The sequence below is a fragment of the Ixodes scapularis genome, unplaced genomic scaffold (assembly GCF_016920785.2).
Source record: "Ixodes scapularis isolate PalLabHiFi unplaced genomic scaffold, ASM1692078v2 PGA_scaffold5__190_contigs__length_132052651, whole genome shotgun sequence".
NCBI lineage: Eukaryota > Metazoa > Arthropoda > Arachnida > Ixodida > Ixodidae > Ixodes > Ixodes scapularis.
Window position 1 is genome coordinate 18,316,083 of NW_024609880.1, and position 72,089 is coordinate 18,388,171.

At 44.0% G+C, this 72,089-nt stretch overlaps 2 protein-coding genes and 2 pseudogenes across 3 annotated transcripts; 1 reads left to right on the top strand and 3 right to left on the bottom strand.

The window, feature by feature from the left end:
- Positions 1-22,791: 22,791 nt before the first annotated feature.
- Positions 22,792-37,704, bottom strand: LOC115331482. 2 transcript variants are annotated; one of them, XM_040220876.3, is made up of 7 exons: positions 37,535-37,704; positions 36,726-36,912; positions 34,767-35,009; positions 29,085-29,256; positions 26,880-27,028; positions 25,533-25,716; positions 22,792-23,042 (listed from the first exon to the last, which is right to left on the bottom strand). In XM_040220876.3, the coding sequence occupies exons 2-7, from the start codon at positions 36,883-36,885 to the stop codon at positions 22,976-22,978; spliced, it is 975 nt and encodes a 324-aa protein (XP_040076810.3). In that variant the 5' UTR covers positions 36,886-36,912; positions 37,535-37,704; the 3' UTR covers positions 22,792-22,975. The 2 variants fall into 2 exon arrangements, with proteins under 2 accessions (XP_040076810.3, XP_040360678.2); XM_040504744.2 differs by lacking the exon at positions 22,792-23,042 and having other exon boundaries at positions 25,529-25,716.
- Positions 37,705-38,207: 503 nt separating this feature from the next.
- On the bottom strand, positions 38,208-39,603 carry LOC121838102. Its single transcript, XM_042294169.1, has 3 exons — positions 39,498-39,603; positions 39,038-39,236; positions 38,208-38,604 (listed from the first exon to the last, which is right to left on the bottom strand). The coding sequence occupies exons 1-3, from the start codon at positions 39,601-39,603 to the stop codon at positions 38,208-38,210; spliced, it is 702 nt and encodes a 233-aa protein (XP_042150103.1).
- A 3,512-nt stretch (positions 39,604-43,115) lies between these two features.
- Positions 43,116-52,380, top strand: LOC120848835 (annotated as a pseudogene).
- Positions 52,381-68,371: 15,991 nt separating this feature from the next.
- LOC120848834 lies at positions 68,372-68,904 on the bottom strand (annotated as a pseudogene).
- Positions 68,905-72,089: the final 3,185 nt, after the last annotated feature.

Sequence of the window (72,089 nt, forward strand, 5' to 3'; positions counted from 1 at the left end):
ATTTTCCTGGTGTGCTTGTCATGACATTTGCCTATCATCTCGTGTGTTTCTAAGGATGGTGTACAAGAGCAGGCTTGACACTGCAGGGGTAGGTATTACCCCAAAAATGTATTTTAGCGGAAGATTCTTTTTCCGTAGCCGGCCATGAACGCATCATCCTGTCTGTCCTACGTACCATCTACCACATGAAAGCGGGGCACTATAGAGGACATTTGCGAGACGAAAAACACAGAGGTGGACTTGATTTCTCGGGAAAATGTGTTTTTTCTTTATATGTATTCTCACTTAGGTTTAACCTTAGCACACATTCGGCCCTTGTTTTCTTGCGAAGCGGGCGGGGGGGGGGGGGCGGGGAGTGGGGCCTGACAATATTAAGGAGACACCACACCCGGTAGCTATCTTTTTTAAGATTATGGGAGATTGTGTGTATACATGAGGCTTCCACTTTTTTTTTCTAATCAGTAGTGCGTTTTTTTTTTTCGTTTCCCTTTACTGTTCTTTATCAATGTTCTAACACCCTCTGTCAACCCTCTCGTTGAAACGCCCGAGTATGTCAAACTCTTAAGGTGGACTTTAGAACTGCATTTGATGGGATGATAACACGACTTTGTTAAGTCTAATATAAGGTAGAATAGAGACATGCCACTTTATACGACATTACAGTGTGAGGACGTATTGTTTAAAATACTTTTTTTTTGTCGAGGTAAAAAAGACCAGCACGGGTAGTTGGGTACAGGAAAAGGGAGAAGTCTAGAATTCGTAAAACTTCTTCCTTAGGTGTTTCAAATGTAAAACGAAGCCATTAACACCATTTGTGGAAAAAATTAATATTCTTAATGACAAGTTTTGTTTCTATTGTTTGATTGTTTTTTTTGTAGACAAGCAGGAAATAGATTAACGTAAGAAAGTTTCTCTTAGTTTCTGTATTTCTATCTTATTATCACATTCATACCAAAGAAAAACGGAGTATTTTTGCAAAAGTCCGGATTGTGCAGAGGCTCCAGTGTAAAACCGGTTCTGAGCAATAAATTTATTTCTGGTGTTGACCGTGCAATAGAATACTTCATTAAGTTTGCGACAGTCACAATACTGGTTATGTATGTTATCGACCTCCTGGTAACGCACAAAACAAACGGTGGTAAAGAGGTTGTCAGTAAGACTATGAACATTTTCCACAGATGCTGCTTTGGACTCTTTTTTTAACATTTGAAACGCCTAAGGAAGGAGTTTTGCTATTTCTGAGCCTCTCGCTTTCCTTGCAACCCAATCTCCGGTGCTGGTACTTTCACCACGACCAAAAAATGGATTCTAAACTACACGTCCTCAGACCTTAAAGTCGTAAAAAGAACTTTAGCTCTTCTCTGCTTCACATCTGCCTTAACAAAATCATGCTGTCATACCATTAAATGCCATGTCAACGCCCAAAATGAGCACCGTTTTATGTACTTCCAAAACCCAATTTCGTCTTTATTTTCTAGCTTCAAGTTTGATCCTTAAAAAATTTATTTGAACAATCTGGCGATAAACACTGTCCTCTTAACTATCGTCCCATATCCTTAACAAGTATCCCATGCAAAATTCTAGAGCATATCATATATTCTCAACTTGTAAAATTTCGGGGATCAAATAACTTTTTTTCAGCCGCACAACACGGTTTCCGTAAATTATTTTCATGTGAAAAGCAGTTTCTAACGTTCAGCCATGACCTTCACCTTATTCTTGATCGTAGTTAACGTGCTGATTGTATAATTTTGGACTTCGCCAAAGCATTTGATAAAGTATCGCATAAATTACTACTTCATAAGTTAAGTATCCTTAACATTGATCCTTCATTACTTTCCAGGATTCGTGTTTTCTTAGCTAATCGCTCCCAATTTGTATTTGTAAACGACTGTTCCTTCCCTTTAGTCCCTGTGACATCCGGAGTCCCGCAAGGATCTGTATTGGGCCCTCTTCTTTTTCTGATATTTATCAACGACTTACCCTCCTGTGTTACATCTTCAATTAGTTTGTTCGCCGATGACTGCGTTTTGTATCGTGAAGTGACTAATGATCATGACGTGTCTTGTCTTCAATCTGATCTTAACCGTATATCTGAATGGTGTAACAAGTGGAATATGAAGCTTAACACTAACAAATGTAAAGTATTGAGGGTCTCCCGAACGACTGCTAACGTCTCATGCTACTACCTTTATCACACTTCTCTACAACAAGTGTCGTCTTACAAATATTTGGGCGTTAATATTTCATCTAACTTATCTTGGGAAACTCATATTCAGTATATAACGAATAATGCTAACCGTTCGTTAGGATTCATTAAACGAAACTTCTCATCAGCTCCTTTATCTCTCAAGCTGCTTCTTTATAAAGCGCTCGTGCGCTCTAAGCTGGAATATGCCTCTTCGATTTGGAACCCTGGCACTAACGTATTGATATCGGCTCTTGAAGCAATTCAGAACAGATCTGTTCGTTTCATCCTTACTATTTATCACCGCACTGCCAGTGTAACATCAATGAAACTAAGTTTGAACCTACCTAACCTTGCATTACGTCGAAATCTTAACAGTTTGTGTCTGTTCCACAAAATTTATTACCATAATCCTCTGCTACGTGACAAGTTACTAACACCCCCCATTTACATATCTTCACGTCGCGATCATCCACAGAAGATGGGCATTCCTCAATGTAACACTACAACTTTTTATAATTCATTTATATCTCAGACCACGGTCTTATGGAATCACCTTCCAGCGTCTGTTGCATCGATATCCGATTCCTTCGCTTTTAAACAATGCCTTAACAGTGTTAACATTTAGCATTTCTTTATTATGTATTTTTTTCATTCTTAGGATTGTTGTTTGTTTGCTTCTGATGTCTCCTTGTAAACCACTCCCCTCTGCAATGCCCTCGGGCCCTGAGGGTATTTGAAATAAATAAATAAATAAATAAATAAATAAATCTTTTAATTTTGATTTTTATAAGGAGGTTAAATCTCTTAGCTTCTGGAAATGATTCGCCGATTTAATTTTGCTGTACTGCGCGTCTGCTTTAAATTGCTTGCAAATAATGCGAATACAATACCTGTGAAAAGAATAATAATAATAAGAATTTCGTGATAATAATAATAAGAATAAGAAGAATTTCTTTATATTTCCAACAAAAAGTTCAACTGTGACTAAGGAACAAAGCTGCGAAAACACCTTGACTGGCCCCTTGCCACTTCAAACAAGCGCTCGAAAGCAAGAACCAAAGGAATTATACACTGACTTTTTGCAAATTCATAACATGATCGAAAAAGCATCAGTATTCCTGGCTTCTTCCTTTTGTTGAATTAACAGCGCAAATACGACAGGAAGGAGAGATAAGGGAGACAGGATAGAGCGCTGAACTAACAACTGACGTTTAATAAGAAGAGAAAGAGGAAGAAGAACCGAAGAATGCTTTTAAAACATGCATAATAAAAACCCGCAAAAACATATGCTATAGCTTGAGTTGCCTGAAAATGAATTGCTAAGAATACAGAGGTTTAAGCTGGTCGCTTAAATGACTTGTTGAAATCGATTGAGTCCTGGGACGACGTGAATAGAAATTCCGGTAGAAAAAAGAAAGAGGAAGTTTACGTTTAAAATATTCACCGAATCTAAGGACCGTTAAAGATCTCGACTTAAAAAGTAAAGTTCTTTTTGTGACAAGGCCACGGACGGCGCGCTTACGCAGGCATCCCCACAGGACAGAATAACCTGTGCCTCGTAGAGCTCGCGAGTTCGTCGTTCCCCTAAACGTTTCAGGATTTTTGTTTTCCTGAACAAGGCGGAGCAGTGGCAGTCCCTGACATGTATGGCAAAGTGGCCTGATGGCGACGACTTTAGTGACACGGCATGTTCTCTTAGACGATCGTTGACACACCTTCCTGTCTGACCCACATACACTTTCCCACAAGTAAACGGTATTTCGTAAACGAACGCACATTGGCATTCGACGTATCTTTGTTGATGTTGAACTCCGCACCCATCTTGCTGCTGCTGCTTGTTGTTAATTTTCGGACACAACTTCTTTAGTTTGTCCGGTGCAGACAACACGACTTTGAAGTTATACTTCGATGCAATCTTCTTAAGGTTGTGGGAAATCCGGTGAATGTATGGAAGCACAGCCGGTCGGATATTTGTGTCCCTTTGTATCGTCTGTCGTCCCCGTGTGGTGATAATAGACTCGGCGACGTCATACAAGATGGAACTCGGGTAGCCAGAATCTTGAAGACGCTGCACTTGATCATGAAAGCTTTCCCCCGCTGAATGTACACAGGATTTCTTTAGCGCCGCATTTAGGGAGTTTTTTACAATTCCTCTCTTAATAATCTTCGAATGTGCCGAATCGTATTGCAGGAGGCCTTTCTTGGACCTTGGGGAGTACTTCCAACAAGTATGATGTTCAAAGAAAGACAGTCGTAGATCCAAGAATTGAAGGACGGTGTTAACAGGTAACTCATGTGTGAACTTGAGCCCTTGTCCTTTTTCAAAGAAGGTGGATTGTATGGTGTCAAATATTTGTAATTCGTTGTCTGCCGGACGTTGTGTGAGGAGAACCAGGTAGTCGTCCACGTACCTAAAAATACGGGAAACTTGGCCGATGGGGAGGGCATTAGCAATTGCCCGATCACACTGCGATAGAAAAATATCGCAGAGGACCGGAGCCACGCACGACCCTATACAAATTCCTTTCTTTTGCAGGTAAGTCTTGCCCTCAAACGCAACGACCGTGGCAGAAAGGTAGAATTGCAAAAGTTCTAGAAATGATTCTTCCGAAATTCCACAGTCGTTTTGAAAGGACGTGGTTCCCTTTGCCTCAATGGACTCTTTGACGGCTGCAAATAATTTTGAATGCGGGATCGAATAAAACAGGTCTTCAACATCGAGCGAAAATCCGTACCTGACTGTCGATGTATCCTGCTGAAGGTACTGTATAACCTCCTCAGAGTTTGGTATCAGAAATGGATCATTCAGTACGAGGTTAGAAAGGTGACGAAGTAAGAAGCGTGACATGAACCCTTGCCATGAACCCTTTTCAGTGACAACGACCCGAAGAGGACAACCGTCCTTGTGTGTTTTGGCTGTGAAAAACATGTCTAAATGATCTTTTTTGGTAGTCGATATCAGCTTCTTCATTTGCATCAACTCAAGCCTGGTGCACAGTTGGAGCGCCATGGCCTTCACCTTTTTGGTTTTGACTTCTAGATGGTTAAAGTTCTTGTCTATGGCTACTCCTGCCTTTTCCAGGTAGTGTGTCCTCGATATAACCACAAAGCCCTCTTCCTTATCAGACACCAGCAGGTTTAAGTCGTTTGCGATGAAGTATTCAACTAAACGAGACATGTTCATCTTCTTTCGACTGCTATCTGGCATAGATCGTAAGAGCACGTCGACACTGTCCTCAATACATCGGGTTCTTTCACTTTCGTGAGCCTTATTAGCTATGTCATGGATGTTAGACAACAGCTGAACTCTCTGGCGTTTTGGGGCTGTGCAAAACTTCGGTCCTTTTTCAAGTATCTTGCTTAATTCTACGGGTAGAATGGTGTCTCCCACCAAGGTCACTCTTTCTCCTTTCCGTTTGGTGTTTTGTACTCGGAGGCCTTTTATGAGTGGTACATAAGACGACCACAAGAATTCCGTGGCCCTACTTGCTGCATCCAGGAAGGACCTGTGTCGTCGCCCTTGGCCACCGCCAGGATCCCCACCGCCAGCAAGCACCCAGAGGCACGTTCGGTAAAACCGTACTTGCCTCCACAGTTCACCGCGGACGATCTTGCAGACCCTCCTGACATGATGTTGGGATGGTCTTGCTGAGCCGAACACACCTTGTAGGTCCGGTGGAACTGCACCGTATCTGATAGCGACAGAATAGAATCTTGCCTTGCATGTTGAAATGGCGATCAGGTTGATATAAAAAGAAACATAGTCTATCGGAGAAACACCTGCAAAAGAAAGGAATTTGTATAGGGTCGTGCGTGGCTCCGGTCCTCTGCGATATTTTTCTATCGCAGTGTGATCGGGCAATTGCTAATGCCCTCCCCATCGGCCAAGTTTCCCGTATTTTTAGGTACGTGGACGACTACCTGGTTCTCCTCACACAACGTCCGGCAGACAACGAATTACAAATATTTGACACCATACAATCCACCTTCTTTGAAAAAGGACAAGGGCTCAAGTTCACACATGAGTTACCTGTTAACACCGTCCTTCAATTCTTGGATCTACGACTGTCTTTCTTTGAGCATCATACTTGTTGGAAGTACTCCCCAAGGTCCAAGAAAGGCCTCCTGCAATACGATTCGGCACATTCGAAGATTATTAAGAGAGGAATTGTAAAAAACTCCCTAAATGCGGCGCTAAAGAAATCCTGTGTACATTCAGCGGGGGAAAGCTTTCATGATCAAGTGCAGCGTCTTCAAGATTCTGGCTACCCGAGTTCCATCTTGTATGACGTCGCCGAGTCTATTATCACCACACGGGGACGACAGACGATACAAAGGGACACAAATATCCGACCGGCTGTGCTTCCATACATTCACCGGATTTCCCACAACCTTAAGAAGATTGCATCGAAGTATAACGTCAAAGTCGTGTTGTCTGCACCGGACAAACTAAAGAAGTTGTGTCCGAAAATTAACAACAAGCAGCAGCAGCAAGATGGGTGCGGAGTTCAACATCAACAAAGATACGTCGAATGCCAATGTGCGGTCGTTTACGAAATACCGTTTACTTGTGGGAAAGTGTATGTGGGTCAGACAGGAAGGTGTGTCAACGATCGTCTAAGAGAACATGCCGTGTCACTAAAGTCGTCGCCATCAGGCCACTTTGCCATACATGTCAGGGACTGCCACTGCTCCGCCTTGTTCAGGAAAACAAAAATCCTGAAACGTTTAGGGGAACGACGAACTCGCGAGCTCTACGAGGCACAGGTTATTCTGTCCTGTGGGGATGCCTGCGTAAGCGCGCCGTCCGTGGCCTTGTCAGAAAAAGAACTTTACTTTTTAAGTCGAGATCTTTAACGGTCCTTAGATTCGGTGAATATTTTAAACGTAAACTTCCTCTTTCTTTTTTCTACCGGAATTTCTATTCACGTCGTCCCAGGACTCAATCGATTTCAACAAGTCATTTAAGCGACCAGCTTAAAGCTTGGTATTCTTAGCAATTCATTTTCAGGCCACTCAAGCTATAGCATATGTTTTTGCGGGTTTTTATTATGCATGTTTTAAAAGCATTCTTCGGTTCTTCTTCCTCTTTCTCTTCTTATTAAACGTCAGTTGTTAGTTCAGCGCTCTATCCTGTCTCCCTTATCTCTCCTTCCTGTCGTATTTGCGCTGTTAATTCAACAATATGATCAACCAACTAGCCCACCAGATGATCGTGATGCAGTTTCTTTCTTCTTCAATGGGCCCTTTTCCGTGTGTTTCTCCGATAGACTATGTTTCTTTTTATATCAACCTGATCGCCATTTCAACATGCAAGGCAAGATTCTATTCTGTCGCTATCAGATACGGTGCAGTTCCACCGGACCTACAAGGTGTGTTCGGCTCAGCAAGACCATCCCAACATCATGCCAGGAGGGTCTGCAAGATCGTCCGCGCTGAACTGTGGAGGCAAGTACGGTTTTACCGAACGTGCCTCTGGGTGCTTGCTGGCGGTGGGGATCCTGGCGGTGGCCAAGGGCGACGACACAGGTCCTTCCTGGATGCAGCAAGTAGGGCGACGGAATTCTTCTGGTCGTCTTATGTACCACTCATAAAAGGCCTCCGAGTACAAAACACCAAACGGAAAGGAGAAAGAGTGACCTTGGTGGGAGACACCATTCTACCCGTAGAATTAAGCAAGATACTTGAAAAAGGACCGAAGTTTTGCACAGCCCCAAAACGCCAGAGAGTTCAGCTGTTGTCTAACATCCATGACATAGCTAATAAGGCTCACGAAAGTGAAAGAACCCGATGTATTGAGGACAGTGTCGACGTGCTCTTACGATCTATGCCAGATAGCAGTCGAAAGAAGATGAACATGTCTCGTTTAGTTGAATACTTCATCGCAAACGACTTAAACCTGCTGGTGTCTGATAAGGAAGGGGGCTTTGTGGTTATATCGAGGACAAACTACCTGGAAAAGGCAGGAGTAGCCATAGACAAGAACTTTAACCATCTAGAAGTCAAAACCAAAAAGGTGAAGGCCATGGCGCTCCAACTGTGCACCAGGCTTGAGTTGATGCAAATGAAGAAGCTGATATCGACTACCAAAAAAGATCATTTAGACATGTTTTTCACAGCCAAAACCCACAAGGACGGTTGTCCTCTTCGGGTCGTTGTCACTGAAAAGGGTTCTTGGCAAGGGTTCATGTCACGCTTCTTACTTCGTCACCTTTCTAACCTCGTACTGAATGATCCATTTCTGATACCAAACTCTGAGGAGGTTATACAGTACCTTCAGCAGGATACATCGACAGTCAGGTACGGATTTTCGCTCGATGTTGAAGACCTGTTTTATTCGATCCCGCATTCAAAATTATTTGCAGCCGTCAAAGAGTCCATTGAGGCAAAGGGAACCACGTCCTTTCAAAACGACTGTGGAATTTCGGAAGAATCATTTCTAGAACTTTTGCAATTCTACCTTTCTGCCACGGTCATTGCGTTTGAGGGCAAGACTTACCTGCAAAAGAAAGGAATTTGTATAGGGTCGTGCGTGGCTCCGGTCCTCTGCGATATTTTTCTATCGCAGTGTGATCGGGCAATTGCTAATGCCCTCCCCATCGGCCAAGTTTCCCGTATTTTTAGGTACGTGGACGACTACCTGGTTCTCCTCACACAACGTCCGGCAGACAACGAATTACAAATATTTGACACCATACAATCCACCTTCTTTGAAAAAGGACAAGGGCTCAAGTTCGCACATGAGTTACCTGTTAACACCGTCCTTCAATTCTTGGATCTACGACTGTCTTTCTTTGAACATCATACTTGTTGGAAGTACTCCCCAAGGTCCAAGAAAGGCCTCCTGCAATACGATTCGGCACATTCGAAGATTATTAAGAGAGGAATTGTAAAAAACTCCCTAAATGCGGCGCTAAAGAAATCCTGTGTACATTCAGCGGGGGAAAGCTTTCATGATCAAGTGCAGCGTCTTCAAGATTCTGGCTACCCGAGTTCCATCTTGTATGACGTCGCCGAGTCTATTATCACCACACGGGGACGACAGACGATACAAAGGGACACAAATATCCGACCGGCTGTGCTTCCATACATTCACCGGATTTCCCACAACCTTAAGAAGATTGCATCGAAGTATAACGTCAAAGTCGTGTTGTCTGCACCGGACAAACTAAAGAAGTTGTGTCCGAAAATTAACAACAAGCAGCAGCAGCAAGATGGGTGCGGAGTTCAACATCAACAAAGATACGTCGAATGCCAATGTGCGGTCGTTTACGAAATACCGTTTACTTGTGGGAAAGTGTATGTGGGTCAGACAGGAAGGTGTGTCAACGATCGTCTAAGAGAACATGCCGTGTCACTAAAGTCGTCGCCATCAGGCCACTTTGCCATACATGTCAGGGACTGCCACTGCTCCGCCTTGTTCAGGAAAACAAACATCCTGAAACGTTTAGGGGAACGACGAACTCGCGAGCTCTACGAGGCACAGGTTATTCTGTCCTGTGGGGATGCCTGCGTAAGCGCGCCGTCCGTGGCCTTGTCACAAAAAGAACTTTACTTTTTAAGTCGAGATCTTTAACGGTCCTTAGATTCGGTGAATATTTTAAACGTAAACTTCCTCTTTCTTTTTTCTACCGGAATTTCTATTCACGTCGTCCCAGGACTCAATCGATTTCAACAAGTCATTTAAGCGACCAGCTTAAAGCTTGGTATTCTTAGCAATTCATTTTCAGGCAACTCAAGCTATAGCATATGTTTTTGCGGGTTTTTATTATGCATGTTTTAAAAGCATTCTTCGGTTCTTCTTCCTCTTTCTCTTCTTATTAAACGTCAGTTGTTAGTTCAGCGCTCTATCCTGTCTCCCTTATCTCTCCTTCCTGTCGTATTTGCGCTGTTAATTCAACAATATGATCAACCAACTAGCCCACCAGATGATCGTGATGGCTTCTTCCTCTTTGTCAATTCGCTGCTGATTATACTTGTTACATAAGAATCATTAAGACCAAGAATCCTTTCCTAAAATGCTAGCCATAATTTATATACACTTAATTCTTCGGCGTTATACTCAAAGGACGAAAAGCGGTTCTCAAGTTCAATGTAGAGTTTTGCATAATCACCCTTCTTAAGATTTTGTTTATACTCATTAATTATATAACGACAAGTAACTATAGCGAAGTTTGCAGCGACCGCGTGGTGAGCACTAATACCAGCTAAAAACAAACATTAAGGAAAATATCATATATGTTACAAATTAATAAATTAAGAAGGTTACAGTCACGAGTCGGCTATGTAACGTGATTGAGAAACCCAAGCGTATTCGCCATAGTCTTTACTTCGCAGTATACATTGCTATTAAGACTCAAAGCACATGGAGCATAAATTCACGCCGCTTTCGATAAATTAAAATCACTGCCAAGAGCATTAGAGTATTTAGAACAAGTGCAAGTTGTTTTGCGTAACTGGCGCATAGCATCTCGGTCTGAAGAAAATGGACGATAAAATGGCACCGTCGACAAAACGACCTCTCCGACTGCGTCAAAAGCACCAAACCGATTCAGTGAAATTTTTACCGACGTCTGGTTAACAGCTCTTCAATATACAACTAGCAGGAACGAAACACCCCGCCGTGAGTTGATCTGTCATTCAGAGTCACGTGAAAAGAACCAGGAAAGATTTCACTATCATTGACTGATGCATCGATCAGACATTCAGTGGCAATGATTATTTCAGCACGTGCAGAGTTTATTAAACCAGCCTATTCAAAACTTTATTTTAATGCTTGCAAAATTTACAGGTACAAATATTATACGACCGGTCTTTATCTTGAAGGCACTCATGCACGTTTGACCGGTACTACTTCCAGTAGTTTTGAATCCGAAATAAACGGTTTGCCATCGAAGTAATCTTATCATGAGAGCAATTTACCCAATGCTCGCCTTTTTCCTTTTTTGCTTCAGCTAAAGCGCGATCCAAACCAACGCTTCTTTTTGCGCCTGTAGGTCGTGCGGCTGCGGATATGACGCATTTCGTGGCGTTTTTGCAGTTTCCGGGCGCGCTTTCTGAGTCAGAACCGTGCGCTTTGGTTTGGACGGGCGAAACTTCGGGCGAGCGCGCACGCGCGCACGCAGGCACGAGCGCACAAGCAAAGTGCAACTGCGACTGACAGACTGGCCGGCCAGACGGCGAGAGAAAGAGATATCACGTTGTCATGTTGGAAGAGAATAAAAGGGGGGCGAGGAGAGGGCAGCCAGACGGCGAGAAACGCGGAGGCGGAGCTAGGTTGCCCTCCACCGATTGGCCGGGACACAGGAGCGCCCCACTACGTCACCGCGCGTTTTTGTGCGCGTTGAGAAGAAGTTGAAATTATCCAACTTTCTTGTGCGCGCCCGGAAGGAGCGAAGAAGCGGCGCGACGTCACGAATATACGTCACATCCGCAGCCGCACGACCTACAGGCGCAAAAAGAAGCGTTGGTTTGGATCGCGCTTTACGCTCACCCTTTACCTGCGTTTATTCGAACTCCAAGAGAGTTGTAACCGCTGAATAACAGGTCGGTGATTTTTTTTTTTTTTAGTTTAGAAGCGTTTGAAGACCGTTCAGTTTTTTCATTGTAGTTAAAAAGACACAAAATCACTGGAGTGTTTCAGTCACATTTCATAGTATCTAACCGATGAATACTCGCAACACTGGACTTTTCAACATCCATTTTGGCTTCAAGTAATTCCTGAATGAAACTCTCACAGTTTTGCTAGCGTTACTTCGTTACTTTATTTTAACCCATGTAAAATCACGTATTACGTCAACGGCGATTTTTAATGTGTTCAATTGTAACAGGTATTGCTTCCATATCGACCAATATGGCAGTGACTGCTCTTTCGTTTTGACTGATTTGCGTTGCACACCCAGCGAGAAGTTCCAGTTCACTTTCAATTGAGTTTAATTGTCTGTCAATTGGAACTGTGTAATCCTCTAACATACGGTTGATCGACCAAATATTTTCAAGCATTCTATTAACCTTTAAGAAGTGCCGGCACTGCAGCACTATTCGGCCCAGTATTTACAAGAGCATTACCAATTAGGAATCTTTACGCTGTTCACTGTGCGTACTTGGATTTTCCAAAGAGAGCACGAATGTGAAAAAAAAGCATTCTTCATATTTCCCGTTCTATGTTGAAAGGAGCGTGCTGCTTTGAGTGGGTGCAACATTGGAAAATATGCCTGCATTTACTACAAGTTGTAAGAAGTCACGAATGCCACTGCGAATATAGATATATACTGCGTAATAAATGTGTATCCGTAGTTAATTATCTGGGATTTCTTTTCTTCAACATTTGTTTTTTTACCAGATTAATATCAAGCTAGGAAAACCTTAAACACCTGAATTCTCTGCAAATAAAAAGTTAATGAACAAACTCTCAGAATAAATCAAAATTCTGAATGCCATAAAGATACCATTTAAGAAGCCTCGAATTTGCGAGAAAACAAAAAGAAAAACGACGAAAATATCCTTTCAAATTTGTTTCAAAGATAAAGCGCACTAGTAAACATTGGCAACGAGAAGTGGTTCCAAGAACGGAGTTACGCCAAGGCTACAAGAGGAATGCACGGCGTCGCTGAACCCTTCCAGGACAAGAACTGGGTATCATGGCTCCAGTGTCTAAAATTTTATTTTGAGGCAAAAGACGTCAGCGTTGAAAAAAAAAAAATGCTTGGGCTCCTCCTTGGGCTGCGTGGCCCCGACACTTTCAATACAGCGTGCGCGTTGGTCGCGTCGAAGCACCCTGATGAAATCAGTCATGATGACGTAATATCACTGCTCAAGAAGCGCTTTGACCCATGACCATATCAGCTCTACTGCTGATACGTCTTCCGAGGGCGCGATTAATTTCTTAACGAGTCGATAAGCATCTACGGCGCAGCACTCAAAGGGTTGTCCGCAAACTGCAACTTTGGAGTGCTACGGATTACGACTGCCACATCGACGTCGCAACTGGTAGGAACCACGTCCTCCCTTCTTACTATGAGCACTACCTTGCTGCAACTAGATGATAAACTCCTGGACTATAAACCGCTCAACTAGGAAGAGCGGAGGGAGAAGAAATGCCCTCCCTTTCTCACTCCGCGCGTCGTCCAAACCGCCTAGTGGGCTGTACCTAACATCCGGCTGGCGTTCAAACTCGGTCCAAAATCGCGTCATTTCGGAACTTTAAAGCGCAGATGCACGGATTTTGATATACAAGTTGTAGTGTAATGCTATGCTCAATAAAAATACTGACCGGGTCCACTTGCGCTGTTACCTGCGTGCCAATAAAGAAAATAAATGGAAAACTGTGTCAAAGTGGCTGGTCTCTCCGGCTGAAAGCAAATCCGGTATCTGTTCCTATTTTACTATACAAAGTTCGTACTGGTGTAGGCCTCTAGCACAAATGGGTGGAAGTATGAAATACTAAAAAAAAAACACGCTTTCCAGACGCAATTGACGCAGTGGTTGAGGGAAGTACTGTCATCTGACTCCAATGCTATTCAAGGGACGGAATAAAGACGCGCAGTTGATCCATTTACTGAAATAAAATAACAAAGTTCTACAGGCTGAATTTGGAGTAGCTATAAATATTCAAAGAACGCGAACCACTTCACAGCGGCAGATACGTGCGAGAGTTCGATGTACAGTACAGACCGCCGGTACAGCCCAAAGATGGAGAACGGGAACCTCCCGGTTTGTCGTCTGCTAGTGGAATCAAGCGCGTGCCCTCTCTCTGGTTCTACCCCGCCGAACCTGCTGAACTTCCCGGATGTGTGGAGAGGGCGCTGAAGTCTATCAAAATGGCACCGTCATGAGAGGGCTAAATGGAATGGTCTATAAAAAGAAAATATTGCGCTGTTGCACTTTTTACATATTTTTAAAACTTCTACAAATCAGGACAATCTCGTTATGTAACGTTCTGTTCACTTATGCTGTCTAAGTCTACAGTTACGTATGCTCCACTCAGTGAAAACGGTGACGTGCTGTTCCGGCGCGGGTAAAAAACGGCTGCAATTCGGAAATATGAATGTACTAACATCGGCAATACGGCTTCAACGAATAGGTCAGTAGATTGATTAAGGCAAGTGGGTTCACAAATATCACGTGCGAGACTTAATGACCTTGTAAAGCCGCGAACGAAAATACCCTACCTACGTTGGGACAGAAAACGAGTACAGCTCGTGTGAGCGCTGCCGAACGCAGTCTGAAATACACACGCTAAAACCCTCTTTTCTTTCGTTCCTATCTTCTGTCGGCATGAAACAAGCCGTGAAAAAGTCAAAGACGAGAAACATCACGTTTCCAATCTTTATGATCGTTCGTACATCGGTGGACACGGAACGGAGACAAGAAGCGAACGGGGTGCCTAATGCCGGGGTCTCGAGCAACGTGATTCGGGCCGGTGAATTCGGCTGGACTCCTGCGCCCAAATCGAAAAACCGGCCCAGGATATCATCGATCAACTGTTACGACTGAAAACTGCAGCGGGAGCTTCGATGAGCTGCGGCTCCCTCGGCATCTGCCATTTTACAGGATGCGCGGGGTTCAACGAACCGGAGACCTCCCGGAAATGTTTCTCTCTCTCTCTCTCAGAGCAAGTCAACTCAAAAAAATATTTTTTTTCTTCTCGAGAGTGTGTTTTTCGGGGAACTTTTGTAAGGTGTTGTGACCACGAGTTTACTATATTCTTTTAATTAAACAAATAATATAACTTCTTGATTAAACTATAAATGGAGGCAAATAGACTTTCTATAATATAAAGCATATAGTATAGATGTCAAAAGCCGCAAACACTTGAACAAGAAAACAATATAAACTTTTATAGCAGATTTTTTTATATGAATATGCCAATATAATAAAAACAAAAACAATAAATTACGCAAAATGTTACTCGAAATATGCAAAAATGGCACAAACGCCAGAGAGAACCCTTGCTATTCTCATAGCTAAAAGACCGTATTTAGGTAATAAAGTAGCTAAGAGTAAGAAAAGAAGCCGATACGTAAGTTTCATTTTTATATTAAGAAAATCACTAGATGCAAATTCAGAGCATGGCGCAATTTTCAACCCTGGAATCTACTTCTCTTTCTTCAGTATTTTGAAAGTTTGATGCTTAAAACCAAAATCTGACTGCACAAGTCACTGTTGTTGGTTGTCTGAATTGCGACAGCATTAATCACGACGCAACTCACTGTTAATACTGCAACGCAAACTTTGAGTCAGCACTTCATTTTAAAAATGTTTTATGACGAAACAATTCATGTCATCGTGCCTGCAGTGTGCCAATTTTAAATTTAGTGATTGCGTCGTCCTTGTGTAATCGTTTAATCTTCTGTTTTTGTGTAAGCGTTTAATGTTCAAATTGTCCCACCGCCACTGCAGCTTCGCGTGTGTGTTTTGTTCTATGGCTGATTATTCGTTTAACGTTCAAGATATTTCACCACAACTATTGACCATGTGCCAACTAGCTTAACTAAAACCGATAATTGCTTCGTAGCATCCGCGTAAATGTGAGTGTGGGCGTGCTGCCGCTCCCTCTATGCGCGGGCGGTGTGGGTGTTTCTGCTTGCGCCGCAGGCATGAGTGATTGCTTCGTAGCTCGGTCGCAAATGTGAATGTGTGCGGGCTGCCGCTCCGTGTATGCACCACGCGGGTTTATCTGTTTGCTTGGACGACGTGGAGGACGACCTCTAAGGCGAACTCATGGACGATCTCTAAGACAATCTCAAGAACGACTTCTAGGACGACTTCAAGGACGACGTCTTAGAGCACGACGTAAAAGACAACGTCTAGTGCGGCATCCTGGACTACCTCAACGACTACCTCTAGAACGGCGTTGATGATGACGTCAAGGACGTCAGGACCTTGGAAGATGGTGTGAATGTAAAGGTGTGCGTACCGCTTCTCCGGATACGCGCGGCGCCTGCCTATGCATTCCAACATTTTGCTTTCGGGTGTCGAGTTTGCACGTTTTTGAAGGTTCACTGGCTGATCGGTGTCAGCTTTACATACAGCTTTCCTTATTTGTTAGAGTAGTAGCTTTGATAATAATTAACACTTAGCATCATCGAGAGGTTTTACGAATTTGGAAACAAACCTATATTTTAAAAAGGCGACCAGGGTCCAATGAAACGCTGAATGAGTGATAATTAAGTTTTTTTGCCTGTCACTTGAGTGAAAACGTTAAGAAAAAACGCTGACGAACGACTAACGACTCAATTAAGCGCATAAAAGAGCGCAATAAATGACTGAAGAAGTAGTTGAAACACACACATTGCTTGTTTTCTACATGCAGAGGACACGAACACCTGGTGCCTGTTTTCTACTTGCTTCTGTGTCTTTTTCTGTAGACGTTTGTGCAGAGGACACACACTTTGTTTCTTCTACGAGTGGAACAGAACTTGTGTATGCCTACTGCGTCTTATGCTGTCTTTGCTTCTGTAGTTTTATTTATTTTATTCGTGCACCGACTCGCCCAACTACACTGATTTCTTAATTGTGTGGGAACGTTTCTCCGCTAGATTTAGCGGGGAAACATAATCTCTAAGATTATTTGGTATACAGGTGCGTATAGGCAAACAACATGAACAAGCATAAATGCTTGCGCACGTAGGCACAAACCGGGAAGAAAGGTACTCTGCGTAGATCTGACCTTATACACCAGAAGAGAATCATTAATTTTTTCAAGGGTCCTTAGTACAAGAGTTGCTCTTCTCTCGTCAGTGAGGTGTAAGGGCCGAACCCCGAGCGTCAATCCCTGAGTAGGCCAAATATAGATTGTCTAACTACGGCATCAAAAGGTTGAAAACGGCGATTTCAATAGAAATATATTTATTAATCCCTTTACTTTGGAATGATGTGTCTCAAGTGAGTTATGGCACGTCTTAGTTTCTCAATTATAACATGGTGCCCTTGTTCAGGCATATATTGCAGGCGTCCTGTATAAAAGGGTTTCTTTCATCGGCTACTCTGGCTGATCACTACATGGTGACGGGGATGCTCTACCCTTCATTTTTTGTAATGTAGCGCAGTGAGCATCAACTTTTATACCGAACCATTGCCATGGCTTTCGTTGGCCTCCCCCCGCCGGAACCGTTCCTGCAATGCCCTCGTTACAGTTATAGAGCATGTTCAATATGTAATTATGTACCTGGTTGCGTCTGGTACGGTTGAATTTTCTCCGGAACGACGTGAGGCCTTTCTGCTACACTCTTTGTGAGCCGAAGTCTAGCGGAATTTTCACTCTCTACCTGCCATGGGGCTTCTAAATACCGTGCTCGCGCTGTAGAACCCAGGTTCTGGGTTCGATCCTCACCCCTGCCTTCTTCGATCTGGATCAGCATCGTACCAACGTACGCCGTGATGCACCTTAGAGGGCCCATGAAACGAATTTTGGGCTGAAATAAATCAATTTATATTGGGATTTTACTAGTAATACATCGTTCAGTGGGCCAAAAGCAAAAGGTAAAAAGTCAAAAGCCTGACTTTCGGTACGAAAATTTAAAAACCACAGCGGACTATTTCGTACCTCCTTCCCTACGTAAACTCACTGCCTTTTCACTGTGATACATCCGCGGTCAGGCAGCGCGTCATGGGGCCCCCGCAGCGCGTCACCGGGCCCAAACGCACGTCACACCCACACCGGACCTCACTTATCCCCTTCACCCCTAAGCTGACATTGCGGTGGAAGCTACGCGCTTGCCTGACCAATCAGCCGCCTCCCTTTCATCAGCTGGCCTCACTCCCTGCGCGTGGGTATGCGCGAGAGTGCGTGATCACGTGGCAAAAGTGTGGCTGGACCAACGAGCTCGTAGCTTCAACAGCACTGACAGTTTCGCGGTGAACGGCGTGGGGAAAGCAACTTTTGTCTGTATTATGAGCGACGGGCTAATCTTCTAGGGGGAGACTGGCTGCGCCCGGGTACACAAACGAGATTTCGAGCAAGCGGGGATTCCCCCCTCTCCGTCTTCTTAAACTGTTTGGTAGAATGGGCGATTTATGAATTGAGGAGAAAAGCAGAAAAGGAAAAAGTTGGAAAAGCGTTTCAGGACTCCTTTAAAGACCCTAGGCTAGCGGTTGAACCGCAGTTGCTGAATTTCGCATCTACAGCTGGAGGCTCGTCGCAGGTTGAGGGGGAAGAAGTTCTATGCTGTATAAACATAAAACAACCCCCTCCCCCCCTCCCCGGCCAATATTTTTTTTATTAAAAATAACGAGTACGACAGCGCCGTCGCTTCTTTAAAGAATCACTTGGATACAAGTAGCAAGCTTATTATTGAGCATCAGAGCCTCCACCGAAGTTTCTAATCTCTTGGTGAGTCTATATTTGAGTTTGTTGACGCGCTACGAGAGTTCGCAACCTCGTGTAGCTTCACGTCTGAAGAGGGGTCGCTGCAAGAAGAATTCACGACCGGCTTGTCTTTTAACCACATGCGCGAGCCTTCCTTGCTCGAAGGGTCTTTGCTATCGCGTTTTACAGCAGTTTAAATTTGCCTCAAGTAGAACAGTCGGCCCCGAAAAAAAAAATGTTTTGCGTTCGTACAATTAGTGTCAAAACGCCCTTACAAAATATCCATGCCGCCTCCACAATCGTTACCCTCACGGTACGTAACACGCAATCAGCAACAACTTGTTCCTTAAAACGCTACTGCTTCACGCTCTCCTCAAGGGAACCACCCTTCATTTCATGACTGCCGTCGGTCGCTTTCAGTGCCGCGCGTGCATTCGCCGCACTGCTTCTCTCGCGGCTCACGCCGGCACCGCGCATCAAAACCTAGTTGTGTAGCTCAATGTGAGCGCCGTTTGTTTTGTGGTTGCGTTGGAGATTTCAAGAGGGTATGCAGCCAGAAAGGCTCGCGATTGGCAGATTACAAAGTAATACTTGACAACTCGTTTGTGATGAAGCCGTTCAAGTTCCTGTTTGTCAACCTTCTGCAAGTCACGGAATGAAAATTGACGTTAAAGTTGGACAAGTAATCTTGCAATTCCTTGTTGACTTTGGCTCATCCGTCTTAACTTAGGATCGCGACGAGTGCTCGACCAGATGTTTCCAAGTCCAGCTTTCCTTGTTGTTCCGCGCGTTACACTTCTATACTTTTTAAGAATGCCCATTTTATTTCAAGACTGTTTCTTTACCGAAGTTTCCGTTCAAGATCACAGAACGCAGCTTCTCCTCTATTTGATTGAGCACGGAACATCGTTTATTGGTATAGACGGTATCAAGGCTTTGAACTTGTGCATTAAAGGTTCCCCTATGTAGTGCTTTTAAACATGTAACACCGTTAAAAGTTGAGCGAGGTGGTTATGCCTACTTATGAAGAGGAAAAGGACCCCAAAAGTTTGGAGGGCAAAGAACGAGGGTACACACAGACCGAGTGCTGACTGAAAACTGGTTTATTTTTGGAAAACCACCTACCGGCGTACAAACACAAGACAAACATACATCGGACCATCACCTAAGGACACGTGTCACAGCTCTCCAGTAACGCTATTTATTTATCGAATAGCGCAATCAAGGGACCACTGACGCACTCAACCTTAGAGTTAGAAATGTAATAAGCCTCGAATATTTCACGAGTCACCTGCTGACTGTGCCGAGCGACAATCGTCGTTTTTTCTATAAGAAGGAGGCACCGATATTTATCACAATGAATGGATTAATTACCCGATGGTGAAGATCTTAACGAAGGTGCGTGTTCTCTGAGCCTATCATCGATGCACGTCCTGATTGGTAAAAGTACACACTCCCACAGGACAACTCGATTTTGTAGACCACGCCAACCGCGCACGGCACGTACTTCCCTTTGTGCTTCTTACCAAAGCCGAGTTTATCCGAACGACCCCTAACAACTTTAGCTCATAGACGCCCCAGTTTTGAAGGCACAGCGAACACCTCGGGGACTCTATGTCACTGTGCTACCCGTTTGAGTATGTGCGTAACCTTATGAATGTAAGGAAGAACCACCGATCTCACGTTAGATTTCTTCCTAGGTTGGAACTTGGGGCGCCGAAGACCTTTAAACTGGTTCTTCGCCACACCGACAAGGACCTCCCTAGGGAAATCCTCCTTGCGTGAGCTTGTCGGCCTGGTCGCAGAGACTAGCCAGCGACTGGTGAAGGAAAGACCTTAGCAGGGCCCCTTGCATACAACCTTTCCCTATCCCACTCTTTACAACCTTCGAGTGGCTCAAGTCAAAATGCAGCACGCTTTTTTTCGACCAGTACAAACAGCACATATGATCCTCATTAAATTTAAGATTAATATCTAAAAACTTTAGCCTTCCGTCTACTGGAATTTAGCCTGTGAATTTCAAGCCACATGAGTTGGACTTGGACGCACACAACATGTTTTTGATGTAATCATCCTTACTATCACCAGATACTTTTCTAAATAAAACCAGATAATCGTTGCCGTATCTAAAAACACGAATCACCTCTCTTTCAAGACCGACTTTAATAGCTATATCTCACATAGAAAGAAACATGTCCCTCATAACTGGTACAACGCTAGCCCAGATATATACACCCTGCTTCTGCAAAAACCGTGTGTCGTATGCACAACATACATAGACCTAATATAAAAACACACCAGTTCCAAGAAATTTTCAACTCTAACACCCCAGGCGTTCTGGAACGACACACATTCTTGGACAGCACTCAATAACTCCAGGTGCCGAATAGCATGAAACAAATCTTCGATGTTAAAAGACACACCGTCACATGAGTCGGGGGTTCTCCGGAGTCAAAAGTTCGACCACACTCATTGAACTACATACCCGAAAATGGTCTTGTAGCTCGAGGTATGTAAAGTACCTCTACAAAAAAGACGCCAAGTGTATCTGCCAAGCAGCCTTTTGTGTCACAATGACCCTAAATGGCCATTGTAACACAATGGCCATATAGGGCTATTGTGTCATAAGATCCGTCAGTGCAGCATGCCCCGGAAGCGTGTCCCGAACCTGGTCAACACAAAGATTAAAGGGACCATGAAATGACCTTTTCTACTTTTGCCCGATAACCTTTACATTAAACCGTCAATGCTCACTGAATGCCGAACAGGCGTCCGTTTTCGCATCGGTTCATTAACTTTTACACAAAAAATTAATGAAATATCGACTTTTTCTTTCTCTCCCACTGACCGCAAAACAAGTCGTGACGTACACTGCTTCCGGAACCGGAAGTTCTCCCGGCAGTAGGAGAATGGGAGCGTTAGCGGCGGAGGGTTGGCGGTGTGCCGGTAGGTTTTAGTTTTACTGCGCTGATGGCGCTGATGTCATCGATGTTTTTCTGAATCGGCGCCTCTCATCGCTGCGATAGCCATGAATACATCGCAACTGAGCGAGATGCAATTACATATGTTGCGCTATAGCGACAGCATGGGACTAGTCCTATACGCCGGTATGCCTGTTGAGAAGTGCGGCGAGTCTTTCGACGACGACTCCAGTTCTTCATCGGAATCGGACGACGAGGAGTGGGGCGGCTTCAAAGTACGGAATGGTAGGTTAAGTTTCGGCCGTATATTCAGATGCACGGAAGTAACAAAGATATAAAATGATATATTTCTTTGAAGGTGCACTTGCAAGTGGTGCATATTAGCGCCGACCGCTCGAGAGTGCTTCTGCTGCCGGGAGTGCGCCGCCCCCGTCCCAATTCAAAACAACGGCTGCATCAACCATGCATATTTTCGCATTCTATGTCTGGACCCCGTTGTGCAACGGGTAATGTAAGTACTGGGAGCTGCAAGAGCAAGGGTTCCAAATGAACCGTGGAGCGAGCAAGTACGTAAGCTCTCAAACTTTGATTCGGCTGTGCTGCAGCAGTGCGACGGCCCGGCACCAACATTGTTGATTCATTTCGTGCGAAATGCAAGCGGTGCTTCGCCGACTAAATGTATTATATTTGTTCTTTGCAGTCGGCTATGTTTTGTTGCCTACCGGCAGTTCGCCAGGTGGTTGTGGCAGAGGCTGGGCTGGCATAACAGGCGAGTTCTACCTGCGTGTGTTGTGGCACGGATTGGAGAATTCGTGTCCGAGCAGTACACAAGATTTTTGGAGGCTCAGTAAACGCCTAACCTGGTTTGGGGGATTTTTTCAATCATTTTACTCTTACCAGCTCACTTGTATCTTTTTGCCGTGCCTAATGAACCTGCCATAATAACACCACAGATTTATTCGTAACATACTTTCAGAACTGCTTGTCCGTCAACTTTCTTGCGGGGCGCTTGAACAGCCAATTGCTGTGGTCCGCGGAGCAATCTTAGCAAATGACGAGGCCAGAAATATGTTTAGACGCAAAAAGAAAGGCTTGAAAGCGACACTGCACCGTTTTTGTCTTGAACGTACACCGTTAAGAACCTTTGGATCACCCGAGACCCAATTCATCTGGTACAAAAAATAAAACAATGGAAAGCTTTGGTCCAACAGTTCCACTACTCGAAATTTAAAGCAAACACTTATGACAAAAATTCGTGCAGGTAGAGAGTTTTCCTATTCTAACATGCAACAAAATTTTGGCACATTCTCACTACAAATGAACAGAAAACCGTGGATTCCATTAGAATTGAAGAAACCATGAGTCACAAGCAGAAAATGGCCACTGATTTTAATCTGTTTTCACATCTTGGCCCGCGACAGACTTCTTTCGATAATTCAACCAGATTAGTCAAGAGTTCGTAAAATTTGAAGCCGAAATCATTGTGTGATCCTGATAATATTCGCCACGCCTTCCTTCGTCGTCACGCTGAATCACTTGCTACGTTCCTTGTTGTCATTTTTCATTCCTTGTTTTCATGTGTTGTTTCCTTAGGTTGGCATATTGCACATGTTGTACCTGCCTTTAAAAGGGGACATTGTTCACTGTTAACTAATCACCATCCCATAAAACTTACCAGCACATAATGTAAGCTCTTAGAACATATAATTTCTAATTACATGACTGAATTCTTAGGTAAGCATGACATCATCTCGCCTTTCAGCATGGCTTCTGGAGAGGCCCTTCCACTACCACAAAACTTATTTCTACTAATTCTTTCGCTTCAATAGTCGACAAACCCGGCCGAGTCGACGTAATTTTTCTCGACTTGAGCAAAGCATTTGATAGGGTTTCTCATTCCGGTATTTTATTCAAACAGAACAAACTTGTCCTGTCAAACTTCTAGCTTATAGCACACTAATAAGGTCTCGGTCGGAGTACGCTTGCATTAGATGGGATCCTTTACGAAAAAATATATTAACAGGCTTGAGCAGGTCCAGAGACTAGCAGTTCGTTTTACATATAATTGTTATCGCCGGCATGACTCTACTACCAAATTAATTAGAACCAATATCATTCCTCTAGAACAGTGGTTCTCAACGATCAATGTTTTGCAGACCCCTTTTGGATCGGCGGAAAGGACGGAGGACCCCGTTCATGATGATGAGTGAGGAAAAGCTTGGGTTAAATATAATACTGATTAAATAAATGGATATAACTAAAGGCTAGTGTTAAGCAGACCTCTCTTATTGACAAACACGCGTAAAAGTTTGCCCGAAAACTGAAACATTTCTTCTCAATCTGAGAAAAGACAACTTTTATTGTTGGGCTTGACTGATGAGGCCGGGCTTCGCGGACCCCCATTTGAGAACCACTGCTCTAGAAGATCGCAAGAAGGTAGCTAGATTAAAATTCAATTTTCAGTTTTGGTATCACAAACTTCGCCTCGAGTCATCATCCTACGTTCAGCCATCTACTAAACAGACAAGACATGACCACACACAAAAAATAACTCCCATATTCGTTCGCACAAATGCTTTTAAATACTCTTTTTTCCCCAGAAGTGTAACAGATCGGATCTCCTTGCCTCCCCATGTTTTTACTTTGGAGAATGTTCTATGATCAATTGAACAGCTTATTAAAGTGTACTCTGTGTTTTATGTAGTTTATGTGTTTTCAATCGCCCCTCCTTTTCGTTTTATGTATAAATTCTAAGTACCGTGTGAAGAAAAACAGCATCCATTCCTGCTTGGGCCCATCACTGGCCTGCGGTATATTATAAATAAATTTAAAAAATGTTTTAAGTAGAAGACAGCTGAAGAGAGCCACATGATATTGGTATACTGGGTTATTCTTGTACTACACAACTCACTGAATTTTATCATGATCTTGTTATACCATTGATAGGGGTGAGCAAATTGATTGTGTGTTTCTCGATTTTAGAAAAGCGTTTGATACAGTATCGCATTCCCTCTTAATCCAAAAATTGGCACTTTTGAATCTAGATACTTCGGTACATAATTGGATACAGGCATATTTGTGTTCGCGTCGGCAATGTACGGTTCTAGATGGTGAAACATCAGATTTTGTTGAAGTTACCTCTGGCGTGCCACAGGGGTCGGTACTTGGACCTTTGCTGTTCTTAATATTTATAAATGATATTCACGTTGGCGTGACCTCTCAGCTAAGATTGTTTGCTGACGATTGTGTTGTATATAGATGTATAAAAAACGATGAGGATTCCACACAACTGCAGGCTGATTTGGATCAAATTGAACTCTGGTGCAGTCTATCAAAATTGCAGTTAAACGTCAGCAAATGTGTACATGTCACCTTCACCCGCAAAAAAAAACAACTTCACACTCAGTATTATTTAAATAATGAACCACTAAAAAGTGACGGTAAAGTAAAGTACCTGGGGGTGACCTTATTAGCAGACTGCAAGTGGAATGCGCAAATTGATGACGTCGTCATGAGGGCGGGACGGGCACTCGGTTTTATCCAGCGTAATCTAAAAAGGTCTACACAAAAAATAAAAGAACTTGCATACCTTACCTACGTTCGACCTCTTACAGATTATGCTTGCACTGTGTGGGATCCTGCTCAGCAAAATCACATAGACGCTTTAGAGAGGATCCAAAATCGTGCGGCACGCTTCGTCCTGGGGCTGTACGACCGCTTTTCGAGCGTCACGGACATGAAGAGTACATTAGGCTGGGATTTGCTGACATTCAGGCGGAAAAATTTGCGCTTAAAATTTCTATATAGCATTTATAATAAACACACTGGTATTAACGGTTTTCATTACCTTCTACCCCCTTACTATATTTCCCAACGTAAAGATCATATCCACAAAATACGCGAATATTCCACCAGGACGGAACTGTGCAAAAATTCTTTCTTTGTTAGGACCATTAGGGATTGGAACAATTTAAGTGTTGAAACTGTTTGTGCCGCAAATGCAGAAATGTTTTGTTCTATGTTGTTCGCCCCCTGCAATAATGCCTCAACGGCGCTGCAGGAGCTACCTGAATAAATAAAGAATAAAGTTCAGATCGTAATGATAAGTTACACAATCTGCGGCTTCGCCTTGGCAAAGCGGCTGACTCTGGAGTCAATTAACTCTTTTTTTGATGGCCGTTCCGATTGGTCGCTCATATTTGGCTTTGGAGGTGTTCTTGCGGCCTGAAACTTCTTCAGAAAGGTTGAAGAGCCGCACATTTCAACAGCCACAGCCATCAGCTCCTGGACATAGCCTGAAAGAAATGAGACCAGAAGTCATCAAGAGACAGACCAGGTTTTACTTTAGAAAGCATAAAAGAGTGAACTGGTGAACCGTCGGAGTCTAGTAAAAAAATAAAAATGGCTATCTGCGTCTCCAAACACATGCTTTTAGACCCTCATTAGAAAGTTTTGTGATTTATCTGCCGCACGATTTGATGTGGAAGGGCCATAAAAAACGCAACTGTTCGTTGAGGGGGGTTGGGAGCTGCAGTGCAGTCAGCACTAGCGCGAGCACCCATAGTGCACAATGCGAAAACTGGCTTTCCATAGCTTGCATACTATGGCGACTAATGACTAACGCACTGTGCTGTCTGCCGGCCAGCTAGAGCCATTGCAATGACCACTAGCTGTTTCAGTCCGCTGCCCCGATGGTATCGCTCTCTCCAGATTCTTGGCCTGTTCAAAGTTTATTTAGCATGCAAGAGTTTCGTAAATATTTAACTATACTTTGTTTCACTTTAGACGTTGCAACCCGATGGGGCTAATTAGGCAGCGCCAAATGAACTTTGATTATGGCCTCGAATAACACCACTCGATTTGATATCTGTGTCAAACACTGACAATACTCGTAAGTCTCGCAAATTTCTCATGTTCGTGATCTGTTCAGGCAGGTTAGCTCTGTTGTGCCATGCTTTGGTGCACTGCAGTGAAGCAAAAACCGCGAAGCAGGCATCGCAATTTTGCGTCTTGCCTTGTCGCAGGTACCTAATATTATTCTGTTCTAATATCACGTTGGTTTACCTTTGACTGTGTACCTAAAGAACCATTCACGGCAGTTTAGACTGTCCTTCATCAGTCAGCATGATGTTGTGCCTGGTGTTTCTATTTTGAAGTAGACATCTAGTTTTGTTTTTAGAGCGAATCAAACCTGCCATACAATTGATGTCAATAAAAATTTGCACGGAGGTCGGAAGACAAAATAGACAGCGTCTTCTAGTTAGACAGGTCAACGCAAGAATCTTCAGATATGCAGTGGTAGGAATGCAAATGAGGTGTGTGCCTATACGCTCCAAAAATTATTTTTGCAGCTCCGAAATTCACTTTTGGATGCTCCGAAAGGTGCTCCAAAATGACTGAAGCCAATCACATCACCAACATTGCCTGAAAGGGTGATGTAATATATGTGCATAGTTACCATATGTTATCTCTGTCTTCACTGGACACACGACATGGTGCCCCTTCCTTGCCTTCGGTGACTTCACTTTCCACTGATGTTCTCCATCTTTCGTCATCGCTTGTTGACGTTCCGCATTCTCATTAAAGTGCAGTGCTGCCAGGCGGGTCCTAAATGGTGTGCAAAGGCCAGGTATTACGACAAACCACAGCATTCCATTTGTTTGGCATGGCTTTGAGTTTATTGTGCCGCTTCCCCCTCCCGTCCTTCTTTTTTCCCAACACTAAAGCAACCAACGTATGCAATAAAAAGATTTCTGGGATAGTCTCTTTATGATTTTTAGATGCAGCCTCAGCATTCAAAAACCTAGAAAGTATTGCTCTGTGTGCCTTCTTTTCTCATTTAAAAGTGCTGTCCAGCTTTCACGGAGGGAGAAGCCTATACAAATGGCCAATTGAAAGGACTGCCCGTTGGGTAATCCCAAATTGGCTGAGCAATTTTTTGATCTGCAGGCTGCTTCAGTTGTTGGGACTTTGAAAGCCTTATCCCTAAACCCACAAAAAGAGTCTCTGAGCTGGATGTCAGGGGGTCGAGTTCCTTGTGGGGGCAAATAGAGATTTCTTTCCGAAGCATCAAGAGTCAGCTGTCAAATTTGTTGTTTGGTGCTTATACAGCGGTCAGTTAGTCTGCAAGAGGTTTTATAAACATTCTTACTTGCTGTAGATGAGAAATTTAGCCAGTGTAGTATGTGCACATTAAAGACCGCTAATCTGGGCTCAGTAGTGACACAGGACCGCATGCTGGTACGACGCTCATTCAGATTGAAATGTGCTGGGATGAGGATTGAACCCACGGCTCCCGAGTTTTGCAGCACGAGCTTATGCTTTACTTCAATCACTGCCGCATCAAGAGGGACTGATGTGCTTTCACCTTGATTGCAACATCATTGGATACTTATGATCACATCATGTAAGTCACTGTTCTGTCAATTACGGCGTGATATAGCAGCCTTGAGTTAGTGTATAGCTGGGTCACATATTCACATTACCCTGGATACGCAGACAAAAATGTCATGGTGAATTCCACTCGTAGATCTGGAGCGCTTTCAAAAATCCGTGAGGGAGGCAAAATTCCGCTCCGTGGGACCCGCTCCGAATCGACGAAGGGAAGATAAACTTGCATTTTTGGAGCGACCTCCCCCACACCCCTCCCCACCCCTTCTCCCTCCGCCGTACAAAATGGCCGCTGCTCGAACTTGACCAGCCCACCAACACCTCAGCCGGCTGATCTTTCCGACGACCAGTGACGACTGTCACTGCTTAGCTGCAGAAGTAACACGCAACACAGGCCGGGCGAAATTATACGTACCACGGCACCCATGTCACAAATAACGAAGACGTCCGCGTTCGGCACCGTCGCATACCTTTCGGCCGCCTCGAAGCGGCGGGGCACTGACAGCGATTGCCAGCAGTGGAGTTCAGATTTGTAGTACGACTTTAATAAACCCAGAGGTAACAAACCATCACTTGCGCGGTCGTTGCCTAACTACTTCTTGCTTTATTTCACGAGAAAACGCCGACGGAATGCAGTGTAAAAAGGTAAACAATCACTGGCTGCAGAATGAATAGGCCTAACCTTGCGTCTGCCTCCGGCTTTTCTGTCATTCTTTTTCTCGTTCTTTCTTTCACCATCACAGATGTCAGCGCTTACGATTTGCCACACTCCACATTCCCGGCTTTTTATCCCTGATCTATGCGAGGTAGAAGCGTTCGAGCCGTCACAATCCAGAGTAAACAACCCACGCACCCGAACAGAACCAACTCCACGACCCGGCCACCCGGCCGTGGCCCTACCGGCCCGCCAATCTCTCCAACCTTGCCGCGCGTGCGCACCGCCGATTTAGACGGAAATCACGTGGGCCGCTCTATCAACTTCCGGAGAGATCTGTGAAATCCCGCAGAGCAAGTTCGGCGGAGTTTGGGGCGCTCCGTGGAGCGGGCGCTGCCAGAATCTACGAGTGGAAGATGACCAACCTGAGCCAGATCTGCGAGCGGAATATGCGCGCTCCAAATGGGAGCGCTTTTGGAGCGCTCGAGATCTGCGAGCGGAATTCACCATCAGACTTTAGTATTGTAAGATACATTATGTTGATCTAAAACTTTGGCCATGTCACGTATGTTTGTGTATATGTGTGTGTATGTAATATATATATATATATATACCAACCTGGCAAGCATGCCCTCTGATGAGAATGCTGTCGACTTAGGAGCGAACCCATTCAAGACGTTGTGAAATGACTCCAGAGAAAATGTCTGGGTGTCGGGCGACAACTGGCGCAAGTCCTTCAAGAGGCGTTTCGAGGCCACGATGGCGGCAAACTTGTCGTGAGCAGGCATCCCTAAAAAGAGGGTAAAGTCCAAATGAGATCTGCCCATGATATACTTCAACTACAAAAAAAGTTGCACCACTGAAGGTGTCTGCATCTCACAAGCACTTTCACCACCAAAGTAAGTTACAGTTTAAGAAGATAGAGTGATGGAAAGGGAGACTGGGGAGGGGGAAGCAGACAGAATGCTTGACAGAGGTTTCTATCTCTCCTCTCCAGCCTTCTGTTTGCTTTGTCCTTTCCAGCCTTACCTTTCCTCGCCCTACCGTCTTGACCTGCAGCCTACTATAGGTAGAAAAAGAGGTATGGCTGCTCACAGTGCTTGTACTGCCGAGACAGCTGTCTGAAACTGTCCGTTTAAAGTAAGATTTAGGAAATTTAGATATGTCATATGAACAAAGATTGTCACATTGCTTTTTTGAAGTGCTCTGGTGTACCACAATAACGCATGCCAGCATATACCTTAAAGGGATACTTTAACGAAATTTGAAATGTGCCCGTCGTGTTCAAAAACAGGTTGAATATGATCCACAATATTCGTAAATGACAATCGCACGTTTGTATTTTGAGCCTGGTGGCTGTATTTTTTTCTTATAAACGGCCCACTCTGGCAAGCGCTCCGAGAAAGCCCAGTGGAGACCACGTGACATCCAACGCAATCATGACTTAGGTCGTCTCGGGACGAGCAAAGCTACGGCGAGGCTGTCGTCGAGAGGATGGCCTAGTCGTTCCAGCCACCAAAGGGCTGCTTTTGTACGAATTTTGAGTGACGGGTTAATCTTCTATAATCTTGTAGGGGGACAATAGCAACTTGTGCGACGCACAAAAGACATTCTCGGGAAGAGAGGAGTTCCTCCTTCCCCCTTTCTCTCGTCGTGGCCGGAGGCAAGACACTCACCATCACTATAGTCGGTTACAAGTCAAGAAGGTAGCAGCAAATGCCCCTCAAAGGGAATCTTGTATTCCTCCGCCACCAATTGCGCCCCGTTGTTTCCGTGACGTCACGACCTGCCCGAACCAATCTTGTTCTGGCAAATGAATATTTTCAACATGGCTGCTGGGCAGATTTTCTACGACTCGAGTATCTTGCAGCAATTATTCTGTTTTTTAATGCGGTTTTTCACTTACCCGAGCATACGTCGCTAAGTCGTAACCGCGTCCACTTTTATTCGCAATAGGTTCTGCGCGACAGCTTGAGAATCCAGCGATAGCATTGCCATAGAAAATTTCGATGCAAGAGTAAGGCCTAGCATCGTACATACGTCGAACGCCGTCTGCTTCTCTGCCTCAGGTTGCGCCTCAACATCGTGAAGGCATCGGCTTTTCTTCGCAGTGGTTTCCGTGGAGCGACGTTAAAATGCAGCGGTCACCAAACTCTTCTTTATAAGTACAGTGGGCTGTGCGGAGGGGCATAAGTGAACCGCAAACACAGTAGGTGTCTTTACCCAATTTCGACCGTATCTTTGCTGGCGTTAATAAATGCTCTGTGTACTGAAATGACGCCTTCGAAGCAGTATGCATTCATCTGTGAAACGTGGCATCCTTTTCAAGTTTCCGCATTGCAATCAGCTGCACGGTAATCTATGACTGCGATAGTACCCGCGGGTGCACCCTCGTTCGCAATAATGAGCTGTTACATACAGGTGGCACACAAATGATAAAGCCAGTGATGCGTATGTTACAAACATTTAATTGATATTGTTTTGGACGTTAAGAAGCTGATGTCTTCTTTTGGAGCAAATACCAGAGAATTTGAGGGAAGCAGATTCGGTTCTCTCAAATGCTTCCGAACATTCTGCTTGCTCTCGAGGCGGTGACAGTCGTATGTTTATGCTTCGAAACCCGGGTACTTGACGTGTGTACCTCCACTCGCGTCGCATCGCGGCCTGAGGTATTACCGGTAAACACGCACCAATTTTTCCAATTTACTTTAGAAGTTAAATGTGTCCACAATATTGGATCGCAGCATTGGTTTGATAATTTGTAAAAGATGAAAAGTATGTCAATGAAAATTGATTGTAAGGGCAGCTTCCCGCTTCATGAATTGTGGCTTTGTTATATGCGAAATATTTGTTTAAATCAAGAATTGAAAACATACCGAATACTCGTGATGTCCTGATCTTGGTCCGAATGCAAGTGGCAGAATGATTTGTCTTTATAACAATAAAATCAACAATGTTTGAATCAAGCAACAGCTCAAACCGCCTAATTACATTTCTGATGTATGTTTATCTCTGGATTAGTGCTGTTTTTACGATATTTTTCAAGCAAGTACAATGGCGTCGAAAGTTCAAGGGAACTTTCGACGCGTCTATTATGCTTCGAAACGGAGCACTAGCACTGGCATTTTGCTCTCCACTGTGCTAACACAAGGTATTGTTATTCCCAGGGTGGCCTCAGTCGTGTGAATGGCCACAGACGTCCTGTTTGTTTCGAAACGAGATCATTAGCAGTTAGAGGTAGCTCCCCGCAGCGCTGATGCACGTTATTGTTATTCTCAGAGTGGCCTCGGTCGTGTGGATGGCCACTGACGTCCAGTTTATGCTTCGAAACGGGTCACTGGCAGTTAGAGTTGGCTGCCCGCAGCGCTGATGCACATTATTGTTATTCTCAAAGTGGCCTCGGTCGTGTGGATGGCCACTGACGTCCAGTTTATGTTTCGAAACAGGTCATTGGCAGTTAGAGTTAGTTGCCCGCAGCGCTGATGCACGTTATTGTTATTCTCAGAGTGGCCTCGGTCACGTGAATGGCCACCGACGTGCAGTTTATGCTTCGAAAAAGGTCATTTGCATTAAGAGTTAGCTGCCCGCAGTCCTGACACACATTATTGTTGTTTTCAGAGGGGCCTTGGTCATGTGAATGACCATAGGCGTTCCCTTTAGACTTTGAAACAGAGTACTGGTACTGCGATTTCGCTCTCCGCTGTGCTAACACACGGCTTTGTTATTCCCAGAAGCCTCAGTCATGTAAATGGCCACAGACGTCCCATTTATGCTTTAAAGCAGAGCACTGGCAGTGATATGTTGTGTCGTTTTTCTTAGACAAAAAAGAGCTTATTTGCAATCAAAATTCCATTTGCTGCGTGGCAAAGATGTTTAGACAGCAGGAAGGGTCAATATGGCATCTGATGTCTTTGCCGTAGATGGGCTGCAAACTTTTGTTTTCGTTAAGTTGAAATCTATACTGGTGATTCATGGCACAGTGCAATGTATTGACCAGCTTAGACATTATCGCAACAAAAATAAAAAGTTTGTCTGGTGGCTGCATATCGTAATGCTATATGGCAACGAGCAGAGAAGCATGACAACATGAGACACGGGAGGTTAGTGGTGATCGAGAACAACAATCCGATCTCAAAGCAAATGAGTGGTCCTTAAAAGGACTGTTATGTGTTCTGAGATGTTCCACGCTTTATCCATAATGGTGGCCTTAAGCTTCGTCAAGGGGCTCGACACCAGACAGGTCACTCGGACGGGATGTCCTCTCCATTGAGCTGGATGACGATGGGCTGGATGTGGGCACTTGTGGCACAGCCTCGTCGGAATGTTGCTTCAATGTCAATAACGTGCCTGACAGCATTAATCCAGTTGTCAGTGGTGACCTTGTCAACTTCTTTGTTGAGGAGTCTCCCCACATTGACAATCTTGAACGTCGTGTTTCAAGCAGCAGCGCCGTTCTTGATCTGCGCCCATATCAGTTCAATGGGGTTGAACTCGCAGTGATACGGTGGCAGCCTGACCACAGTGCAGCCAGCTGTCTCGGCAGCAGTGTCCCTACGATACTTTAGGTGGTGTGGCTTCACCAAGGCCACAATGTCAAGCAGCTGCTTCTTCACCATCTTGGGGTCCCATGAAATTTTCTTAGACGTGAGCCACTGTCGGATGTCATCCTTCCGGGAACTCGTCGTCGGCACTGCTTCCAACCGCCGTGAATGGCAAGAAGCGTTGTCCATGACGATAACGCTTCCTGTCGGCAGTTTGTCGAGGACACCGTCGAACCACTTCTCGAAGCGGGCGCCATCCATTTCCTCGTGGTAATCACCGGTCTTTTGTCCACGGAACACGTCCAGGCAGCCGTCAACGAAGCCTTCATCGCTGCCGATGTGGGTGACAATAAGACGCTGGCCCTTCCCCGATGGCTGCTTGAGGCCAGTCGAGAGACCACGCGTGAAGGCGTCATGAGACGAGGCCACTGTCGTGTCTACCCACACCCTTGAGACAGTGTGCCCTACCGTCACCCACGTCTCGTCCAAGTACAAGATCTTCCGACCATCTTGTCGGTGACGTGCGATCTCATGCAGGTACTTCTGCTGCCAGGCAACTATGTCCTCTCGTTCAATCAACCGGGAGTTTTGTTCCCTCTTGTCATGCTCGAATCCGATGTCGTGGAGAAGGCGACGCACAGTCCAAGCCTTCAACGAGGGAAGTTCAGTGCTCGCGCAGAATTCGGCCGTTATCTTCTTGACCGTGGGGACCTCGTTTCGTCGAAAGAAACGGTGGACGCACGATCTCAGCACGCACAACGTGAACTCGCCGTACCTGACTTTGCGCCGCCTCTTGCCTTCACTTGCTGGGCGCTTCTGAGAAGGTGTCACAACTTGTCCCTCGGTTTCTTTCGTCTGCTTCCTAATCTCAAGGATGGTGCATACACCAACGCCAAGCAGTTTGCTGACTCTGATGCAGAACTCCTTCACAGTGAGGCCGGGCTGGCCGGACTTGACGGGCGGTTCGTGTTGCACCTGAACGTATGCGTTCATTATCAGCTGCCGTGCAACTCGGTTGAGGACAACGCTGCTCTTATGCTTCTTGTAGAGGCACCTTGGCGTAGGCGGCGAGGCTGCACCAGACTCTCTTGAAGAAGAAGAATCGGAGGAATGGCATTCCGCTGTCTCCACGTTGGGATTCATAACGGAAAAGGATGACTTCGGCATTGTCAAAACGCGAATCGCAGAAACTTCCAAAACCCGAAACGCAGGATTTTTTTAACAAACGCAGCAAATACACGGAATGTACCTAATTCGAGTAGGAAGGTTATCAAGCTAAAACCAACAACCATATATGCATTACTTATAAAAGTTACAATTTTCGTTGCACTGAAGCCGTCTTTTTACGTCAACCTTCTGGAGCGAGTAATTTGCCTCGGCTAGGTGGCGCAAGCTGCTGCCTGCTACAAGGTCTGTCTGTAGTCAATATCCATCCATTGAAGCAGAAGGGGTGTTTTCAGCGAACTATTTTCTCGACTGCTGAGGCGTCTAAAGCGGGCGCATCACGCTTAGTGGGGAGGGGCTTCTACTACCTTCTTAACTTGTAACCGACTATAGCTGTCAAGGTTCCTAGACGGGCATTACAAGCGAGGCGTTAGCGACATCCACCAGGTGCTCTTTGCGAATCGTTTAATTCGTCTTAAAATTCCTTTTCGAGACTTTTTCAACAAGATATTGGTATGTTCGATATGATACTGCTGTGCCGAAATTTCGTTGTAGTATCCCTTTTTTTTTCTTTTCTTTCTTTCTTTTTTCTCACCTGGAGGAAGCCACTCTACGTTATCCAGGGGTCCGTGGAGGCACGTAGTGTACAGACCGCCATGGCCATTGTGGATATCAGCGACGTGGCGTGCTATGCTTGCCCACGCTTCCACGAGCAGGTCCCCATTGCCCCTGCTTGCTGCGGCGCACCAATGCATATGATTTGCAGCTGCCTGGACCCAGTCATGAAGTGCGCTGAACCCGGGGGCCTTGCTTGCCGCTGTGATAGCCTTCTTTATACCTGGAGTGAAATACACAACTCAATGATGTGATAGGTCTAGGTCGTTTTGGAGCAGCAAAAAGAACTTTTAGTGCATGATTGCACACTTCATTTTCATTTATAACGCTGCAAATATTACTAAGATTCATGTGTTGACATATCCAACTAGGCAGTGTCTACTTTGCCTTCTCACTAATGTGCAACCTTTTGTTATCATTGATTGCACAGCAGGATGATTTCCTCAAACACAAAACTAGCTGCTTAGTTGCGTATAGAAGCACCAGACGCAGTAACAAGGTGACTGATGACGGACAGCACAAACTGCGGTGAATGGTTATTTTAGGTACGGAATCCAAGTGAAATAATGTTAGAAGTTCTAGAGGTTGTGATAAAACTAAAATTTTTAATTCAGAAAAGAAAAAGAAATCTAATTTGATTGTGAAATTACAATTTATTTTATATCTAGAACTAAAATTATTTAATGGGCTGATTAATTAAACATAGCAAACAAAAAACAAAAGTCCCTGTCTTCTTTGTACCATGCTCTTGTGCTACTTTTCGTTTATTATATCTAGAACTTCATAACAATTCGCTTGTAAACAATTCATACACCTCCATAAAACAGTTCTGCCTAACTCGTTGTGGTTCTTCCCAAGCTTTCATTCATTACTCCTGCTAATTTAGTTATAACTTGCTCATTCCTATGCAAAACTTATGACTAAACCAAAAAGTTGGCATAAAATACACCTAAAGAAGAGTCCATATAAAATTTTTCTGCAATAGAGAGCTATACTTGACAAGTCTAGAATTGGAAGAAAGGTACCGCCAGGATATCACGGTCAGTCGATCATATATAGAAGTCGCAGTTTTATTAAAAAAACGTTCACGTCTCGCTTTGGAGGAATGCTTTGCCCTTAGCAGAAAGGTGCGCTGCAGCAAAGCAACACACGCAAAATAACGATGTCAACTCCGTGGTTGCCGCTTCACAGCAGTACACCAATTTTTGGTGAGAATGCACTCAACGAAGCTAACTAACCTGCCAGAACAGAACACAAACATAAGAATTATTGAGGAACTTCAGTACTGCGAGGGCTTGATGCAAAATCAGATCAAATAGTGTGTTTTTCACGCGATAATCTAAAGTTCTAAAAACTCACATTCTTATAGCAGCAATGGGCCAATTTGCAAGGCCTCAGATATTATATTTTCAGCATTACTTTTTGAAGTCAAGTTTGGGCGCAACGTTGGCACGAATTCCTTACATTTTGGTAAAATGCAGCAAGATGTAGCAGGTTACGCACTTTGGCGCAGTTTGGCCCAAATAGCGCAGCAATCACATCACTGTTCACTACAAAATGGTGCTTATTGATGGAGGCCAACTGATCCCCTTCAAACAATAGCAAAAACGTGAGCACAACCAAGACTACATCGAAGTGCGACCCTATGGTTCAATGGGACTTGTAGCCAGCAACCACGCTTGGGGATATAAAACTCGTACAACTTTTGCTCATGCAGCTTCTTGTCGTATTTGAAACAAGTGTTTCAATCGCTCAGTAAGCAGGCAGTATTCCCAAATGTGCCCGTTCTTTCTTTATCAACCACCGTCGGCTGGCATGTCCAAACAAGCTGCAGTGACAACAAACTCCTAGTCATCGCTGATTCCGACTTTCCGTCAGATAAGGTGCTTTCGGGGTTTCCTTTTGATTATGCTAAGAAGAAAATTAATATTAAACTTACTTTTCGATACGTGCCACACATCAAAGTAGTGAAGAACTTCAGGCTCCACCTCCCTCATGTGCTTCGCTATTGAGCGGTGTCGGTCAGTTGTCAAAGAGCGCACCTTGATGTCCTTGGTCTTCAGGAATTCCAGACAGCGAATAAGTCCCTGCTTCTCCATCTGGACACTGGCCCGTACTTCCTCACACTGCATAAGGTACACAAATGCCCGAATTCTACCCTGAATCATGTCTTCTCAAACTAGATACCCAAAAACTTAATGGTTCCACAAACTTCCACGTTTTCTTGTCATGCCGTTTAAAATATGAGACTGTAGTGCAGAAAAGGAAAAACTTTTAGTCGAAGTGACAAACCTGTGTTTGTTACTTCGGCTAAAAGTTTTTCCTTTTCTGTAGCATATAGTATCAGGTGTTGCTACATGATTAGCTACCACCAGCTTGCCTGTACACTCAGTCTTTACATTTTCTTGGTTGTTCCAGCCTCCAAGTATAGCTTTTCTTCCAATCTAGCAGTTATTTCAGTAGACCTGAACCATACGTAAATACAGAGCCATGAAGTGCTCCCTAGTTAGGGCACTATTTACCAAGTTCGCAGGCTTTTGCATCACTTTATTCTATCACTTCTGAGACTGTGGAGTGGGTTCCTTGGCTGTTAGCTACATATGCTTAGCGCCTTATAATTCTGACAGGGGAAACAGGGGTTGTAACTCCTGGCATAAACTATATTTGAAATAACATGTTTCGGTCATATTGCATGCCACAAGTATTAACATTGACTTCTATGACATCACAATCATCATTATCTCTTACCTCACCAACCTGAACTTGTTCACAGTGCAAGATCTTGTTGATTTGAGGAGCATAAACGGAGTAAGTCAGGTACTTTGCGGAAAAGCCTGGGGAGTCGCATCTTCCATCTCCGCTCAAGTCGACAGGACTGTCTTTTAGCTGCTCCAACAGCTCATCCTGGTGCTTTGTCCATACCTAATCATGAAGATAAGCACAGCACATCTGTTGCACAATTATGCTATAACAAGCAATATTACAATTTTTCAATTTATTGGGATAGTAAATGGCATCGACAGTAAAGTGGAGATGCAGCCAAGTAGGGTCATGGATCATCAAGGTAAATACAGCGCATCGAAGGATAAAGACAAAAAGAAGATCACAGGACGAGTCCTGAACAAATGGCTGAATTTGTATTGAAAAACGGCTTAAGCAAAAAGCCAACAGAGAAGCTAAATAACCTGCCCGAGGTGACGTCTGTGTTCACATGTGTAAACAAATGTTTAAAGAATGGTTCTATAAACAAACTGATTTCATTGAAATCTGAACACTGACGTCATCTTTAACATTTTATTTTACTTTTTGTAAACTTTTTGCATGAGATGTTCTTTTTTTTTTAAAAATAAAACCACAGTTGTTACTTTGGCGCTCGTCCGGTGTGCTTTTCTCAGTCTTTGTCCTGGGCGCTGTCTTCACCTTAACAGTAGTTTGTTTTAATTCTCACATTCTCTACAGTGGGGATGAGAAATGCCGACTGATAGTTAAAGTACATCCTCAGCGTCATGACTTGGACGTTCATTAGCTGCAGCACACGTAATGTGGCTGTTGGGCTAGCTCCAGAAAAGAAGATTGCTGAAGACAGTAGCAAGCTCCCAGCAGCCTTGCCCTTGATGACTGGCTGACTGCTCCAGGTATGGTAGTGCGAGTCTTTGCAGATGGTCTCCACCTTCACCAGGGTGCCTTTCACGGTTAGGCTGGGCTCGCACTTCATAAGGCAAGTCCGGCAGATGGTAAACAGTTCCAGCAGGCAGCTTTCGAAGACAACATATTTCTTCTCATCCTGCAGGGGCAACCCGGATTCTACGGTTTCATCCCTAGAAGGAGTATAAATTAATATATGATTAAACAACACCTAAATGTGTTCGTTGTTTCATTTTTTTTTATCAGCAATAAGCAACAGACAGTTAGGGCCCCTACAAGGCCACAAACAGCTACAGAAAACAAAACTCAAATTTAGGTCAGGTGTAGCTTGATACAGTGCCGCATAGTCGTCGCATGCGGACAAAAAACGATAGCGTGTGAGCGAGGTCGAGCTGAAATATAAGGGGAGTTCCCAACCTGGTTGGATGCAAAAATGTATACAGGGTATTCTTGTTCGTTAGTAAATCGAGTAGGGAACATCAGCTTCTCTTTCACATGAACAGGCATAAAGTGTAGGATTGTCTCAAAGACGGAGATACTAATGTTTACCTCTTCAATATTTCCTTGAACTGTGCCTGTAAAAAAAAAGAAAGGGAGGCACCCTACCCTGAACACGTGTCGTCTTCCGACTGCTCGCTGAGTGGGGTCCAGTCTTCATCCTTTTCTTGGCCGCGATCAAGGTCGTCTTCAAGGGGGGAAGCTGGTGAAAGCAGTGAGGGGGTAGGAAGCACGGGAAAGGAAGGCACCCAGCTTTCCGTTTGCACCGCACAGGCCATCACAGCATAGGCCTCCTTGGCCTGCGTGCCTGACCACAGGCAAACAATAAACAATTATTACATCTCTGTTCAGTGTCTCCAGGCAAAGAGAATGTGCAACGGCATAAGGAAAAGTTTAGTAACTATACATGGTATTGTTGGATCCCCCGAGGATTGGGCCTTCGCGTATGACAGTGACTACCAACGAATACATTCCAGAAACAAACCATACAGACTAATTGGATACAGGTATTTTATGGTTGCCATTATATGGCTAGAGAGCCAATGCCGATGTTTCTTGGAATGCTTACCGACTGCCGTTCGACCAAGCAAAGAACCTTGGATGTGTGTAGCTGCTTGTTGAGTAGCCACTGAAGCTTGCACAGATGCATCCTTCATAGCTGCCTTGCCTTGCATATCAACTCGCAGAGCTACGTCGTGTGTTGCTGGCCTCTCTTGTATGCAGCGATATGTAGTGTCTGCTCCTGCTTTCCAGGCTACGCAGCAGCAGCACTCTTGAAGAGGTGCACTCTCCATAGGTGCTTCATTCGCCAATACCGAATCATCATCCTGGTAAAGAAAAATTGACCACATTATACAACCTGGAAGTTGACATATCGACTAGGTTACGTCAAATCTATAAATTTAAATCATCAGTAAAAGCAACAATCAGTAAGTCCCTACAAGTCCCTAGAGGGAAGTGACATATCACATATCCATTGAAGTCCAAAAAGCAGCTTGTTTATTCCTTGCTGCCTTAAGTTCAATTGTTCTAGTAGTGTGACACAACATTTGGTAAAGTAAAAACAAAAGAAAAACAGTAGTATTCAACAGATTAAATTTTATTTCTCGTCTACAGCAGGACCCGTCGTCCACTCGAGGCAGACCAACAGCCCTGCTGTCTTAACATTCCCCAAAAAAATTTATTTGCGCAAGCACCTCATCTTTAAAAGTCTCGAGCTCATGCTAGTAGCACCTCGAGAGCAACTTTCTGCGGGATTTTGGGGGAAGGAAAGAGCATCTTGTTGCGTAGCAATGATCGACACTCAACGTACGTGCGCGAGCCGTAGCTTGGGGTCGTAGCTTTGATTGCATACCCACAGAAATTTGAGTACAGCACCGAAGGCGCGTCCTTCGGCTCCCTTCCGAGGTTGCGGATCCGCAATGGCTCGACAGTAATTTAGCACATGCAGATCGTACTGTTCGTTAACAGTAGGGTTAATGCACTCGTTATCCTCCGTATGGTGAAATTCGTTTGATGCTCGCGACGTGACTCACCGTGGTCCTTTGACGCTTGGCGACTCTCTCCTGTTCGGGGGGCGACGGTAGCCGAAGTTTCGGAATCGTATCGGGTTTCAGGCGGAGGGCTTTTGGAACCTGCCCGCATTCACGGAGAACACTGTGGATGTGGCTGTAGTCACGCTCGGTGTCAAAATGCTCCGAGCATACAAGAATGACCGTAGACCCGGGGTCTCTCAAACCGATGAGCCTGCACCAGGTGCTTCTACGTGGTTCATCGAGTGGCAGGCGGTGAAACAGCAGTTGTTTCTTTTTAACCTCCGGACTGTAGGAACTGTAATTCGGGCACTTCGGTACACTGCAGCCCTTCGGCATAGCCACCGAGCGATCGATCACAAACGCAAACACTACTCGAGCAGCCAGAAAACGAAAGTGCTCCGCAAAGAAAGCGCGACCAGAAGCAAACCCGTCTAGCAGACGACGCCGACGACGCTCGGGGATTGAGTGCGCAGGCGTAGTAGAGTCTTTTTCTTGCTTCGTTTACCACACGATAGATGGCGCTTGGCTCTGAGCATTATCAAATTCGGCAATTTTCGTCAAATCTCTAATTATGCTACAAAATGTGGATCTGAATATTATTTAACAAAACTTTTAGAAAACATTCGCCGGCTATTTATTGTTTACGATCGCGGTGCTGGTGAGGTAGGCTCTTACCCAATAGGCGACGTGGATTCGGCTGACGTGCACCGTTTCTGCAGTGAAAAGGCAGAGAGCTTCCGAAGGAAAGAAGGCGCAAAAGAGTCCGGTTTTCTTTTAAAAGTTCTATAGCGAAGAATTTTTTTTGGCTCCCTATTTTTGTGTTTTTGTGTTTCTTTTCACACCTTTTACGACGTGCGGTGGATGAAACTCGATTTTAAAATCATTTCATGGTCCCTTTAAAGAGCGTCAAACGCGCCTCCTCTTACCCCTGCTTTCGATAAAGATCCCGTCGTTCTCGCCCAGCTAACCTTGGTACGTTTATTGTAAGCGCTTTTTACGTTGCAATAGAAGTATTGAAGTGCATTCAAAGACATGATGCGCTGCAGAGAAAAACGAAATACTAAAACACTTCTGAAATGTATCCTTTCTGGGACGCAAAAGTTCAAAGGTGTATAAGGTCAAGTATTTTTGCCGAAATATGAAAAACGTCTGTAATACAGTTAACATGACGGAAACATTTGTTATGCAAAAGATACATTGTAGATGTTATTACATTAAGTTAAAGTTACCACCACAGTATGGACTAAAGTATCTGTCGCAGATATGGCATGTGAAAGCCTCGTCCGCATATGTCCAGCCACTTTACTTGGTAAATAAAAATGCAGTTGTTATAAATATAAGGGTAGTGTGGGTTATGAAAGCAAAGTCTGATACCTGCAGTTCGTGCTCTTCTGCCCACTTTTGTGACAAATGAATCGGTGAGAGATCCAGTCTTTTTCTGAAGGCACATGGAACAAGAAAACATCGTTTGTAATTATGGTGAGTCCCGGATTTGGGAATATTTCGGATAAATTGTTAGTCGAATTGTTAGTACCGCATCGGGAAATGCCGCAACTGAAGCTGTCAAAGACCTGGTAATGGAGGTGGACAGTGCCGCGGACGCCGTCAAAGCCACCCTAGAACAATCACTCTATCAAAACTAAACTCAAGTAAATATCTTTGACAACCGAAATAAAATTTGAAGAACCAATAAAATAAATTTCGCAGTGCTTTGCACCCCTCTGAAAGCTCCATATAGATGCCTCCTGATTAGATCAGGCTAAGATTTATACCACAAACATAGACTCAAATAAACGTTTTCTAGACAGGGCACCGAGGATAACCACTGATATCTATTGTAGTAGGCTGGATAGTGGATCAAGAGCGAGAAGGTGGAAGCACCGGTGGCCATGGCTCGACACCGGACAGTACATGCAAGTCTGCCGGAAGAACGAATAAAACTGAACTTTTTAAAGTTTGTGTGAAGTGTATTGTAAACACACATTAATGTGTTTTCGAAGGAATGATAAGACCTAACTCGCACTCGTCAGTAACTGTTGAGTAGTTTATTAAATTACACAAACAGTGAGTCAATTTGTGTCGTCTGCTGCTATCGGCGGATTTTGTTTGCTCCACTGTTCCGAATTGTCGCCATTCTTGAAATTCCTCATTTTCCTTTAAAAAAAAAACCTTTTGTAGCGTTTAAGTGTATATTTGTTTATATTTGGAAACAAAACGGATGTCTCCGACATAATCTACAATCCTTCCCAAGTAAAAGTATAAAAGTAAGCATGGCATCAAAGCAAACCATTTTGTGTGCTTGCATGGTGACATGACTCCTGCTGATTGCCCGTGGAGCCTGTGTAGGAAGTCAACAACGAATAGAAAAGCATATTTTCCTAAATCTTCGAAGTAGAAACGTTTAACATCCGAGTACAAACATTTCCTATCATTCTTAGAAAACTTCGTCGATTTGTCGGTCTCCTAAAATAAGGCACAATTAAATAAGATGAATCTCACTTTTTTACGTTTGTTTTCATAGGTTTCGATGCATTTAATGGTGTCTAGCGATAGCCGCCACTGGTATCACTCAACGCCAGCAAAGCAAGCCTCGATCCGTGAATCAGCCTACTAGAAAAGACATCACTAAGGATAACACTGCACTGCACGTAATGTGCGGAGGCGTATGTTGTTGATTCTTTAATACGTTAACAAATCGATGTATTGGGGATATATCTAGTTCATCACAAATTACGGACATCCTACGCCAAACGACCATGCTGTGATGGCGGCACCGGGCATGACACCGGCAACATGGAGCGCTCACCACTTTTACTGTTCCAGGTGCTGCTCTCTTTCGGCATTCCAGGCGACCACATCACGCTTGTCGCCAACGGAACGGCCTTTTCTTCCTTTGCCTTTTTCACCACCGTCACGACAACACAACAACCGGTTCTGGACCGATGGATAACCCTGCCCTGGCAACCTGGATCGTCTACAACTGGCGGGACCCTATATAAAAAAGCCATCAACGATTTCTTCTCGGGGCGTGACACCGGCGAGATAGAATGCTCACCACTTCTACTTTCCAGGTTAGTTATATGAACACCCGTTTTTGTAACCGTCCCTCCGTAGTGACGGTGTCATGCCCCTTCGACACTCGGGGTTTCTGTAGGCCTGTTCCCTTGTTGTTTGAATAATTTTTCGCCTCTTGCTTATCTCGTTCACGACTGCTGGTAGGAGGCGACGTTGAGTCGAACTCTGGCCCCTGGCCCGGTGATTCTGGCAGTGTACAAAACGCAAATACTTTATACCGTTTTTAAAATAGAGGAAGGGCAAAAAGGAATTTTTTCTCATATGAAAACCATAAAAGAGCAGCAGAAGAACGCGGACGAGCAGATAAAACAGATATCTGCAAAAGTGACCGCGCTGGAGGCCGAACTTACAAAATACAAAACCTTCAACAAAGCCCCCCCCCCCCCCCCGCCCCCCCCCCCCCCCCCTTCCAGCAAAAAGTTGGTCGCGCTTTCATCAAAATTATATGATATGGCTTCTAAATGCGACGACGTCGAAAACCGATCCCGCCGTTCTAACCTGCTGTTTTATTGAATCATAGACGGACCAAGCGAAACCTGGGCTGCAGCAGAGAGGAAGGTTCTTGAATTCTATGGTCACCTTTTTGGCATCAGCATTAACCCCGAGGATATTGAAAGAGCCCATCGCATTGGAAGGCATACTAGCGAGAAAAAACACTCCATCATTGTAAACTTTTCTAGGTTTAAGGACAGAGATAGCATCCTTTCTTCCCGTCCAATATTGAAAGGCACGCCCTTCTCTGTGGGAGAGGACGTTTCTATATCTGTCCGCAATGCTAGAAGGAAACTAATCGAGTATGCCAAAACGAAAAATGTTCCTTTTATAATAATCTTCGACAAACTGAAGAATGATAACTTTACTTATGTCTACAACTCTGAATCGAACTCTCTCGAACCACTACCAAGATAGCAAAGCGTAAACAAACCAACAAAACTGCCTTGCAATAAATCGGCCCCTTCTTGCAATGTCATCAATATCTTTGCACTTTGAATATCAATCACAAATATACTAAGCGTCGTTCCAAAATGCGATATATTCTCATCGTTTCTTTACGATAATGACTCTGATGTCGTTATCCTTACCGAGACATGGCTAAAGCCAGAAATTCAAAATAAATAAACACTGACTAACAGTTCTAACTTTAACATTTACCGTCGCGACAGAATAAATAAAAGAGGAGGTGGTGTGTTGACTGCAGTCAAAAAGAAATTCTGTCATACGTCATTCCAATTCATGGAGATATCGAAACAGCTTGGATTATTTATTCGTCGATCCAAAGGAATATCCCGAGCGTTTGTTATCGACCTCCCGACAGTACTTCCGTGTTCATTACTATTTTGTATGACCAACTTTATTCCATACTTAAATATTTTACGAATGCAAACATATATTTATTAGGCGACTTTAACTTCCCACTAATATATTGGTCCAGACTTGCTTCACAGGATGAAAAAGAAACTTTTTGGACGTCTGCCAAATGTTCGACCTAGAGCAAATAATTAATAATCCCACACGAGGGGATAACATTTTGGATTTAGTCCTTACATCTACCCCCGAGTTTCTTACATCTGTATCTTTTCATAGCGCGTTCAGTCACAACAAACTAATAACATGCTGCAGTATTTAGTCGTGAGGCTTCCGACGCCTTCCACTAGCCACCGCACCGGGATTTTGCGTCAGGAAAGTGTCCCATGCACCGGCTCGTGGGCTCTTTGCATACGGCAGCCGAAAAAGCTGAGCTTCTATGGTCCCGACGGAATCAGCGCTGTTTCCCGGACTCACCCCCTCGTTGCTCGTCGGTGCTGGCCGATGGCACCAAAGTTCGCCAGACTAAGCTCCCGATGTCGACAGCGCCAGTCCTAGCTTGTGGTATCGGGCGCCGTGAGACCCGGGGAAGGAGGTAACCCGTCTTGGGGGGCAACGCTTTATTGGGCTCGTTGAACACGTTCATTCGACGTAGTCGAGCACCCGACTGTCTGTCTAGTCACACTCTTTTTCCGTTCTTGACCGTTTCCGTTTCCATGCGAAATAATTAACTGTCTCATGGAGGGAGCCGACGTCATCAGCTTTGAAACCATGCAAAACGACACCTTGATGAAACCACGCTCAACGCTAGCGAACGGCACTTTTTATACTTCGGTCCCATTAACTGCACAAACAACCTGTATAATAATAATAAAAAAAACAAAAAAACATAACACGTTTTAATTTTGCAGCGAGAGCGGCGCATAACCTGGTGCCTCGTTAATGTCTCATGCATGGCAGACCCCGAATATATAATTGCGAGCCAAGATATATCAAGGATACTACAGACGGCACCAGAAAAAAAATAGACCTCGTAATTGAGGGAGATATGTTGGACTAAAACCCTGAAACGCACATATTTTAAAATTGTAGTGTATTTACTTTTTAGTGCCAGAGCAGTGGAAGCAACAAGAGCGAACTTCGGGCTTTCACCGTCCCTGCCAAGCACGCGTTCTCGTGTATACAAGCACTGTTCTTGGAAACACGCTCGAGCTTTTAGCTTTCAATGCTCTTACATATAATGTGGAACAAAATCTAACGAAGTGGAGCATTCGGGAGCCTTTGATAACGTTTCACGCTTTTTGTGAGGCTATATATAAATGGCGTAGCGTTCTGTAAAGCATGAGTGCAATCGCTTTTTCAGCGACGTATAGCGAAAAGAGCCCTTGACATTATAGTCACCGCCTGCTTGAAAAACGCAGCGTGTTTCTTTGGTCCTTATTCTTCTGGAATTTTGGTTTCTCCATCAGTATTCTCATTTGCTTAGTCAGCAATTTCATTCTCTGCGGAGCTATAATGAGCAATTGGGACTGACCATGGCCTGTGATTCTTAAAGAGTGGCTATACTATATACATCAAATTCGGGGCACTTTTACTTTAAAAGAAGAGGCGTTACTATAATTATGGATGATATTAGTACACTATTCTTACGTCAGCGACACACATGAGCTCAGAGATAAACGTCACGATGCAACGAAAATACTGTCAAATGATTAGGAACTAATTCTATGAAGGTAAATGAAACAACAACAAAGGCAGATATATAGGGTCTGTCCCAAAAGTTCCCGGAATTATTTTTTTTTATAAATCGTGTATTAAATATAAGTTTATAATATTTTCAGAACTTTTTAAAGTATTCTCCCCCTGCATCGATGCACCGTTGTCAACGCTCCGCCCAATCACTGAAGGCGTCCTGGAAGCCGTCAACGGGAACCTTCTTTAGTGAGGTCGTCGCAGCCGCTTTTACCGTCTCCAGCGTCCCATACCGAGCTCCTTTCAGGGTTCTTTTGATTCTTGGTGAACAAAAAGAAGTCCGGTGGTGCCAGATCGGGGCTGTACGGCGGCTGGGGCTGCGTTGCCACACCCATTTTGGCCAGCAACTCGGAGATAATGTGCACGATGTGGCTTGACGCGTTGTCTTGGTGCAAGATCCTTTCGTCGCGAATTTCTTTTCGGACTCGTCGAACCCTGTTGCGCATCCGCTTGAGCACTTCACAGTAAATCTACTTGTTGTCTGTTTGTCCCTGTGGCACGAATTTACTGTGAGCCACAGCTTTCCAGTCAAGGAACACCATGAGCATTCCCTTGATTCACACAAAACCTGATTGCCTAATGTTTCTCCAAAGACTGGTCCATTCTTTTCCTCGACACGAGTGCAATAGATGTCTGTGCGTGGAGAGTGACCTGCCTCAACAACTGCCCGCAGACAACTAAGACCAGTCCCGCTTTGAAGCTTTGATCCCCCAATAACTTCTCCGCTCAAAACCTCGCCCCGCCATGCGGCGCTGCAGACTACGAAAATTCATTCCGAAAAGTTCTGGGACAGACCCTGTATTCCGATCAAAAAACAAACTCATTCCCATACAACCGGACATAATCCTAAATTTAAGTCGGATAGGAGATGTATTATATTGCAATTGTTTCGGTGTTGTATTTTTCTCGGTCATTCTGTTGAAAAATCACTCTAATTACTTAATAACCAAAATACCCGAAATTACGAGAGTAGTTGAGCTATTTTTACCTTTTTCTTCTTAAGAATAGAGTAGTTGAGCTATTTTTACCTGTTTTTAAGTATTTGACATTTATTAGACCCCTCTTTCTACCCAAATTAAATTTATTTACTTGACTTTTTGCTCACATTTAAGCTATAGCCAAGTGGTGTCGGGGTCAGCTACATTTTTAAACCTACCGTGGGTTCACTTAATACAAAAAATATATATATACGGCACCCTTATAACGCCCCGTGTGGTACGCTACTTGCAATTTATTTCATCGTTCCCTTGTGGTCAAATACTATAACCTATATGGGTATCTTTTGAGTGTCTGCTATAAATAATATACAAAATAACATTAGTCGTATACGTAATCTGGTCCAATTGCAAGCAAACACCTTTCGCTATTCTACAAGCTATTAAGTGAACCGAAGATTACAGTGCTCAACAAAACGATATGGACCAGCGGAGCGCGCGGCTTCGAATACGTGCTGCGACATCTGCCGGGGGAAACCGTGCAATCTGTTGTCGCGAGTCGAGATGCGTGTAGCTGAGTCAAACAGGCAGTGGTTGTTCTAAAGTGCCTAGATACGAGCTTACTACAAGTAGCGATATTCTTTGAAGCGCCGACTGCGTGACGGTGGAAGGTTTAGGAATCGAATGGAGGCGCACAGCAGAGGTTTGCACTGAATCCCGCCATTTGCCTAAATCGGAATGTGCTTTGTCATATGTGTTGATTGTCGTTACAGGTAAAATAATTATGAAGGGACTTCAGGGTGTTCGCGCTCGCGGCGCAACTCCGGATAGGAGATTACTACAAAGCAGGAAGAGCAACCTAAACCGCCGTATTAATCATCGGGTGACAATCGCAATGGTATTTCGCCTTCAAGGTGTAAGGTTATAATGCCCCACGTTTATAAATAAGAACAAAGAAAAATGCATTTTATTTATTGAGTATATGGCAAAGACACACGTGCACGGACACTACACCTAGACATGAACTGTGAGATCACTGCGAGTGGTGGACAATCCTCAAAACTTTACCCTCTGGAAAGAGATCAGTCTGTTTACGCTATTGCAAATAAAAGCACAAAGAAAACGCTGTTGTGTTTTAAACTCGGGGCCAGCGTTGATCATCTATCAGGGGTTGTGCAGAGAGCGCCAACAGTCACCCAGTGCTTAGCTCAGCTGTGCGCATGTGCAACTCACGACCCCAGATAGATCGCTTCTCTTTACAGATGGCGCCACGCGTACGCGACCCCGTGCGCACCGCTGTTTCATTTCATTCCGCTGAAAACTGTACCTACAACTCGAGTAAACTCCGGAAATAATTCCTCTGTTTTTTCTTTTGTCATGTCCATTAAAAGATGTCACCTTTTAGTTTTAATATATACATGCAGCAACACTGAACTTCGCAAAATGTAGAAAAGCATGGAAAGCTAATTTGTTTTCTGCTACTATGAGATGCTAAAATAATTTCTTATTTTTTAGTTTTTTTCTCCTGTTCAGCTACCAACTACTGTCATGGTTTTCAATTGATTTTGGTCGTTTTCGTTGATTTTGTAAAAGAAGTACCTCTCATTACTGTAAAATTGTTTTTGTTCCTTTAGATTATCTTTCTAACCCCTGCTTTCCCTCGGCACAAGCTAGGTTGCTTTAAGTATGCTTTAACCTCTTTTAAGATACTAATTCCAAAGAATACTATAATTGTCTCTAAAGGGTGCTAGCCAGAAGTAGGCTTGTACTATTAGTGTCCTTTCTTAGTATGCTTGAAATAAGTACTGCAATAGTATACTTTCAGTAAACTAGCTAAGACCTTAAAGCTCCTAAGTTAATGCAAAGAGTCTTTGTAAATATCCGTGCAGTGATTTATTAGTTATCTCTTTAAGGTTTTTTTTTTAGTGAACGAAAAGTTTGCTATGGAAGTGCGCTGAAAGGATAATCGGAGCCTACACCACGCATGCTTAGCTGCGCTCACCATGAAATGAGGACAACATTGGGCTTCGTCGCTCTGTCTTTGTTTCTTGAAATGGCGTCAGCAGCTCGCGTTGTTTCGAGCGCTGTGGTGTTTCAGTGCTGTACGTGAGCCCTCTGATCAAGTTCTCAGCTTTCCCATGGCAAGCGTGACCGACTACGTCTGCGATTGCATAGTCCCAGAATGAGTGTAGTGACACTCAATCTCCGCACACGCCGTGAACGCGCAGCTCCCCTGCGTGGCGATCCAGAAATGAGCCGCCTGGAAACGACAACAATCGTTGCGTTGACGCAGTGGTTACCCCTCACAAGAGCGCAAGAACTGTAAAATGTACGTTCAGTTGGTATCTTCAGGAATGTGAAAGGTAGCCACTGCAGAGTCGGCGCGGTTATTGTCGTGGCCAGGTCGCTCTGAGTACACGGACGTGGTGAGCAGCCTAAAACAGCGAGTGAGATACGCTATCTACTGTGTGATCCACCAGCTTCGGAAGGGTGATATCAGATCGGGGTCACCAATGCCGATGCACGCGTCTTTACTACAGGTTGCCCCCCCCCCCCCCCCCCCCGCCTTTCCCCCTTGTTTTCCAGAAGAAAAAAGAAAAAAAAAACCTTGGTATAGATTGCAAAAGTAAGGGACTTGACCGGATGAAGTAGTAACTTCTCGGTGACGACCAACAAATATGCGAGCATGACAGACTACGTCTGCGATTCCATTGTTTAATCATCAGTGCTACGTGTTAATGGCCCCACCAGCATCGACGAGCAGTCTGTTGCCGTCGATCGCCCTCGGTCGGATTATAAAGCGGTGCAGTTCGTATATTGGTGCACCGGGTGGCGAAATCGGTGCTCCTGAGCTTTGTGGACGCAGAAAAAACAAGCTCCATCGTGCCCGCGTCTTAGAGCTCCGCGTGGATTCATTGCAGTGTTAAAATTCGAATGATTTGGGGTCTGTTGCTGTCGTGAAGCGTTTGACTTCTTGGCATTTCTATTAGTCGTGAGCGTGACAGACCAGCTTTCCAAATACACCGCGGTTTAGACTTAGGCTAGGTGGCGCAAGCTACTGCCCGTTACAAAGTGCGTTGCAAGGGGCCGCAGTAATATCCATCCAATCATCAAGATCGTGCCGGCTCGATCAGCCATTAGTGTTTGCTGTTTCTAAATAAACCAGTTTGTTTATGAATGTTCGATGATATTACTTTGAAATCTTTAGCATTCTGAAGTAGGATTAGCGCTGAGCCCTCCCGGAACAGTGGTGACTGCGACAGCCACGTTCACGCCGACGAACGTGAGTCTTGTTCACGGGCGGTGGTGCGTGTTCATTGTTTCCGCCACCGAGGAGAGGGCGTTCAGTGCTCTTGTTGACTAGACGAGAAAGCACAGCCATGGTCCCGGACCGTGGGCTCGTACGGAGCCTAGCGTTGCAACCGCGCTTCGCATCGGTGACCGCGCTGTCGGAATTGACGGCGTCCATTCCCGGCTTCTCTAACTCGTCGTCGGCAGCGAGTGCCATGATGAAGTGCGCGGGACTGGGTGTCGCATATCAACACGGCGGCGGCGCAGCGTAGTCCTGGTGGAGCGTATGAACAACGCTTGCTGTTGCGTCATCAAAGGTGCACGGGACGGCTTGAGTGGCATCCAACTACCGGAAAGGCCTGGAAACTAGATCAAAATGGGCAGAAGAACTACAGATGATATTCCCCGATGACGACAATTCGCATTCTACGAGATGATGCTCCGGCGGACACAGACCGGGTGAGTCCGTCGCTGATTATTTTTTCGACAAGAGCTTCCTCTGCTCGAAGTGTGACGTCAAAAAAATAAGTTCACAATGACGCAGTTTTATAATTGCAGAACTTCGGAACATGAACTACGCTGTGATCCTGCGGCTTCAAGCAACGACGTTTGGAACCTCTTACGAAAATTTACAAAAACTTTGTTTTTTCTTGAAATCCGTCGTTGCAGAAGATGCAGTCCACAAGAAAAAAAGAAACCATGGAGGAAAAGCTTCTCAAAAAGCATTGCCAGGAGCTGAAAGATTACAAGGTATGTATAAAATCATTTTTGTTAGAGAGTATTAGTTTCATGGAGAGCATATCAGTATTCATATAATCTTGCCATTTTGGTGCTTGGTTAGATATATTCTTATAAAGGTCATTATTGCTTTTCCAAATGTACATATTATTTATTCGTGCATGCCAACTGCAAGACGTTCAGACCAATCAAGTAATTGGAGACTGTAGATATACTCGTTCAGTAGCATTTGCACAGTGAGGGCCGACGACATATGATGTTATTTTCCTCAGCATAAGAAAAAGTTAGTGGACTAGGGGAACGCAACTTTGCGGATTTGTCAGAGGTCACTTCTGGGAAGCAGTTGTTTAGGACTTCCAATGCTATACTTTGTTGCAAAACTCTGATAATCTATCATTACTGCTTATATTTGCTGCTTATAGCTTGGTGCATCTTCTGGGTACCCTGAGGGCGTTGCATCACAAGCTAAAGAGCCTGTCTTCGCTGTACCTGCCCTGGCCTCTTGTGAAGGGGCCGAAGCTAGGTCCAATGAGGTCCGGTAAAGGAAGGCAAAACCAGGGCCGGCGAGACCTGGCCCAACGATGTCGAGACCAGGGTCAGCGAGCCTGAGACCAGGGCCAATAAGGTCCAAGCCAGGATCAATGAGCCTAAAGCCAGGGCCATGACAACGAGGTGGAAGCCTGAACCAACGACGTCGACGCCACGGCCACCGAGGCTGAAGCCAGGATGGAGCAGATTGAGACGAGGACGGACCTGACAGAAGGACGCTGAGGCTAGGGCGGCCGGAGCCAGAGCAGAGGAGGTCGAGGCTGTAACGTAGCGTCCTCTGCATCCGGACGTAAGGTGAAACAGTATAACATATTTGTCCAGGCCTAACTGCCCAATGTCGCGAATTCGCGACATAACAGATTTTTTGCTTAGGAGTTCATTTGCACCAAAAATAACTTTAGTAATCGTTTACATATGGACATTTGCAGGTACGTCTTCTGGGCGCCGCCATCTTCCTAGCTGGGAAGCGCGTGAGCTGCGCCATAGTCCAATTACGATGCCTTGAGACAGCGTTGTAGTCGGATTATGGCGAGGCCCACAGTGTACCTAAGTACCTCCCGGCAAGCAAGATGGCGGCGCCCGTAGGCCGTACTTACAACCATATATACAAAGCAAAAAAATAAAGTTTAAAACCTTTTTTTATCGACACATTGCTTTAATTTCTTGCGTTGAATGATTAACAATCTTCTTTGTATACCAAAATGAGTACTACTGCTACCATTCTCTGTGATTCCGCAAGTTTTTTTTTATTTAAACGGAATGCTGATACAGGAAAGACTTTTTCGAAATCAGGGCGGGCAATATTTGTGACGGTGAAGCATTGAACTGTGGTGCGAAAGATGACTTTGCTTGGGTTTGGAGTTTTACTGTCTTTATGTTTACACATAGTGTCATTTTTCATGCCTCAATTTGCTGTTCAGTTTAGAGGAATAGCATGTGCATTGCTCTTTAAAGTTGCAGCTGCACATAGGTGACATGAGGCCGCTCATAGTATAATATGGAGTGGCAGCAGCAGTCTGTCTCAATTTGGGAGCTGTTTGCGAAGTGGCGTGTTCACAGAGAGTGCCCGTGTCGAAAGCAGTTAAATATCCACAAAAACACTGAATGTGCACTAGAAGAAATATTTTGAAAACAAAAGTAACAGTCACTGAAATGAGCTGACTAAGGTCAGGGAATGAGATTTGAGGGGCATTGTGGTGGAAAGCATTCTGAAGAGAGAATAATATTTCTAGTGCAAGTCAAAGGGCTCGGATTATTTCACAAATGGTTTCTTTATGGTGAGCAAACACATTTCCAACATGGAATTTCAGTATTGGATTTCACAACTTCATGCTTTTCCACCATTTATTTTAAAAGTTTGAAGTCTAGGAGCAAGTTTGGTGCAGTTTCTGCTTTAATCGTGTGCACTTTCAATTTTCCTTAATGCTAAACTAGGTGTCACTTGTGTGCAACTTTAAAGGGACTATGATGCCACTGTTGACTGCTGTTAACCAGTAATTATATCATAATTTGATGCTTCCTACCCGCAGGTCTGCCACCCCTTGTTGCGCCTATGGAGACTCGTGGCGTGGCAGACCCCGTGGTTCGAGAGAATGTTCTGGAGAACACGGTATGTAACAATTTTCTCTCTTCACATCGCGGTTAGAGGTGTAAATCTTTTATCTTCTCCTTTTCCTAACCCTAATGGCTCATTCACACCAAATTTTGACGAATCGCAGACTTTTGACGCTGGGCGTCAGAAGTCTGTGGAATATACGGTGGCAAGCGGATCAGTCAGATACCTTTTTGACCTTTCTTTGTTTGCTGAAGAAAACTTTTTAATTAGAACAGAAGGCAGGAATCGTATTCCCAGATGTTAGACCAGGGAATGCCAGCTTATGTGCAGCAGGAAAACGAATTTCGGTGACCCGAGGAAGCGAGGAAGTCTCGTGCAAGGCTCTGGCACGTGCCTCCTCAGATTGCAATGGCCTTGCCGCTTGCCTCTCTTATCTTGCTCGGCCTTTTTTTGTCGTCAGCTACAACTGGTTTGCGACAGCACCCTACCTTTTGGTGCCAGCGGAGGCAGGTGCAGCTTTAAAAACAAAAAAAAGGTCTATTGCATCCTTCGTGGTATAGCAGACGTTTACAGATAGTTTTAAATCTCGCTTGGCAGACGACACATCAATGTCTTTTTTGTTGTGTTTTCGTCGGTGATTGAAACTTCATGGCAGGCGAAACCAACACAACTTACACGAACTCGAGGCATTAGCACCGATTTTCCATGTCACCTAAAAAGAATCAGTGCGAAGCGCGGATTGAACACGAGTGTCCAGTCAGCCTTGACTGCCCATTAGGTGAGAACACGAGTCGCACCTGAACGATGCTGCTCCACTAGCGTTAAATGTTAAAATCTGTGCTGTGCTCGGTCAACCTTTTGGTCACGGAAAATCCTGCTCGGTCAACCTTTTGGTCACAGAAAATCAAGTGCGTTGACTCCCCAAACTCTTATTTTTCTCGCACTGGCGGGCAACATGTTTGGAAACAGCCTTTTTGCTCCTTCACTCTCGCCAAGACGAAAATTGGACCCACAGCTTCCATTCGATGCTCGCATATTTCTTGGTTGTCACTGAGCAATGAGCGTAGGTAACCTACTCGTAATAATGCATATTGAAAAAAGAAGACAGCACGAATAACACGAGGACAAGGATTTTTGTTATGAGTGAACGGGCAGTTGCGTGTTTGTGGGAAAGTAGCCTGGCCTAGAGAGAGCATATGTTCCGCATACGCCTTTGCTGATTTTTTTTAGATGCACGTTTCAGTCCATATGATGCAAGTCTTAGGGCACTTTTGGTAGTAACGGAGTCTTTAGAGCCTTGGCGGCCACATTCAAACTCACCTTTCCAGAGCGCAATTGACCACTGTATGACAAGCGGAACTTTTTTTTTTATTATTTTTTTTTTGTTTTATAATTTTGTGACATTGAGGCCTCAAAATTATATTTCTTGGGAAGGTGTGAAGGTCAACGTAAACGACAACTAACGGTTTCGTCTGTCTTTTCGGCCGGTGATGACTTTAAAGTGAGTGACGCGGCTGTGGCTCGTGCGAGACATGGGGGAAGAAGAAAAAAAAAGGGGGGGGGGACGCGCGAGGGTCCTGAAGAACGTCGGTCGGTCAACGATTTGATCTGTGCTGTAAATAGACGTTTCTTTTGATTTTTCTCTCCTTGGTGGAGTCCTGTCTGTCAATTTTATGACCACCAACATCCGCAGACCATCGAAGCTTTGAGTCATCGGGTCTCTGACGCAATCGTAAGCTTGCCTCTTAACTTCCTCCGCCGACGCGCACTGGCACGGCAGGGTTGTACTAGGGAAACTGATCTCCCAGGTACATCATACGGGCACGGCAAGGGGTAGTAAGCCTGAACCGTTCGGTCTTTTTTTGGCGAACAAATTCGGTCGGCAGCAAGATTGCTCTATAGAAGTGTGAACGAACCATAAGTTATAGAAATCAATGTGCCTATTAGAGAGGTTCAACTATTAGAACCATAACTATACTTATTCTCCTTATATTTTGAGGCCTAAGTGTCCACATTCCACCCTGATGTATGAGGATGTAGGCATTGGTATCTATGAAAAGAACTTAGCAATGTTAAGGCATAGATAGGTAATGGCTCTTGAAACAGTGCTAACTGTATTGCTGGTTTCATTTCTAATTTCTCTCGTGCTGTCTATGTTTCTGTCGTGTCCTTAAATTTTAGGGATTTGATTGTTTCATGGTTTGCAAGGCTTCTGCAAACCCGTCTTTGTTTTTGAAAGTTTTTTTTTTTTATTAAATGCTGTATATGTCTGCTCATGCAGTCTTAGGTCATCCCAACAATGTCATTGATAATTTTCATAACCTAGGTAGAATTATTTTAGAACCGAGGGAACAATTTCTAAAACTGAGATATCCGTCATTGCCTTTAAACACGCCTTATGAATTCTGGAGACTGGATGAAATTGTGTATTGGGTTCACTATCTTTCGATGATTTCCCTAGTGACGCTGCCGCACTCCACGAATGCGGCCATCGGAAGTTCTCATGCGGCCAATTTAGGGCGCGCAGCATTAAACCGGGTGAGGCGTTTTCAAAGCTGGAGGATATAGTGGTGCGCCGATTACATGACTTTGAGAAGACTTTGTGAAAGCATTGGATATCCAAAAAACACCAATTACGGTGCCGAGCCTCATGTGAGAAGGATATGCTGAACTTTTAGGTAGCATTTAAGCTGATAATCTGCTGGAATTTGAAGAAGCTAGAACCCTCATGCAAATATGAACGTCACCTATAAATTGTGTAATAAAGGGGCCTATCAATCTTTATTATCACCTTGGAACTTCAAAAGAAATCAGTAAGTTTCTGCTGACTCGTCCAGTCGGGCGCAGATCGCGGACGCATAATTGGGGTTTTTACTGTACCCACTGTGAGACACATTTCATGCTCGGTCGAATAATGCGTAGAAGTTTCTTAAAATTTTCTGGGCGTAGCCCTTGAGGACTAGCATTTTCAAAATAAAGAAAAAAAAACGAAAATTGCTTCAATAAACGACGCAGATCAAGCCTGGAATGTGCTCTACGGCGGATATTTTCTTCAGCTTCAATAATACTTACCCAGTCGTCTGCTGCATGCTGCAAGATTGACAAATCAGAATTTCCGGAGGCTGCAATCGCAGAGTGAAGAAGCGTAAGTATAGTTGGAGCCACATACTACAGTCCATGCGCATGTTCTCTTAGGGGGACACTTGCATGGCTGTTGGTGATGTTGATTGCTATTAGATATTAGAGGTGTAAAAGCGCCGAAAAGAACAAAGACTAAGGCGACGGTAGACAATTGTCTACCTTTCCTCTCAGTCCTGGGCATACTCGCAACTGTTATTTATTTCGAAAGACCTTTTACAATACAGGCCCCATCAGCCAGCCTAGTCATCATCACTTCGCGCAAAGCATTTTTGTTGAATAGGGCGATTGATGCCTCACTTACACGCTCTTTTCCTTTTTCCTAAATATAATACTCCTCATGCAGTTCTCTGCTTGTTTTGTCATTGTATCTGGCACGAATCTTAAAATCATGCAACACCAAGGAACATGGGCATCTACTGCAGTGAATGGCGAGGTGGCCAGACAGGGTATCTCGCGTTCCAGCCGCGAGCTCCTGCGCACGGTCATTCATACACCTGCCCATTTGGCCAATATACACTGCTCCTCATAATAGTGGTATCTGGTACACAATGCCTAAGGCACACTCAACCCAACAAATTTATTATTGTGTTTTATGCTGCAAGGCTCAGACGGCTGCTCTGGGCTGTTGATTCTGTGCCAGAGCAGAGCCATCTTACTGGGTGCAAAGAACACCACAGGAATGCGGTAGCGCTGACCGACTTCCCTTAATTGTGTGACACTGAGTTGAAGTATGGTATCACAGCTAGTCTTTCATTGGACCTCTCACGAGTGGGTTTGTTTATGCAGGAGCAAGGCTACCTGCAGATGTGTATAAATCAGGCCGCCAGAAAACTTGTTAAAAAAAGTTGTGGCATAAACGAAACCGCTCGTGGGAGGCCCTACGTGAGAGCAGATGTGGTACCATACTTACACTCAGTGTCACACAATTCAAGGAAGCCAGTCAGCGATACCGCCTTACTGTGGTGCTCTCGGCACACAATAAGATGGCTCGGCTCTGCCACACAATCAACAAGCCCAAGCCGCCGTCTTAGATTTGCAAGATAAAACACAAGGTTAAAATTGCTGGGTGTGCCTTGGGCGTTGTGTATCAGATACCACTATTGTGAGCAGCAGTGCATATTGGCCAGATGTGCAAGTGTGTGAATGACCGTGCCCGTGAGCACGCGGCTGCCACGCGAGCTAGCCTGTCTGGCCACCTCACCATTCACTGCAGCAGATGCCCCTGTTCCCCGGTGTTGCAAAATGTTAAGATTCTCGCAGATAAAATGACAAAACAGGCAGAAAACTGTATGAGGCATATGCAATTCGGGGAAAAGGAAAAGAGCGTGTAAGTAAGGCATCAATCGCCTTAGTAAACTGAAATGCTTTGCGCCGAAGTGATGATGACTGGGCTGGCCGATGGACTTGATATGGTAAATGTTCTTTCCAAATAAACGACAGTTGCGAATGTATACCTTGTGTTGTCTACTTTCGTCTTTGTCGTTGTTGTTTTCGGTGCCTTTAAACTTCTCATACAATTAACAAACTAGTCTACTTAACAACTTTACTATTAGCTAGCTCTGTTCATGAAACACTTCCTTGCCACCAGCATTTCACAACCATTCGTGCATATGTGCTCATTTAAAAGGCATTCATATGGATGTAATCACCGTTTTTGGTTATATTTTTATGTTTTAGATAACCTTTGGAGTCATTGCGGTTCCTGAAGCGCAGTTGCGACACGGCTGCTTCGTGTCGCAGTTCGACACGAAGCAGCCGTGTTTTTGCGCCCAGGAACTCCCGGTCATGGTATTTGGAACCGAGGCCTTGACAAATTGCTGCCTTACTGGGTCGGCAATGGAGGGAAAGCTTTCTAAAGAGAGAGTTAAGGACTTGATAGGTGAGTAAATTACGCTAAAGTTGAAATGGCAAGGCACTATTGCAATCCAACTTAACAGGAACAAATGCTAAGCCTACTCTTACATATATTGGACTTGAATCCTGGACAAAAGCTCACCGCACAGAAGCTCACCGGTCAAAAGCTCACCAGGTGAAAATTTTATGTTGGTCTTAACACGAGCCCAGACAACCTAGGTGCATTCGTGTGACACTAAAACACAACGATGAATTAAATCTAACAGACGCATGGTTTGTTGATTAGAGTAAAAACAAGTTTATTTATTGATTGGTTAGAAGCAATTGCAGTCCCCTACTGCCTCCAGCAGTCTTGGTATACCTCGGTGTACCTGGAACTCCTTGCGAATATTTTGCAGACGGTTCTGGCATACCTTGAGTCAACCCAGAATGATCTTATCAGCGTCAGCTTCACTCAGTTTGGTGACCTAAATATTGGTCCCAAATCGTTTCTTCTGCGCCTGTTATGGCTTACCACTCGACACTGTTGCACGAGATAGGGTACCGTTTCTTCTAAACATAGTGCAATGTCCATTGCGTCCGCACTTTAGCCCAGCTCGATATTCACCAGGTAGCCAAAAAAATGTGAGCTATTGTCCGGTGCTGCGAAAAAAACGGGTGAGCTCTTGTTCGGTGAGCTTCTGTCCGGTTGCTTTTGTGTGGTTACCATTGGACTTTTCTGTCGGTGCTCATGGACGTTTTTCTTTTTTTGCTTATGTTGAGGTATTTGTCATATTGCTTCATTACATTGGAAACCTCTTGTTTTCAATGATGTGCCCCAGTTTTAACATACTTTAGGTTTTGCCTAGATTAAAATTCACTCCAATGTTCCTTCTGCTTAATTTTGATCGCAGTTTTATACAGCGATTAAACTTAACGAACCTTCAGTATTGTTTACTTTTGTGCACAATTTTCTGATGACAGATGACCTGTAACCCAGCTTTAGGCTGCTCAATGTTTCAAAAACTTCAGCTTGTTTAGTTGTTCTTAAAGTAATTGTATTGTACGGTATGGCCCGAGATGGTTTTGCACCGGCAAACCCTTAATTGTGATATAAAAAAGATGCCAGAATCAAAATAAAAAAATTGAGGTCAGTTGTGTGATTAGAAATATTGTCTGGCCTACGCTATCTCCGAATTTCTAGCCAAATATCCTGAAGCATGACTTCTCAAACAGGGTTCCTAGTACAGTATCCTTGGGGTTCTCACAGCACCTGAACTTCCTCAATTGTTCCTACACCATTGTCATATACTTCATAGATGTGCATTATCGTTTACAAGGCCTCTAGGCTTCTGAACTGCTCAACTGCAACGATGGCAAGAGTGGGAGGGGCTCCTCGGCTAACAATAACAATACTTTTTTTTCGCTGATATCGGAACGCTTGAGAGTCTTTGTCGCAAAGAATGTTATGCTTGCAAGGTTTTAAAAGGGTTATGAAATAGTCTTCAGACTTCGGCGAAGTAAGCGCGGCAGTAGCTCACCGTCCCATGTGCAGTGAAGATCAGAAAACAATTTTTGCCAAGGAGCACTAAATTTATTTTAAAAAAAAATTAAATAGACTCAAAAAATAAAAAATTAAATAGACTTAAAAAAAATTAAATAGACCCCTCAACCCATAGCCCTTTACAGGTCACGTGCGTGTGACATGAATGGGGTCCAAACGAGTGAATGACAACATTTATATAAAAAAAAAACCTTAGCTTCAAATTGTGCAGATACCCGCTCAACTCGCAAACTCAACCACTATTGGCGCCATGCCAGTAGTTCCTGTGGCCACCATAAGCTGCATGATGGAAAATGGACCTTTTTTTCCTTTCTGAATACGCAGCGCACTCGCAACATTTCGAGGGATCATGTTGTGTTTTTTTTTTTTTTTGTACTTGTGATGAGATAAAAAAATGAATGTAACCTGCTCCAGACTCTTTTCAGAGTAAAATTATTTAATGATCCCTTTAATGAGCACTGCGAATTGACGAAATGCCTTGTATTAGATTATTTCACAGTAGCAATATTTCGCAGTTGCCAATAAACATAGTCATTGGTCCCCGTGCTCAATATATTGAGATTATTAACTTTTTGTTCTTGGTTTCTTTTTGTGAAATTCGCTAAAATCATGTGGAAATGAAGTATAATTAAGTAGTATTAACTAAATAAGTAGTTTTAAGGCAAGTTTTTCAACTGTCTATTGTCTTCTCTTTTCAGCTTTTGATATTGCAAAATTCCCTGGGGAACCTTTGAAGTCGGTGAAAAGATACCTGCGAGGGAAGTGCAGCAATAATACCTACACTCATAAGAAAGCTTCCAACACTGAAGAAAACTGCAGAATGAGAGAAAAAAATTAGCTTACAATTTCATTCTTTTTATGCATTGGCTTTTTTTCTCTTCAATCTGATAAGCGAGTAATAGTTAAGATTTCATTTAAAAAGTGCATTAACTTTTTTCATTCATTTTATTTCAGTCATGTAGGTAATGTTACTTTAGTCATGCTAGATGATAAATACTGCAGGTTTTATTTTAACAGGTGCAATACTTTTTACTTGTTTTTCTTAAGTTCGTAATTATTTTTTCTTCTAATAAGAGCATGTTTAAAGCTTTAAATGAATCTGTGATATTTGTAAGCCAGTAAAAGTATTGTTTTTTGTTCCATCGTAAGTGTGTTTGCTGTAGGCAACATGTATTCGTTATATTGGAAAGTGTTTGTGTAATAAAAAGTTGTTACTTTAATCTTTCATCACTTTGAACTCTTCGTCTAGATTATAGATTTTAACGTTAAGCCTTTTAGGTTTCATTAAGTGCGAACCACTGCAATTGCTAAGTCAATAGAACGTTCTACATATCCTGTCTGGAATTGGTCAGAAATAAATTGGTGAAATGCTTTAAAAGTTCTACGAAGTGCACCTTCGATAATATTTGGAAGCCTGCTTCCAAGTTTAATCCGGGGTATACTTTATCATACTAAAGGCCTGCGTAAAATCATACTAAAATGCTTCTCGGAAGTGTACTGAAAGAATGCCGAAATGCGCACTAAAACTCCACTTACAATTATGCTAGAAGAAGTATCCTAAAAGGATGGCGAAATGTTACTTTCGAAGTGGGTAAGAAGTACACTAAAACGCCTCTTACATGTATGCTAGGAAGTATTCTAAAAGAATGGCGAAATGCCTCTTCTGAAGTGCGTGAGACGTATATTAAGAAACGGCCAATTTAGAGCATCAGGTATACTTTTCGAAGTGCCAATAAAATATACTTTAAGAGCCCCGGTTTTTCGCTAACGCTGTACTTGAGGGAGGCTGAGGACCAGACAAGTTGCTCAGACCGCTTTTTATCCTCAGCTCCCACCATATTTACGTCGTAAACACAAACTTATAATGAAGGCGCCTTCTACGGTGCACGTACTTGTGAAGTACTGTTGATTCCGATGACTTATCTTTTGCTGGAAGCCCCCTTTTGAACTAAGTGTTTCAACGTCAAAGTGAAATCTATTATAAACGACTTTCATCATCCAATATCGGCAAACATTAAACCCGTGAGTGTCTTCACAAGGAATGAGCTGAGACTGGTTTCAAACAAGGATGAATAGTCGACTTAGTAAACAAAGCCCTTTATTTTTATAGCATAGTGCAGAAAACAGGAACCAGAGGAAAACTACTTCATCCTCGCTGCCGACGCCGATAGAGCACTGCTCATTAGTTCTGCTCTTACGTGGACCTATCTTCTCGTAACTTGATCCCTATCGTTAGTTTAACCCCATCCTGTAGACTAAGCGAAATATGATCTTGACGACCAAATCTTGACAAGAAAAAAATTAATTAAGATAACGGATCCCAATAAGGTTAGAGAGGATATTCGCTATTCTTCGCTTGATCCGAAATGAAAAAAAAAGGAAGTATGGGAGCTCCGGTTCATCGAGCGTGGAATACATTTTCATCTTTTGGGCATTTATATATATATATATATATATATATATATATATATATATATATATATATATATATATATATATAATTTTTTTTTACGGCGTGCTTTTGAGTCTGAGAGCAAAATATTGTTTTCCAGAAGTAATAATACTGACACTTTTTTCCGCATTAATGAAATCTGCCGTGAATTAAAACGCAAGTATATAGACAATATTTCATTTCTAGAAGACAATCAGGTATAGCGAATATATAAAAAGACTAAGGTATTGTGCATATAAAAATACATTTTTGCGTGTATTTTTTTTTGTACATGCTCTTCGTCAGTGCAAAAATTGAGACGTTCAGCGTGAAAGACGTGTCTATGTAATGAAGAAGCTAAGACTAGGCCACCTTAAATTTCAACTTCAGTATTTTGGATCACGCTCCGATGATTGCGTCATTCACTGAAAAAGAATGGCGTGCTTAGTGAAGCTACTGAAAACCAGAGGTATAGTCACTGACAATACAAAAATCGCAGGGTGACTCTTTCAGATGCCCAACTCGCTCACAGTGCGTGCTCCTGCTTTCCATCGTGCTTTCACTCCATGTGCATGCTTAAGGCTCACGTCTGAAACGCAAAAGCTGAAAGACCTTTTCGCAGTTCTTTTTCTCTTAGGTTCTAGATTACTGCACTTTACTAATGATTCACATCACGTGAACTTCAATCACCTTCTTACTAGAAGAAGCAGTTGTCTTGCTTTTTGAATGCTCGCATTAATAATATTATTGCCGCCTCTTTTCTTACATAGGGTGTATGTTTTCAGAAATGCAGGTATACGTTTCGTTAATTCCGCCCAGAAAGGAGCTTTCCTCTGGAAAGCTTCATCCTCGACATTGTATTATCGTCGTTCTTCACCTTTTCCTTGATTATTTGGCGCTTAAATGTACGCAATAAGCCAACTTGCCCAACTTTACATTTTGTCGCTTTCGTTTGTTGTTTGGTATTGCATTGGGAGTACCAGCCAAACTGTTATGGAAAGTGTTCAGAAGCGTTTATTTCGAATTCTTACTTTCCGAATCCATTTGAACAGAAGTCAACCTAGAACATGTGTGGCGGGTTCGTCATTGCCGCCGCCCTGCACGTACTGTGGCGCCATGCGCACATTCTAGCGGGCTAAAGACATGCTAGGACTTGCGGACGTTACGGTGCGTTATGTTGCTCCGTGCGTATTTCTCCAATGGCTCACGTCGCCGGTATCTCCACTGATCACGTGGCCACACGATCAGTTTGCGTGCTTCACGCTACGCCAGGTCGAATGATATAAATAAATATATAAATCGTTTATTGAGCGATTCTTGTACATAAATTGGTGGAAGGTCCGCATAAACGCGCGAACGCTTGTGTGCGGGACTGTGGCAACCCAAAAAAGTGCTGGAAGCAATTAGAACAATGGTAAAACAAACATTTTGCTTTGAACAGGCAATACAATGTTAACAACGGTAAAGTGAACAGCAATAATAATAATATTAATCTTTATTTTTTTGTGTGTGTGTGTCCACAAATAGCACGCAGCCTAATTAGTGATAAACAAATCGTCATTCTAAATGAAATGCAGACAGCCACATAGATCGAAAATTATACACAAATTATCAACTTCATCGTACGTCGAAAAGTTCTCACGTCACTAAAAATGTCTATAGCAGAATGGTCAAGCCTGTTCAATTCCAGCTGCATTCTTGTTAAGGGAGACATATCATATGAAGTGAGGGGGTAGATTGGGCTCTGAAACCGACTAGACTGCAAGAGAACGTGAAAACAAACAGTACTTAACAAAAGTGATGAATCGATACTTCCACTGACAACCTTGTGTAAAATCATAAAAACTTTAAAAGTTTTCCTTCGAGCAAAGTGCGCAACCCTAGTATTTAAGTAGTAGTAACACCTGCGCCCGAAATGCCTGTCATAGATTGTGCCTATTAAGAGTTTTTGAACACGCTCAATAGAGCATGACGCAGTGTGGTTGATACAGTTCCAAACAATTGAAGCAAACTCCAGCTTTGTACGCACTAAGCAACAAAATAAACGCACAAGTCAATAAGGCGAAGAAAATTGCCTCGGAAAACAATATATTGCCCCACAATTCCTAAGAGAGGCATTATATATAGCTGAAACATGATTATTAAAATTTAAAGATGAATCAACAAAAATTCCAAGATCACGAATGACGGACACTCGGGAGATGACACTGCTTTCTATTGTGTAAGAGAACACAAGTGAATCTCACTTTCCAGTCAGAGACATTATTTTTGCTCTTTGCTCATTAAGCAAAAGATGGTTCATTGAACACCACCTTGAAATTGCAACGCGTCATCCTGAGGAAGTTTGCACTCCGAGTACGAACGAACACAGTGAAACAGTTTGATGTCGTCGGCAAGGAGTAATACTTCAAAGTATTTCACGCTATGAGAGATTTCGTTCACAAAAATCAAGAATGAAAGGGGACGAAGGTTGCTTCCTTGGGGCACTCCGGAAGGCGACAAAAATTTATCAGACATGAGCCCTGACAGACGAATATTATTTTCACGACACGAGAGAAAACTCGCGACCCAATGGCAGAGCGTAGGACACAAACCATCACAATCTAGTTTGGTATGAAGAGTATTGTGATCGATCTTATCGAATGCCTTCGTCATTCCAAAATATGTGGCATCGACTTGTGCATGGTCACGAACAAATAGAACAGTATAATCTAAAAGAGAGCACAGGTTATTGAACCCACTTGCCCTTAGAAAATCCGTGTTGCTCGGGGTTTATTTTTAGGCTAAATTAAGTGTACAGATATTTCTGTGTTACCATCTCAAAACCCCTGTAAAAACTACACGATAATTAAACGGGATGGTAGTTGTTTACCATACTAGGATCGCCTGATTTATGAATCGGAACAACTACGGCGCTTTTCCAGATTGAGGTAAATATTCCTGAACGAAGCGATAAATTAAATGTGTGTAATAACACAGGAGACAGAAACTTCGCAGACCTTTTCACAATAAAACTGGAAATGCTATCTGTACCTCAAGACAGCTTAGGTTTCATTCTAAAAATGCTTTCCTCAATTTCGATTTCGTCAAATGGGTAAAAGAAAGAAAATCTAATATGCCAAGGCACGCCGTGCTGCCGTCAGTGACTGCCGCAGACGAAAAACAGGATTTAAAATGCACTGGAAACTTGTTGAAAATATTACCTGTATAACATCTGCAACCAGAATCATCTCTTATTGGCACCGCATTATGATTTCGCTTGTTTTTATGGTGGTACATACTTCAAAAAACGTTTTGGCTTCGTGTGCATACTGGTTCCAAGCACAGCCATGCGTAGAGTCGTGCATATCCGCGGGTTATCCGCGAATATCCGCAGATATCTGTAGTAAACTGGCGGATGCGGATAAAAGTGAGACAGATTTTGGCGGATTGCGGATCGGATGCGGATGTCAGGGGCTGCGGATGCGGATATTCGCGGATCCGGATCTAATTTTTTGCCCGGTGGCATTCAGTCCGTCGACTGACGTTTCATCTACATATCGTTTCGTCGACATGCGAAGATTGATTGAAAGGCTTCCCGTGTTCGCTTCATCGAAAAACCTGAGACGTTTCGTCGCACACAACCCTGCTATTTTCGTAACAAACTTTTTGCGTCTCGCCTGGATTACAGGGGGGAGGGGGACATGGTTTGGTTAAGCACGCCTTAGTGAATCGCGCTCTAGCTTCTAGTGGCTTAGTGAAGAAATACGTTGTCGACAAAGCGTCGCAGGGGCATGTGCCCACGAAACGTAAAGCGTGGACGAACCGCGTGTCCATGAAATGCATGTCCGTGAAAAGTTGTCCACGAAACTTATTTCCACAGAACGTGTTTTGAAGAAACAATAGGGATCCTAAGAATGATCTGATTCTTACTGAAGATCGGTTCAGTTAGTGCATTTCATCTCGTCAAAAACGCTATCTATAGAAAATGTAAAAGTAAAGAATGCAGGGGATGGGGGGGGGGGGGGGGATCGTCCCGAGAAAGCTAGTTCTTTGGCAGCGAAAGAGCGGAAAACTTTATCAGGCAAAAAAAACCTCAAACGAACAAGTCCCAAGAAAATAGAAAAAATCTCCCCCTCTCCGCAGACAGTGGTGTGGTCATGATGCCAAAAACAAAAGTGTTTCGACAGCGAGCGCGACCTTGTGCCGCCACGGTTTGCAAAGTTTCGGAATCAGCGACGCTCGCACAAAGGCATCCCTTAAATTGCCTGTTACTTTTTTGTGTGCATTGAGTTCTAGCCAAGAAATTCTGGTAGTTCATATTCGTCCGGCTACGACGCCAGGACGCCAGCAAAAAACAATTCTTTCAATATATATATTTGGACGCCTGCAGGCCGCGATTTTTTCCGAACAACACGTTAGTCGATGCGATCAGGCCTTGGACTCTGACTTTGCAGCGCATCTGCCCGCTGGCTGACACGAAACACCGTGAGACTCGAGGCGGCCACATACACTCGGTATCATCACAGAATGGATTTTGTCTTCCTATCACTGCTTCTCCGCCTCTCTTTCCGAACTTTTTCTTCTTTTCATTTTTATTACCTTTTTTTCATGCGTTCAGACTTCCGATTCCGCAGATTTCGCTAGTCTAAATGTAATCGTAACCTCTGGTGGTTAGCAAGAACATCGACTTGGTTCCACACTCTGCGGATGCGGTTCTGATTTAGATACAAGGTATGCGGATGCGAATCGGATACGAATACAATAATGTAAAAAGTTTACGGAGGTGGTTCGGATCCGGATACTTAATCTGTTATCGGCGCAGGGCTCTTTCCCATATGCATACTTTCCTTGTTTAAAGAGATGTTTTGCCAAAGCACGACACTCACTAAACTCGGAGTACCACTTATGCAGTTCAGATTTTTTAAAAAGACTATGATAATGAAGCTTACGTCGTAAACAACTCCTGAGCTTCCTTGAAACCATGACGGGTACTTGTTTGCCGGAGAAAATACGCTTAGGCACGTATTTCTCTATGGCGCTTGAAGCTACTATTGTAAAAGCCTCAGCAGCCAAACCCGCGCAATTATCATTCAAGATCGGTTGCCAGTCACAGCACAGCAAATGGTTGTACATATTAACTTTATTAAGGTAATCTCCCTTACTGCACAGAAAATATTCCATGCTCCGAGAGCCTCGTTGACACAGTTTAAATAGAAAGGACAAAAGAAAACTTAGATGGAAATGATCAACATTTTTTAAGGGGTGCACAATTGGCAAGATACAAACAATTGGCGAGGAAACTGAAACAAGGTCAACTATAGTTCCCACTGAATTCCGGATAATTTTTTTTTTTTTTAAGAATACGATGAAATACGTAAAATCTAACGGGCTCCATACTGTCAGGCTGGTGACCTTGCTCGCCAACGAGTCATAACCTGCCAGCCAGTCATTTTCTGGTAGATTAAAATCCCCATATATCTGAACACGGAGCTTCGTCATATCAAGCTGTTGTTCTAGATTTTGAAAATCACGTGCAAAAACCTCTGAGACAGAGTTTGGTGGAAAGTAATAGTTACCTATTAGATAATTAAGCCCGTCACTGGACGTAACTTTAACCATACAGATTATGAGTAAGTCTCGAGGTCATATCATCTACATGCACACAGTGACGCGTTCACGGCAGTTAAAACACCTCCTTCATATCTCTGTCCCGTAATGGCATATTGACGGTCTCTCCGAAATACTGTATACGACAGAGGAAAATATTGAGAGCTAATGATATCGTCGTCTAGCCAAGTTTCAGTAAGGCAAACAATGGTGTATGGATTGCCTATAATTTTCGGCATTAACTCGGAGGACTTGGTTCTAAGGCAGCGAACGCTCGTGTACTAGAACGAGCATTAAATAGTAGAAGGTTAAAAGGCTAAGCATCTACATTGACCACCGTCGCTGACGTGACTATAAGAATGCAAGAAAAAGGGGGAAAACCGTATCCGGTTGGCCAAATGTAAGGTACATTGATTTCGTCAAAGTCGTGAATCTCGACAGCCAAATGAAAGGAGGCATAGCTATCGTGCTTTTTTACAAGCTTTGTGCACGTCACTGATTTGCCTCTCAGAACAGCTGCCAGGGATTCCGTAATGTAAGCTTCCGTTGTTTGAGGATCCAGCCTGGAGACGAAGGGCCCTCGGCGTCTGTGTTGCCGTGGCACAGACCTCAGCTTCCTGCCGGCGTCCTTTGCTTCGGCAGGCCTGGGTCTTTTTTTTCCTTCTGACAGTCTTGAATACATCAGCGTCCACGGCGTCCCCGTTACCAGGATGTGCAGACGACGACGATATTCCTCGAGCCGTCGTATTTACAGGAACATCACGACGTTGTCGCTGAGTGGGAGACTTGGGTCGGGCACCCACAGCAACAGAAACATAGGTCGGCGCCGTTAACTCCAGAGCGTCGGATGACGATTTCTTGGCAGCCCCCGCCAGGGTCTCGTTCACAACTGCTTGGGGAAGTTGGGAGACTTCCACTCGTAGTGCACTGTTGTCTGCGCGTAGCAGCTCGACGTCAGCTGTCAAAAATTCATGGCGAGATGAAAGCCCCACGAACAGACGAAGGATTTCCGAAGAAATCCCTGCATGTGTCGATTCACCGTTGTCGCTTCCGCCGTTGTTGAATTCCGCGTTCCTTGTTATGGGCGTAGCCCGGCCATCAGTTTCAGCGCTGATAGACCTCGTTACAGAAGGATTTGCGCGCCTTGATCCATCCCTGCATTCGTAACTGGTTTTTCCAGACTGCATGAAGATGTCGTATTCTGCAGCCTGAATAACTACGCACTTGCAGTGAAACTGTCGAGAACATGACGCAGAGTGCAAAAATTGTTGTCTGCCGAAAAATTGGGCAGGGCAGCAATCACACACGTTCTTGATCCCCGTCATTCGTGCAGTGAATGCCGGGGAGCAAGGACGTGTGAAATAAAAGGAACAGTATGCATATACCTTGAACATAACGAGAGCACCATTCCTGTATATTCTTTTTCGTGTCTTTCAAAGACGTCAAGTCGTAAAATTATTCCGAAAGTTCATAAAGTACCGGGTGTCCTATGCATCGGCCAGGCTCTTTAAATCGACAGCAAAATTATGTTTCTTAACCTACCGCGCTACGAATTTGTGCAGCGTAAAAGTTTGTAAAATTTGCTAAGAGTGAATTTACTTGAGGAAAAAGTAAACAAATAAAATGGCTTAGCTCCATTGGAAACGCAGCGAAGCCACCGGTCTTCAAACAATACGGCGCCGTTTCGCACGGGAGACAAGAGATGGAGCATGTGGTCGCGAGCCAACTGCCGCCCACGAACGAGCATACGGCGCCGAGAGCCAGCGTCTTCCGTAATTTGTGCATACCATAGGAATGGAAAAGATTTCAGAATGTATCAGGTGTTTTTGTCTGTTGACTCCATACTTGAAGTCAATAGTAAAATAATATTTCATAAGAACTACACGTTCCCTTATTCCCTCAACCTTCAATATTTGTAGAGAGGCTAATTTTTCACTGCTACCAAGAGATTCAAATTTTGAACAATAAGCAGTAAGCAGTATCTGCAATTTCATATAATAGGCTATTTATTTTTTTTTCCTTCGGTGGGTAGAACAGGAGCCATGCACAGTGATTCCGAAACGCAAGAGCGTACCTTCTAGCGCTTCGTACACTCTTTTCCCAAGTGAAATATTTATGTACATACTTAGTTTGTACATATACGCTAAGGCCAGTCGTAGGCGCTTTAATAAATTTACAACATGTGCATTTTATGTTAGGCTTTCATCAAAAGTTATTTCTAAATATTTTGTTTTGGTCGTACATATGAGCGGAGACCAGTTGCAAGAATTACAGTCTCTGGAATGCAAATAAACAGGACGTATATGGTTCACTCTTTTTTTATGTGTCCGGAAGCACATTAAGTTAGTCTTGGTTTCGTTTGCAAATATAGTATTCCAGGAGAACCAGTCTGCTAAGTTGTTTATGTAACATTGGAAAACGGAAACCTCATCTTCGTAATTTGTATGTGCCAAATCATTTGCAGTGTCGTCCTCATATTGGTATGATGCGAACGTGTAATATCCTCAGGTGACGTGGTGTCGGGTAAGGGGATTCGCCTATCCCCACAGGTACGACCGTAAAACAAATTCGCGCAATTCAGGATTTGCTTTGTTATGTAAATTGACATACAGTAAACGATCTAACTTTCGCCGGGACCACGTTTTCGCGAATTTCGCGAGTCGCCAACAATTCATGAAACATTATTCCAAAACTTCAGCTTTGACCTAAATCGCGAAATATTGAGCGAGCGAATAATAAGTCGTTTACATTAACCCGTGTTGGTTAAGTATTATTTTGGACTTTGTAACATGCTCCTCGAGGCGTACGTTAAGAAGCTTATAATTTACAAAAAAAAAACACTGTGCGCCGTTAAACAAGAAAGTACATATTAAGTAAATTACAAAACTCTTTTTACAGTCACGTAAATTTTTAAATCATTGACCTCAAAGGTTTTAAAGAGGAGACAAGTAAGCAGATACCGTGTGTTGTGCCGAGTGTGCTTGTCAGTAATATAAAAATTAAAAAAAATATTTTGTGTTCAGACGCTTCTACAAATATACTCTATATCATGGGCACGGGAGCAGCGAGACGGCCGCAATGGCTTACAAACCTTGTTTCTTCGTACCTCAGGTCCTACTACCACTCCTGGCTTACTGCGCGTCCCGGTATAATGGTTTCGCCTTCGACTTCATCACCATGGATTCGCTGCCGCAAGTTCCAGTCGGCGATTCCCGCCGACATGATGACGTAAAGCAGGCCACCTGGATCTACGATTCGCCTCGCTTCATCAAAGAAAACCCATCGACATCGACGACGCCCGCAGCGCCAGATGTAAAAGGCTGGCAGTTCAGTGAATTCTCCAGTGGGGACGGGAGCAGCGCGACGGCCGCAATGGCTTACAAACCTTGTTTCTTCGTACCTCAGGTCCTACTACCACTCCTGGCTTACTGCGCGTCCCGGTATAATGGTTTCGCCTTCGACTTCATCACCATGGATTCGCTGCCGCAAGTTCCAGTCGGCGATTCCCGCCGACATGATGACGTAAAGCAGGCCACCTGGATCTACGATTCGCCTCGCTTCATCAAAGAAAACCCATCGACATCGACGACGCCCGCAGCGCCAGATGTAAAAGGCTGGCAGTTCAGTGAATTCTCCAGTGGGCACGGGAGCAGCGCGACGGCCGCAATGGCTTACAAACCTTGTTTCTTCGTACCTCAGGTGGGTATCCACATTCCTTTGAACCTAAAAAACAAAAACAAACGTTTGCTATTGCTGTTCCCGAGCCCACGGGTGTTTCTTAGTGTGATATTGGAGTACTTGAAAAATTGTCTTCTTTTATTGATGTCGGGTGACGTAGAGTCCAATCCCGGCCCTTTCACACGAACC

Bases quoted from the DNA above. Each gene is read 5' to 3' on its own strand.
- LOC115331482 (XM_040220876.3), bottom strand. From the start codon at position 36,885: ATGGAGAAGCAGGGACTTATTCGCTGTCTGGAATTCCTGAAGACCAAG. The intron at 27,029-29,084 runs GTTGGTATATAT...CACACCATTTAG, and splicing joins TCAGAGGGCATGCTTGCCAG to GACCCGCCTGGCAGCACTGC. The intron at 23,043-25,532 runs GTAACTTATCAT...CCCCTTTTAAAG, and splicing joins AAGGCGAAGCCGCAGATTGT to GCAGGTACAACATGTGCAAT.
- LOC121838102 (XM_042294169.1), bottom strand. From the start codon at position 39,603: ATGCAAGGCAAGGCAGCTATGAAGGATGCATCTGTGCAAGCTTCAGTG. The intron at 39,237-39,497 runs GTAAGCATTCCA...GCCTGTGGTCAG, and splicing joins GCTTGGTCGAACGGCAGTCG to GCACGCAGGCCAAGGAGGCC. The intron at 38,605-39,037 runs GTAGGGTGCCTC...TACTCCTTCTAG, and splicing joins GAAGACGACACGTGTTCAGG to GGATGAAACCGTAGAATCCG.